Source organism: Cynocephalus volans, chromosome 10, assembly GCF_027409185.1.
Source record: "Cynocephalus volans isolate mCynVol1 chromosome 10, mCynVol1.pri, whole genome shotgun sequence".
In the NCBI taxonomy this organism is placed as follows: domain Eukaryota; kingdom Metazoa; phylum Chordata; class Mammalia; order Dermoptera; family Cynocephalidae; genus Cynocephalus; species Cynocephalus volans.
The window spans coordinates 95,656,468-95,726,628 of record NC_084469.1 but is presented as its reverse complement, the minus strand read 5'-3'; the positions used below and the strand labels follow the sequence as shown (position 1 = coordinate 95,726,628).

The 70,161-nt window shown below is 51.7% G+C and overlaps 2 protein-coding genes across 7 annotated transcripts in view; both read right to left on the bottom strand.

Annotated features, from left to right (window-relative positions):
* NMRK2 (nicotinamide riboside kinase 2) overlaps positions 1–3,433 on the bottom strand; it is a 4,206-nt gene extending 773 nt beyond the window's left edge. Inside the window, exons 1-5 of one of the 6 annotated variants that reach the window (XM_063110726.1) lie at positions 3,297–3,433; positions 1,674–1,764; positions 1,066–1,114; positions 828–984; positions 219–290 (exon numbers count right to left, since the gene is read on the bottom strand). In XM_063110726.1, the coding sequence (XP_062966796.1) occupies positions 219–290; positions 828–984; positions 1,066–1,114; positions 1,674–1,764; positions 3,297–3,322 (395 nt within the window). In that variant the 5' untranslated portion in view covers positions 3,323–3,433. The other 5 variants (XM_063110723.1, XM_063110728.1, XM_063110727.1 and 2 more) reach the window with 5 other exon arrangements.
* A 13,496-nt stretch (positions 3,434–16,929) lies between these two features.
* ATCAY (ATCAY kinesin light chain interacting caytaxin) lies at positions 16,930–52,609 on the bottom strand. Its single transcript, XM_063109963.1, has 11 exons — positions 52,533–52,609; positions 42,925–42,983; positions 36,153–36,374; positions 33,159–33,344; positions 32,735–32,837; positions 31,457–31,588; positions 30,043–30,129; positions 25,582–25,680; positions 21,892–21,927; positions 19,118–19,189; positions 16,930–16,972 (listed from the first exon to the last, which is right to left on the bottom strand). Exons 1-11 carry the CDS (start codon positions 52,607–52,609, stop codon positions 16,930–16,932), a joined length of 1,116 nt encoding a protein of 371 aa, XP_062966033.1.
* Positions 52,610–70,161: the final 17,552 nt, after the last annotated feature.

The window sequence follows — 70,161 nt, the reverse complement described above, 5'->3', positions numbered from 1 at the left end:
GACCCTGAGTTGGAGGTTTCGGCTGGGAGGCTGGTGGCCCCGGGGCAGGGTGGGGTGGCCATGCCCCGCAGATCTCAGGCTTCAGACCTTGGGCGCAAAGCACTGGCAAGCTGCGTGCCCGTGGCCTGTGGGCACTTTCTGATTACTGGTCCCACCCGGGGAATCCAGGACAGGGCCCTTGGGACACCGGGCCCCTGTCCCCGAGCCTCCAGGCCCACCTTCTCCTCCTCTTGCATTCTTCATATGGGATGGTCAGGAAGTACCGGCAGCTGTACAAGTCCACCAGGGGCCTGGGCAGGCGGTGGGGGACACGGGGGGACACGTCAGCACCCGGAAGCTTTCCCTTAACTGGGGCCAAAATACACAATCCCCCCAGCCCTGGCCTCCAGGGACTTTCCTGGGTGGTGACAGCTGGGAGCGGGGTGGTCTGGGCCAGTCGGTTTAGGGATCAGGGAGGGAGCTAGCACTGGCTAACCTCCCTCCCCTACAGCCCTCCGAAAATGTTATCATGTCTCTCCCCAACTTGGACGGGCACAGAGAGGTACAACGTCTTGCCCAGGGTCACACAGCGAGGCCAGGAGTCCAGCCCAGGCTACTGCTCAGCCCGAGAAGGCTGAGGTTCTCGAAGGAGGACTCAGTTTCTCCAAGTAGTGTGGCTGTTTGCCCCATTCCCTTGAGTTGATCCAGCTCAGCCCCCAACTCTGGGCCTCCCGCTGCCCCCTGCCCCCCACCTTGGTCTCCTGTGTATCAACATAGTCACGCAGCTGGGCCAGACCAACCCGTGGGAGGGCCTGGACTGTGTGGGACCGGACGCCACTGTCGCTCACTTGTAGCTGTAGAGTAGAAAGCCTTCCAGAAGGAGGATGTGGGTGTCCGAGGTGTCTGGTGTGACGCTGACCCCATGGGCACGGGCAAACTTCTGAGGGCTACTCAGCCAGGCCTGCACGGTGCCCAGCATGGCCTCCATGTCCAGGGACTCGAGCACTAGGAACACGGAGAGGGCCATGGGAGCAGGGCCAGGGCCTGGGCAGCAGGGCAGGGGGCTCAGGCTACCACGCTCCTTACCGTCCCACTGTTTGAAGCCGTCCTCCCCAACTGCTATTTGGTCTTGGGGCTGAAACAGAGGAGCCCAGGCGCGGGCTCAGTGCCCGCTCTTGCCTCCCCCGCCTCATCCTGAGCCTTGGTGGGGGGCCCAGGTTCCCAGAGAGCTCACAAAGAGGGGCCCAGGGTCTCAGTGTAGCTCCTGCCCCCTTCCCCCAGCAGCTGCTGCTTGAAAGCTCCGAAGTCCTGGGTGGGGTGGGGGCTCCGATTCTCCCCTGCCCCTCGCCTCACCATCCCTCACCCTGGCCGAGGCAGGGAGCGTGGGCTCCGAGCGCATTTTGCAGATGGGAAAGTGGAGGTGCACAGGGTGGAATGGAGCTTGCCCAGAGGGCCACAGTGGCTAGTCCCCTCTTCCCCACCAGCCTAATGGGGTTCCCCATCGAAGTGGTCCGGGGAGCATGCGCTGGGCGCCTAGTGGGTGCTAGTAAATGAGGACGCCTGTGCCTGGCTCTCCCGGCCCCGGTTGGCCCAGGTGGTCTGGGAGGGATCAGGTGGAGGCCTGTGGCCAGCTGGCTCGGGCGCTGGGCAGCAGAGCTGCGTGTCCCCGCCACCCCCTGGGGCAAGGGTGGAACCTTGTAGAAGTCATCCTGGTGGATTACACAGCAGTTGGGGAGCGACTTGAGAAGGTTGTTGGTCAGCGTGGTTTTGCCGCCGTTGGTCATGCTGTGGGGAGGGCATGGGGGTGAGGCTGCCCGGCCCCCCAGAGAAAGCCAAGGTGGGCAGGAGGGGCCTGAGGTCCAGCCCGGGTCCCCTCCAGCCTGAGGGCCTCCCTGCAAACGGGCTCCCCAGAATTAGACTTCAACAGAAAACAAGCACGAGATGAAAACTGTAATGCAGACCAGAGAGGGCAGGTCCATTCATTTAGGTTCAGAGGAGGCTTTCTGAGCAGAGAGAAAAGACGCAGAAAACACACAGACACACACACGCAAAGCGAACCCTCACCCAGACAACATGTGCCAAGGACATTCTAAGTTCTGCTTTACACGGATGGACTTATTCTATCGTTACTGAAAACCCAGGAGGTGGGAGCATTCACCTATATTTACAGATGAGGAAACTGAGGCCCAAGCCTCAGTAGGGCTCAAAAAAGTTGTTTTTTTTTTTTTTAAAGCCAAGGTTGGCTGGTTAGCTCAGTTGGTTAGAGCCAGCTAGTCGCCAAAGAGAAAAAAATAGAAAAAGCCAATTGGCAAAGTCGAGTGACCAGCTTGTCCTGGTTTGCCAGGGACTTTTCTGGATTTAGCACTGAAAGTCTCACGACCCAGGGACCCCTCTGTCTGGGGAAAACCAGGACGGTGGGTCACCCTATGGCAAAGAGAGCAGGGACTTGACTCCTGGAGCTGACAAAGGACAAGAGAAAAACAGTTTCTCAGAGCCTTTCTGGAAAGGACTGTCTCTTTGCCCAGGGGTCCTTGTTCTAGGGGGCACAAAGCTGGGTGTGGGACAGGGGACTGAACAGCAGCCCTTAGGAAGGGCTCATGGGAAAGGGGGACCCCATCTGTTACTCACGGGCAGCAGGTTAGCGAACGCCTGACATTAATTCAGGTTGTGGCCAAAAGGCTTTTCTTGGTACTCAGGGCGGTGATGGAATTTGCAGGGCGGGTAAAAAATGGGACCACGAGGCCCCTTGCTCAAATGTGTTAGGAATCTCAAGAGTCACAGCAGTGCCTTCAACTAAGACAGGGCCCTTCTGGGGTGGGGGGTGGGGGAGCAGCCCCCAAGCGAGCCCCACTTGGTAAATGCTTCCTCGGGAATCACCTTCAAAGCTCTCATTATTGGCAATAAAACGCAGAGCTTGAACCTTCAGCAAAACCCGGAGGCTCTTGCCTGAGGTCACGCGGGGGTGCTGTGCACAGTCCTGCGGGATGACATTTGGGGGGCTCCGCCCCGCCAGCCCACGTGTCTGTCCCCGGATCCTGCAACGATGGTCGGCCCCAAAGCCTTGGGAGGGCTTCTTGAGTTTTACATAATTGTCTGTCCCCGACTGGTTTTTGCTTTTTATGCTGAGTATACTGGGGGGAAGGTGATTTCCATTCCGAAAATGAAAACCTGGGTCCGGCGTCCAGCCCGCTCTCCCCGCACTCAGACCTTGGGCGGCGGGCCCGCGACCTCAGGCGCCGGGCAGCCCTCTTCATTCCCCAGCCTCCCGCCCTCCTCCGCGCGCGCACGGTGGCCTTTGTCCCCGCAGGGCCGCTCACCCTCCGATGCCCACAATGAGCTTCATGTCCGCGCGGAGGGGCGGCGGGGACCGCGCTCGGCGGGCGACTCCAGGCAGCCCCGGCTGGGCCCGATCCCGCGCTGCGCTCGTCCCGGCGTCATTGAAAAAGCCCCGCGGCTTTATAGGCCCCGGCAGCCCGGAGGCCGCCCCGGGGGAGGCGGCGCGGGGGCGGGGGCGCAGGAGGGGGCGCTGCACCTGTCCCCGCCGCTGGAAATAGCTCCAGGCGGCCTTCTGCCTGAATTAGTCACCGGCGGCCTGCGGGGTGGCCTGTCCCCTCCCCCTCCCGCCCCCTCCCCTCCCCCCTCCCCTCCTCCCCCTCACGCCCCCATTCCCTCCGCCTCCCTTCCTCCCCCTCCCGGCCTATCAGCAGCCACACATTTTCTCTTCCTAAAAATATCACGCCCCGTGTGTCCCCTGGCCTGACCCTGACATTAACACGGGTCCTCGTGCCCCCACACGCCTGTCCTCAGCCCCAGCTGGGCTCTGCGGGCCACTTCCTTTTCCGAGGCCAAGATGGGCTTAAGACCTATAGTGGTGAGTCACAGGATAGCTTCGCTCTGGTGACCGGGATTCTCAGCGTGACACCGGGAGAGCCGTTCATGCCGTGCCCGTGGTGTGGGTGCATTCAGCTCTACAGCAGCCTGGGCAGGGAGGGGGGACACCCTATGGACCCCCCTTTCTATGGGTACAGGAAAAAAATTATTCTGACCCTTGTTCAAACAGGTGAGGCCGACTTTGTTCTGGGGGACTGCTCCTGTGGGGGTTTGCAGTAGGGGACAGAGGAGTGTGTGTGTGTGTGTGTGTGTGTGTGTGTGTGTGTGTGTGTGTGTGTGTGTGTGTGTGTGTGTGTGTGTGTGTGTGTGTGTGTGTGTGTGTGTGTGTGTGTGTGTGTGTGTGTCAGGGATCGAACTCTGGACCTTGGTGTTATCAGCACCACACTCTAACCAGCTGAGCTGATGACTCTTAAGGAGTTTTTGTTTTAAGTGGATAATAATCATTGATAATATCTACTACATTATGAATTAAAACTGAAAACAATTTAAAACATTCATGAACATTTAAAAATAATATCAACTATTACAAGTTAACATGCATGTGATTTTATTTATTTATTTTTTTTAAAGATGACCGGTAAGGGGATCTTAACCCTTGACTTGGTGTTGTCAGCACCACGCTCTCCCAAGTGAGAAACCAGCCATCCTTATATAGGATCCGAACCCGTGGCCTTGGTGTCATCATCACCGCACTCTCCCAAGTGAGCCACGGGCCGGCCCCAATGCGATTATTTTTTAATGAAAAATAACTTTTTCCAAAAATGATTTAAAAGGTAACTGTATTAATAATAACAATAGGATAGTTAATGTCATAATATAATTAACAAAAGCGTTATCATTTTTTAAACAAAAAAAACTTAGGAAGTGGACTTGATCACTATTTAGAACTGGACTGGCAGGTTAGCTAAATGGTTAGAGCACGGTGTTATAACACCAAGGTCAGGGGTTTGGATCCCTGGACCAGCCAGCCACCAAGGAAAGAAAAAAAAAGTTACAACTTCTGTACATCAAAAGACATTATCAAGAAAGTGAAAAGACAATGTGAAAGATGATGAAATCACAAGGCTTCCTTGTCTGAGATGAGAACTGTTTGCAAAGGCTTCTCTAAAACCCATCAGAAACCCCTCCTGTCCTTCATGTGCTTATTACAACTCCTGCTTTGCATGTATGCACAGGTTTCTGTTACAAGGTTTATCACTAGACCTTTAGAACTGCAGTAATTGAAGGGCCAGCCCGTGGCTTACTTGGGAGACTGTGGTGCTGATAGCACCAAGGCCACGGGTTTGGATCCTATGTAGGGATGGCCGGTTAGCCCACTTGGGAGAGCGTGGTGCTGACAACACCAAGCCAAGGGTTGAGATCCCCTTACCGGTCATCTTAAAAAAAAAAAAAAGAACTGCAGTAATTCAGATCAGAGGCTCTGAGGAGCATCTTGCCCAGTAACAGCATCTCAGCAGATGAACTGACAGCAAGTCTGACTTTGAGCCTGTGAAACCAAAGAATTGTTTCTAAGCAGCTTACACAAACCTCACGCTTTTTGCTAATAAAAACCTTGTCTTACCTTCTCTCACCAAATGCATTTGTGGTTTGTAATGGTAGGCACTCCGGATTATAATCCAATTTTCTATTCCTGAATAAACTCAACATGTTTGGAAATATATATTTGTTTCTAATGTGTTTTTACTAGGTTAATAATGGCTAACCAACAGGCACAGTTGCGATTATGCACGATGAATAAGCTCTCGAAATCTGCTGTACAAGAATGTTCCTATAATTATCAAAACTGCATTATACATTTAAAAATTTGTTGAGGTTTGACTTCATGTGATATGTTCTTACCACCATAAAATAAAAATAAAAAGTAAAAAGATAAACCAGAAAATGGGAGAAAATATTTGCAAATCATATATCTGATAAGGGCTGAGTGCTCACAACTCAATAACAATTTAACAATATGCAAAGGAGTTGAAAAGACATTTCTCCAAAGTTATACAAATGGCCAATAAGCACATGAAAAGATGTTGACATCATTAGTCATTAGGGAAATACAAACCCAAACCACGATGAGGCACCCCTTCACACCCTCTAGGATAGCTAGAATTAAAAAAACAGAAAATATCAACGTTGGTGAAGATGTGGAGAAATAGAAACCCTCCCTCATAGGTTGCTGGTGGGGATGTGAAATGTGTACTGCTCTGAAAACAATCTGGCAATTTCTCAAAAAGTTAAACCAATAATTACCATATGACCTGCAATTCCATTCCTAGGTATCTACCTAAGAGAATGAGAATACAACACCCACACGGATTTATACATGAATGTTCATAGCAGCACGATTTATAATAGCCTAATGTCCATCACCCGATGAATGAATAAACACCTTGTGGTATGTCCATGCAGTGGAATATTACTCAGCCTTGAAAAGAAATGAAGATAATACTACAACTTGGATGAACTTAAGAGAACGTTATGCTGAGAAAGAACACAGACTCAAAAGATCACATGACTGCTTTTTTGTGAATAACCAGAACAGGCAAATCCATAGAGACAGAAATCAGATTAGTAGTTTGCCAGGGGCTGGGGGGAGGGGGAACTGGAGAATTTTTACTTAAAGGGTGTGGGATGTTCTTCTGGGGTGATGGAAAAGGTTTGAAACTAGACAGAGGTGGTTGTTGTGAATGCATTGTGAATGCACTAATTGCCCCTCAATTGTTCACTTTAGAATGGTTAATTGCATATGATGTGAATTTCATGTCAATTATACTTAAAAGGTAGAGAAATTTTCCCAGCTGGAGTCAGAGAGGGAAGATGCGAGTATTGCAGAAAGGTCAGAAAGATACTGTGTTCCTGGCTTCAAAGACTGAGGAAGGGGCCACTAGCCGAGGGCTGCGGGTGCCTCTAGGAGCTGGGAAAGGAGCACACGTGTCCTCCTCTGGAGGCTTCGGGAGGAACCAGCCCTGCCCATGCCTTGACTTTAGCCCAGTGAGGCCCAGGTCCGACCCCTGACCTCCAGAACTGTGAGCGAATACATTCATACTGCCTAAGCCAAAAAAATTAATTTAGGTAGAAGAGTGACACTGGTCTTCATTTTTGCAAATTCTGCATGTCTGGCTTAGCAGAAGACTGCTGGACTCTCATATCTGCTTCTTATTTTTTTGGATGGCTGGCCGGTGCAGGGATCGAACCCTTGACTTTGGTGTTATCAGCACCACCTCTAACCAACTGAGCTAACCAGCCAGCCCTTCATGTCTGTTTCTTTGTTCAACCTGTTTCTATAGGTTGTTTTGATTGCCGTATAGGAAGAAAACCCAGCCTCACACAGATAAAAAAGAGAGGAAGACATTAATAGTCTTTTAAGATTATTATGGGTATTCTTATTTGTCCTACATCCAAACTGAACAAGGATGTTTAGGAAGCCTGGGCGGTCTCTGTCCTATTCTGGTCTATTAAAATCCACTGCTCTCCCTTGCACCTTGAATGCATCTTTTACCTGTGGATCGTTTTGGCCTTGAGGACCCCCTGAAATGATCTCAGGGACCCCCCACTCCAAAGGAAGTTCACTCCCACCTTTAAGGAACCCAGGCTTTGAATCTTGTTTTGGCCACCTGCCACCAGGGTGAGCTCTGACTCTGCCCTGGCCACTCTCTGCCTCGGTGTTCTCACCTGTGCAATGGAGTCATTTATTGCTATACCTGGGCCTGAGCCAGAACTCTGTCTGCGGGGTGGGGTTAGCCCCACCTGCTTGACAAGCAACCCAGTTCTCCCTGGGGGGCAGCGGACCCCAAACACAGGGAGGGAGCTGTCTTTTGGGTTTGGGCCCCCACTCCCAGGAGGATTTGTGAAAGGATGTGGGAAGAGAGAGGGAGAGAGAATGCCCTGACCTTTTCATTTATTTATTTATTTATATTACTTTTTTTTTTTTTTACATTCTAAGATGTTGTGGAACAGTTGGGGGGGGAGAGGGGAAGGGAGAGAGAAATAGGGTGGGAGGAGGAGGAAGGATGGGGAGTGTGGTTGAGGCCCATGGCATCCCTCTTCGGGCAGGGGAGGCCAGGGGGATTCCAGCAGCAACTTGGTCATTGCAGAGCTGGATGCAAATGTCAGGGGGTGTGGCTGAAGCCCTTGGCCCCCCCTCTGCCCTGGCTCAGGAGCCGGGGGCACTTCTGATGATGGCTCGGTGGTTATTGCTGAGAACGCCCTGCCCTTACCTACCATTTACTTGCTCCTCAGCAGCTAGAGCAGTGGCCACGGGGCCTTTGCACATGCTGTTCTCAGTAGATGGCCCCTTTGTGAGCTTAATAATGGCTCCCAAAGATGTCCATGTCCTTATCCCTGGAATCTGTGAAAGGGGACTTCACAGATTTTATTTATTTGTTTGGTAGCCGTCTGGTACAGGGATTGAATCCTGGACCTTGGTAATTAGCATCATGCTCTAACCAACTGAGCTAACTGGCCAGCCTTGCAGATGGGTTTTTAAATTAAGGATCTTGAGTTGGGGAGATCCTCCTGGATTGTCCGGGAGGGCCCTAGCTGTTGTGACTGGGCTCCTTCAAAGAGGAAGGCAGAGGGAAATCTGACACAGACACAGCGGAGATGGCTGTGGGCAAACAGAGACAGAATTTGGAGTGATGTGGCCACAAGCCAAGGAACGCTGGCAGCCAACAGAAGCAGGAAGAGGCAGGGACGGATTATGCCCTGGAGCCTCCAGAGTGAGGCCACACCTGGGTTTTGGCCTGGTGACACTGACAGCAGCCACAGGAGATGGATACAGCCCTTCTTGGCTCAGCATTTAATGAAGTCCCTGGCTCCCACATTCCATTCTGCATCTGCCCGTTTCTCCCCCTCCCCATCAGAGCTGGCCTGGGTCCCTGCCCAGCCTCCCTGGCCTCCTGGTCACTTCTGCCCATAGCCCCTTCTCCATGGGGAGCTTTGTAAAAACCCTGGCTGAGTCGCGGCTCTATCCCTCTCTGGGCCTTGGTTTCCTCCTTTGGCAGTGTGGCAGGGTGGCCCAGTCTGTGACCTCTGAGCACCACTGGTGTCCAGCAGGCAGGCAGGTAAGGCCCAGCTCCTGGGCTCAACCTCTTGCTCAGTTTGAGTGGCAAGGATTTCCTTGGAGCCTCTTTGTGGGGCACGTGGCCTGTGCCCAGATAAAGGCCCTGGCAGGATGCGTCTGGGAGTTCCTCTGGGTCATCCCACCCCAGCTGGGGCAAGTGTGGGGAAGCACAGGGCTCCAGATGCAGACCCGTCGGTCCCCAAACATACCCACATCCAAGGGTATTAAACGGTGGCCATAGTGCCACACAGTGTGTGATTCTCTTTACATGAAATGTCCAGAACAGGCCAATCCACAGAGACAGAAAGTGGACTTGTGGTGGCTGGGGGCTGGTGAAGGGGATGAGGAGTGGCTGCTGATGGGGACAGGATTGCTTTTTGGGGTGATGGAATGTTCTGGAACTAGATAGTGATGGTGGTTTCACAGTATTGAGAATGTGCTAAATGCCACTCAATGTACCACTAAAAATGGTTAATTTTATGTTATGTGAGTTTCACCTGAATTAAAAAAAAGTGACCAGGCCCTTCACGTAGCTCTGGGTTTTGCTGAAACACCCTCAGCAGCCTGATCTGGCCCAGGCCTCTCTCCAGTGTCTCTGCTGGCCCTTCATCTCCTGTCTGTTCTCCCTCCAGGCCTTTGTCCTTACTGGTCCCTCTGCTAGGGACACCCCTCCTCCTGCTGGGCTGGCTGACTGCTGCTTCCTCTCCAGGTTTCTGATCAGAGAAGGCCCTACCTCCTGGTCCCCATCGAGGCCCTGGTTCCCTGGTTCGAGCTCCCCCCTTGGGCTGGGAGCAACATGAGGCGCTGGACACCCAGTGCCCAAAAATGAATGAATGAATGAGGAGTGAGGTTTTCGAGAAATCCCTTAGGGTAATCAGAGACTCAGTAGGATGGGAGAAAAGGGTAGGGCCGTCACCCCCAAACTGAGTGACTATCCGTGGTCCCCGAACCAGCTGCACCTCCTCAGCTCCCCCCACCCCTACGCAGCCTCTGCCCTTTCCCCTTGTGGCCACCTGCTTACCTGGACACCTCATCTGGGAAAGGCACCTCGTCTGATGTCAGAGAAGGGAGGAAGTGTATAGCCAGGTAGGATCATACCTGCTTGTTCCTGCAATCAACTGAGTCGTGACATTGTACAGTGACATGTGACACTTGCCTTGGTATCTTTGTCACTAGCAGGTCCCAAAGTCCCCAGAAGTAGATGACTCTTGACCCTGAAGTGGGAGGTTTGACTCTGACCCCTCCAGGAGCATAGTCCCCCAATTCTTCTGCAGCTGGAGGAGGGACGAGAGTCCCTTGCAACGGGACAGGGTGGTCACTCACTACAGGGCACAAGGTCAGGCCTCAGACCTCTTACTCGCTGTCTGACTGTGGGCAAGCCATGTCTCCTCTCCAGGCCTCAGTCTCCCTCTCGGTAGCATGGGGATTGTGCCAGGTTGGGCACAGGCTATTACTGCTATTTTATTGTCATTATTATAGTCACTTGCTGGATAGGTTTGATTCCAGAGAGGCCTGGGGGCAGGAAAGGAGCCTGAATGACAGAGAGGCAGAGTCGGAGGGGACCTTAGGAAGAGCCCAGCCAGTCCCCTATACTGCAGATGGGTGACCAGAGCAAAAGCCTGGCGCCATGTCCCTTTGCAAATGGACAAAAGGCACAAACCTCCCCTTTAAGTTATAGTTTTTATTTCACATAAAAATCCCCCAAAGCTCATGGAGACGATGTCTTAACATCCCAACAGTAACCATAATGCTGTTTCTGTTTTTAAAAACTTCAAAACTTATTGTCAGAAGGATAAGCATGTGAACTGTGACATTGGGGGAGGGGCTAGGGCACAACCATGTGTCACAAGAGAGAAATCCAACACAACTTGATGACGAGGACTTGGGGTCTGTTGCATTTTGGCCAAAACTGTCCCCCCAGATACAAATCCATTGCAAAGCCAACTTTTCAATAGTGTGTGGAGCAGCCCACCTGGGAACGGTGTCCCTGCTCGGACATAGCTGTTCAAACTTGTCACACCTGCTGGCACAGCCTCCTGCCTTATCAGGGACCTCTCTTTTTTTTGGAGGGTCCACTGTGGCTGAGTTGGGGTCCTCGGCTCTGCTTGCCCATCGTCTGTGGCTGCTGGTGATCTGAAGGGGCGGTGGGTGGGCTATGGCGTAACAGGTGGGCCCCACTGGAATTTCCTCTGGGGCCAAGATCTTTAGCCTGCAGGCTCCTTGAGGCTGGGAGGGGGCCTTACCAGTCACTCTGTCGCCGCTATAGGCACTCGATAATTAATTGTCTGATTGAGGATGAGTCTGTTCCTCTCCCTGGCTCCTTTTTCAACTTGGAGGAGGGCCCAGTTGTCAATGACGATCAAGGCCCAGGAGTTCTTGTGACTATGGGGGAGACAGATTCATGCTGGAGGAACATGCCTTTGGTCACGGGGGGGACAAACTATGGTGGCTGGGCCTCGCTGGTATCTGCCGAAGGCTCCCTGCTCAGAGTGGCCCAATGGCTTCTGTCGTCTTGGCTTCAGCAGAGACCCCATTCATTGGGGTGGGAGCTTGGGGCCTTCTGGGAAGGGCTGGCTACCATAGCCAGGAGAGTTTCCCAGAGCACCTTTTGTAAAAGGAGTCCAGGGGGAGGTGGGCCTGGGCAGCGGGGCATTTTGGAGCAGCCAAGAGAGACGCATCCACCAGTCTCTGCCGCTTCAGGCCGCAGGCAACACATCTGGCCCTGGGACACCATCATTGACCTTTACTTGATGTTTGGGAAACACAATTAAAAACCTCCACCAAACCTCCAAATGTCCCAACATCACCAGGGCAATGCCGAGATATGTCCCCAGTACAGCCCAGTAGCTCCACGGTGGGGTTTGCATGCCCAAGCCCACTCAGAAACTGCTCCTTTCTCAGGGTGGGAGCTGCTGGCATTTGGGGTAGGATGCGTGGGACCCTGTCCCACACGGCAAATTGTTGCACATCCCTGTCCCTCAGCACTAACTGCCCTGGCTCCCTTCTGTCGTTGGGATAATCCCAAATGCACCCCCTTGTCGTCCCAGGTGGCCAGCATCTGACATGTGAACTCTGAATTGTGAGGCTGCTCAGTCAAACCTCAGCAGCGCTTGCTACGACGCCAGCGGCAGAGGCGGGAACGGGGGCCTGGAGAAGGTGCCCGCTCAATGTTTGCTCAGATTCATAGCCACAGAGACTCTAAGAATCAGAGGGCACCTTGGGGGCCACTTTCTACAAGCCCCATCCAGCCTTTTCTTAAATGCCTCCAGAGACAGGGAGTTCACTACTTCTAGAAGCCACCCGACAGTGTTTGCACCACATTGGAAGTCTGTCTCTCACCCAAGGGAAATGTGCCTCGTGAATGAGGATCCATTGGCCTAGCTTTGGATGTAGGTGGGACCAGTCCAAAGGACCTTCGGAACGCTTGCTTGTCCAATGCCCCGTTGATTCTTTTTTCCAGATCCATCTGTTTCAGAGCGGGCTCCTCAGCCTCCGCTCTAGGTGGGAGCCTGGGGGGCAGGTCCAGGCCTGGTGCTGGGAGTGGGGGCTTGGTGAGGTGGGCACAGTTCATTCCCTTGATAGGAGGTATTGGTTGGGATTGCCCTGTGGAGCGGCATCTGAGTTAAAGGGGCTTGAGAAAGTTCTAGACTGGGGGGGGTGTGGTTTTACAATGGTAGGACCAGGATGGTTAGCAGCTGATCTCACTTGTACTATGGGCTTAGATGCTCCCAAGGAAGGTGGGTCTTATTAGAGAGGAAGGGGAGGTGACAGATGCAGAATCATGGGTGTCAGTTTTGGACAACCACAGGTGTGAGGCTGGAGGCGGGAAGCTTGGCCCTGCCGGGGGCTGAGCTTCCAGCTGGAGGTCCAGAGCTGCAGGGGCCACGTTCTGGAAGGAAAGGCACAGGAACGAATCCAGACCCAGCCAGAGTGCCGGGGGGTGTCAGTGGCTCCACCCTGGGAAAGGTAACCGGCAAGAGAAGGGTATTGAACTTGTGGCCAGCACTGGCCACGGGCAGCTGGGCCGGGGAGAAGTGTGTCTGAGGCTGTGGGGCTGGGAGCTGGGACCGAGGCCACCGAGGCCACACAGGCCACGCCCTACCCTTCTTGCTTTCCTCGGCCGTGAGTTCGTGAGTGTGGAAGGGTGTAGGGCTGGGACCCGGGCCCTTTTCCAGGTTGCGCTAATACTGCATCGTTTCAAAAAAAAAAATGTTTTCAAGCAGCTAAAAAGGACACTGGGTTTCAGAGATGGATAGAGGAGTCTGGCGCTCTTGGGACTTAGGGTGACGTGGGATGAGTTCTGGGGCCAGAGGGCGTCTGACAGAGGTTTCTCGGCATCTGGAATCTTCTTTCATGACCTTCTCTATTTTCACATCGCCTCAGGACATGCTGGAGAGGGAGAAGCAAGGACAAGTTCTTACTGCTATTTTTTTTTTTTTTTTTTAAGATGACCGGTAAGGGGATCTTAACCCTTGACTTGGTGTTGTCAGCACCATGCTCTCCTAGTGAGCGAACCGGCCATCCCTATATGGGATCCGAACCCATGGCCTTGGTGTTATCATCACCGCACTCTCCTGAGTGAGCCACGGGCCGGCCCCTTACTGCTACTTTTTAAAAAATAAAAAATGTCTTCCACATGTGTGGAATCCCAAAGAATGTTCTAACCCAGCTGCTGAGAGTGGCGTCTGCTCTTCAAGGCTCACCACCTACTCGGGCCTTCCAAGTGTGGCTCTGAAGGGGGCCTCCCTCCTGGTGACCCAGCAGAGCAGACCCTGAGCACGCGTGCCCTCAATCAGACTGGAGGGAGGCTTCAACCCACCCATCCACCCACCCATCCATCCACCCATCCGTCCACCCGTCCATCCATCCACCCACCCATCCACCCACCATCCACCCGTCCGTCCACCATCCATCCATCCGTCCACCCGTCCACCCACCCATCCATCTACCATCCACCCACCATCCACCCGTCCGTCCATCCATCCATCTGTCCACCCATCCATCCATCTGTCCACCCATCCACCCACCCGTCCACCCACCCATCCATCTACCATCCACCCACCATCCACCCGTCCGTCCATCCATCCATCTACCATCCACCCACCATCCACCCGTCCGTCCATCCACCCACCATCCACCCGTCTGTCCATCCACCCGTCCATCCACCCGTCCGTCCATCCACCCACCATCCACCCACCATCCACCCGTCCGTCCATCCACCATCCACCCGTCCATCCACCCACCATCCACCCGTCCATCCACCCGTCCGTCCATCCACCCGTCCATCCACCCACCATCCACCCGTCCGTCCATCCACCATCCACCCACCATCCACCCACCATCCACCCGTCCATCCACCCGTCCGTCCATCCACCCGTCCATCCACCCACCATCCACCCGTCCGTCCATCCACCCGTCCGTCCACTGGAGTGAGCAGGACTGAAGCCACGTTGGAAACGAAAACTGCCTGGGACGTCCGCAACTTTTAAAAGGACACAGTTTTTTTCTTGGCATGCATTTCTGAATTCCCTCTTTCCCACGGTCATTTGATATTTTGAACCTTGTTTATGGGGCCAGATGACATTATTTACATAAATGTAAAGTTGTTTTCCAGCCAGCCTGAAGCTGCACTCTCTCAACGAGGCACATACTATCCAGCAGGACCCTGAGATAAGGACAGGAGCAGAAACCAGATGGAAAAAAAAACCAAAAAGGAACCAGATGGAGTCCTGGTGAGACCTTGCACCTGGCTCCTTGCACGGAGCCCCTGAAGCTCACGCCCCTCCCTTTAGCTTTTCATTTTCCACGTTCCATTCCCTCGGCCCCTTTGTAAAAAAAACCCTCAGCAAGGGCTGGCCAGTTAGCTCAGCTGATTAGAGTGCAGCCTTGTAGCTCTGAGGTCATGGGTTTGGATCCCAGTACCACCCAGTCACACACACACAAATAAATAAATAAATACATACACATATACACACACACACACACACACACACACACACACACACACATATGTCCCTCAGTAGACCTGAGTCTTTGAGATGGCTTTACTCTGGCCACTCTCCTTCAGGCTTATTGTGGAGATGGGTCAGCCCAACATCTCTCCTCAGGTCACTGGTATTCCTGAATAAAAGCTGATTTCTATTTTCACCAACATTTGAGTTTTGAGTGGTTTGTTTTTGAAAGGGGGCAGGCAGCTGGACCTGTGTGCTCTGAAACACATCCATCCATCCATACATTTATCCACCCATCCACCCACCACCCATCCGTCCACCCACCCACCACCCACTTATCTACCCACCCACCCAATCATCCACCCACCCACCCAATCATCCACCCACCCATTTATCCACCTATCCATCCACCCACCCACCATCCATCTACCCACCCATTGCTTCCTACAATTCCTTCTTTTGTGTTTCTTCTTTTGTTTGTTTGTTTTTAGTCTTTTTAAACATGCCTATTTTATCATCACCTCAGCATCCCCAGGAGGGGGGTCTAATTCTGCTGTTTGTTGTATCTGCTGACTTTCGCTCATGGTGGATGATTTCCTTGTGTTTTGTGTCTGTGAATGTGAACTCATCTCCAGAGGGCTTGGATTGAGGTGGTCTTTTCAGAAATTCATTGAGAACTTGCTTCTCCTCAGTGTTTTTTTTTTTTTTTTTTTTTTTTTAAAAGATGACTGGTAAGGGGATCTTAACCCTTGACTTGGTGTTGTCAGCACCATGCTCAGCCAGTAAGCAAACCGGCCATCTGTATATGGGATCCGAACCCGGGGCCTTGGTGTTATCAGCACCGTGCTCTCCCGAGTGAGCCACGGGCCGGCCCTCCTCAGTGTTCTTAGTGCAGTAGAGGTCTAAGACCATTTTTTGATGTTTATTTCTCAGTTTGAGGCTTCCTGGAACACATGGGAAGTAAGGTATGCAGCCAGGCCATGTTACAGATTTGTAGAAGAGCGTGTGGTGAAAGATCAATCCTGCACATTCCAAAGAAAGGTTTGGCCCTTGGTTGGCTCCTGGGAATAATTTCTAAGTCCTTGGAATATCCCGCCTGATATTAGTGTCTTTGTTTACTTGGGGACCTTGGGTCATACTAGATAGTCTGTATAACAATGTGACTTAGAGTGGGAGCTTTGATCACATGGTATCAGCTAGATCTCTGGAGGGGCTACAGACTAAGATTAACCATGTGGATGGTCGGCCACATTCACATGGTTGGATAGATGGATGGATGGGTGGGTAGGTGGACAGATAAATGGATGGGTGAGTGAGCTTATGGGTGGATGGGTAAGTGGGTGAATGGATGGATGGATGAATGGTGGATGGACGGGTGGACAGGTGGGTGGATGGATGGATGGATGGATGGATGAGTGGCTGGGTAGGTGGATGAATTCCCTCAATAAAAACCCTGGACAACAAGGCTCAGGTGAGCTTCCCTGGTTGGCAGCACTTTCTGTGTATTGTTGCATATCGCAGCTGGGAGAATTAAGGGCTGTCACACAACTCCACTGGGAGAGGACACCCAGAAACTTCTACCTGGTCTCTCCTGGACACTGCCCCATGCACCTTGTCCCTTTGCTGACTCTCATTTGCAACTTTCTGTGGTGATAAACAATAACCACGAGCATTACAAGTTTGCTGAGTTCAGTGAGTCCTTCTAGTACACCACTGAACCTGAGGGTGGTCTTGGGAACCCCTGACACACAAGGAGGCATTTCGTGGCATCCAGAACCAGGCAGAGACCTCAAGACAGGCTGCAGGGGGCTGGTCCACCCTTTTCTGACTTATATCCTGGCCTTTGGGGGGACTGGCTGTATGTGGGTGTCTCATTCAGGACTTCCATACTGCACAGCTCTAGGGCTTTATCTGCATCCTAGTCTATGTAGTGGCGCCCCTGGGGTTGTGCAGAATAACTGTCTCCTCCCTGACTCCCCAGTGCAGTACCCCCACCCACAATAAGTCATGGGGCAGCTGTCTGAGGTTTTTAGGGTACACTAAGACCGTCCTCTGTTAAACCCACCTTGTTTCCTGATCTTCTGTGACCAGAGAAGACCTATTGGAAAGAGAAGGCATTTTGGCATTAATTGCCTATTTTTTATTTTTTATTTTTATTTATTTATTTATTTATTTTTAAAAGATGACCGGTAAGGGGATCTTAACCCTTGGCTTGGTGTTGTCAGCACCACGCTCAGCCAGTGAGCGAACCGGCCATCCCTATATGGGATCCGAACCCGTGGCCTTGGTGTTATCAGCACCACATTCTCCCGAGTGAGCCATGGGCCGGCCCAATTGCCTATTTTTTAGAGCCTGGGCATTTTCCACCTTTGGCCGAGGCCATGAACCCCATGAGGGCCAATGCTGCTTCATCCTGGTCTGGTACAGAGCAGGTGTCAGCACACGCCTGCTGTGTAACAAATGAGCCAGGACAGGCAGTTGTAAGGAAATCAGCTAAGGCCTATTCGTTGACACAGCATGAAACTGCAAATGCTGCTCAGGGTCCACTGGGCTTGGGGAGACCGAATCTATTTCCTGGGACATATCCAAAGGTCTCTTGCTGTAACCTTCACCCAAGAGTTGAACTTGGTCTCTCACGGACTTGCTGTGTGGACTTGGGCAGGTGCCTTGCCCTCTCTGAGCCTCAAATTCCCAAGGATGTAAGATGCTGGTGGGAATCCTCTCCCTGCCCAGCTCTCAGGTGATGTAAAGTATGCAGGAAATGGTACGAGGTCACCCTCCCTGTTCCTGGGACCCCTGCACCTGGCCTGTGCTAGATGTGGGGAGAGGAAGTAAGGGACCGTTCCTAGAGGAGTCACTGCCCTCAGGGAGCTCCCAGGGCAAGAGAAGAGGCATAACTGGCCTAGGCTGCTATGACAAAGCTCCGATGTAGGCTGCAGACCCAGGAGAGACAGGCAACTGGGGCTCCCTGCTGTGGAGGGAGAGGGCTGGAGTCGTGTGGGGCTGGTGTGCACATCCCAGGGAGAGTCACGAAAGGACTTTAATCGATACTTGCTGGATTTAACGAATGAAAATAACCAGGGTAGGGGGAAGTAGAGAATGAAGAGCAACTGCTTTGTGGGTAAGCGCTTCCTTTTGGGGTGATGGAATGTTCTGGAATCCATAGGGGTGATGGTTGCATCATATTGTGAATGAACTAAATGGGCCAAAGGGTTCATTCTGTGTTACACGATGTTCAACTCCATTAAAAAATAAAAAAAGTGAGACAACCAGGGGAGGGAAGGTGGCCGGAGCCCCGCTGTCCAGCAGAACTTTCTCCAACAACGTTCCTATTCCGCATCTGTGCTGCCCCATACGGAAGCCGTTGGCCGCATGCTGAGTTCCCCAAATGGGGCCAATGTGGCCGAGGAGCTAATTTTAAAATCTGATTGTTAATTCACTTCAATTGAAGTAGCCACCCATGCAAGCAGCCCCCGTGTGGGACAGCTCGGGGGTAAGCAGAGTGACCAGGTGCTGAGCAAATATTTACAGCAGAGTTTTATATCCATTTTCTCATTTCCTCATTATGATTACAGGCTGATAACCTCAATCGGACATTTCTGTGGGCTCCTACCTGATTTAAGACGCTATGAGCGTGAACATGGATTCCCTCATTCAAGCCTCATCACGCCCACTTTACAGATGGCAACACTGAGTCCCAGAGTAGTCGTGGACGTGACTGAGGTCAGAGTTAAGGAAGGGTGGGACTGAGATGGCCACACTGTCCGGCTGGGAGCAGGTGCTTTTAAAATTTGAGTCCTTCTGGCTGAAGATGGAGGTGGGGGGAGCCCATGACATAATAACCTTTTCCTCTCACACTGCTTGGGGACACCCTGGGGATACCCGGTTCTCCCTCCTGACCCAACACTCTGGTTTTGGCTCCTGTGGGCCCTCGGGGGCCAGTGTGAGCACAGCCTCTTCTGGAAAAAGCCTGGTGACATGGATCAGCCCCAGGAACATGGTCCTCAGAAGGCCCTGAACCTTCTGGCTGTGGGCTCCATGGGTTGGTTGGATTTGGCTGGAATCAACAGCATTGACGTGGGAATCACAGTTTGCATAACCCGCCTTACTCAAAGGCAGCAGGATGGCCTAGCTCTATTTTCTGTCCCTCACGGAGGCCCGTCTTCCTCCCCAGCCTCTCCCTGGGGACTGGGCAGCCCTCGGTGGGTGTCCACTCTGGCCCCACGGTCACTTGGACACTTACCTGCGCTCTGCCGGTGTTGCCTCTGGCTTCTCTTCTGACCTGGGCAGGACGAACTCTGGCTGTGGCCTCACGCTGTGGACAGAGAGAGCGAAGTGACTAGGGGTGACCAGCCGGGCTGAGCCCAGGGGCTCTTGGCTCCCACGGGTCTTGCTGGCCTGGGCCAGCCGTGGCCTGGGAGCAGTTTGAAGGTGGTTTTGCGCCCCTGGGATGTGTTGGGTCAGGAGGGTGGAGATGGCCCCATTGCTGTCTGGGACGGGAGAGAAATGATCATTTAGGGTTAATGAAGACGAAGCCCGCTGTGAGGCGTCAGCATGAGGGGCCAGGGGAGGAGGAAAGACCCCGCCTGAACCATTCCTGGAAAGCATTAGCTGCTCCTTGGAGATGCATTTATGCACTTATTAGACGGATGCTGTCGTCCAGTAAGTTTCAGCAGTTTCAGAAGGACAGGTGTCCTGCTGTCATGTTCATCTCTAACCAAGCCTGGGTAGGTGGGAGGGATACGACTCAGAAGGAAAGGAGAGAGAGAGGGAGGGAGGGAGGGGTGTTGGGAAAATAGAATAGTTTGGTCAGGGCCCTCCCCTCGGGTCCAGTCGGGTGTGGTTCAGCATCCTTTGTAAGCAAATTGTGTGTGTGTGTGTGTGTGTGTGTGTGTGTGTGTCTGTGTGTGTGTGTGTGTGTGTGTGTGGAGTTAGTGCGCATGTGCGCCAATGTATCTTTCTTAGTTTTGTTGCTATTCTTGTGTTCTTGAGAGAGAGAGAGACAGAGACAGAGACAGAGACAGAGGAGTTTGAGTGAAGCAGGTGGGCAGGCCTCTGCCTTGGGTGTTCACCTGGCACAGCCACGCTTTCCAACCTATGGCTCCAGGGAACTTTTGGCCAGTTACCTCGCTCATAGACCTGCGTGAAGGGCTCTGGTGACCCAGCCTGGCATATGAAGGGTTTGTGACCCAGTCTGTGAATGGGCTTGAGGGGTCTGGGAGCTCCAGACCCAGCCCTAGCTCGACCATCAGCCCAGTCGGTGCAGGATCACCAGCAGGTAAAAGAGCCCGACAACTAGTGTGGTTGCCTAGCTTTACAAGGGGAAAAATGAAAGAAGAAAGTTCAGACCTTACGAACTCACACCCATTAGGATGCGCGGAGAATACCAACGTTAGTTAAGCAAATGTATTGCACAGGGCCTGTCGCACATAGAAAAGCTAAGCTTGGGAAAAACAGAAAACTTTCCCAGGACTAAAGTCTGTTGTAGATAAAAAAAACTGTACACAGCAAAGACGCTGGCTCTAATATGTGAGCTAAGACTTCACGGTCGTTGGCTGGGGGACGTTCCACGTCTTGCCTCTGGTTGTTTCTTTGAGTTTCTTAGGGAACTAAGTGTTGCCATGACAATTGTCTCGTTGTTCCTTTTGGAACCACCTGTGTTCCTTTTCTGTAACTTTCTTGCCTGAACAATAAAGACTGAGAGAAAACCCTGATTCGGGGTTATTTCCTAGGAATTCCTCTCCCTTGAAGAAATCGTTTCCTGGGATTAACCCCTTCTGGGCCTCTCACTGCTCTGGAGAAATGGGCTTTGAGTAATCCTTTGTGTCTCTGTCACCCTGGGAGAGGTGACATGGATGGCTACTGTCTTAAAAACAGAAAATAATAAGGGTGGGCGAGGGGGTGGGGAAATCCATCTGCCTTTGTGTACTGTTGATGGTGGGAACGTGACACGGTGCAGCTGCAGTAGAAAATGGCCTGACAGCTTCTCAATTAAACAGAATTGCCATGTGATCCAGCAATTCCGCTTCTAGGTATCTACCCAAAAGTGTTGAAAGCAGGGACTCAAAGAGATTCTTGCTCACCCTTGTTCCCAGCGTGATTCACAATAGCTAAAGTAGAATGGGGGGTGCCAGGGGCTGGGGAGGGGGATGGGAGTGAGTGTTTAACGGGGACAGTTTCGGATCGGGAGGAGAGTGTTCTGGATGGTGGGGATGGCTGCAAAGCAGTAAGAGTGTACTTAATGCCACTGAACTATCACTTACCATGGTTTAGATGGTAAATTTTAATCACAATTTTTTAAAAAGACAGAAGATAGAAGGCGAGAGGAAAAGTAGAAGGAAGGAGAGGATAGGTGGCAGGGGAAATCCCAGGAATCCTAGATCTTTTATGGACTTGCTGTGTGGCCTTGGGCAGGTGCCTTGCCCTCTCTGAGCCTCAAATTCCCAGGATGTAAGATGTTGGTAGGAATCCTCGCCCTGCCCAGCTCTCATGGGAACTGCAAAGTATCCAGCAGGTGGTATAAGAACTCCACAACTGGGAAGGGCTGGAATAGTCCTGAAATCCTGTGAGTGTTCCTAATGATTACGCCTCCAATGAAAACCGAGTCGGTAGGTTAGCACAGGTGCATTTATGCGCCAGTGCTGAATATCAGGCTTGTGTTCATTCTGTAAAGGGAGAACTTAATATTATTATAATGACCATTATTATCCTTTACTGAGCATGAAGTCTGGGCCCCTTTTACCCACGGGGGTTACAATGTCCCAGATTTTTTCACAATGACCTCCAAGGTGCTTGTGAGTTTTTACTTGCTTAATGTCACCCTGCCCTGCAACTAAATGATGGAGCCAGAATTCAAACCCAGATCTGACTCTAAAGCCCTGGCTTGACAGGCAGAGCCCCGAGCTCTGCATGGGGCATTCCCTGCCCATTGGAAGCCACCGGGCCACCTCCCCAAATGAGAGCCCAGTTGAGCCTCCAGGCCTGGCTCAGCCCTGACAGAGGCCACTCTGCACACACCTCTCTCTTCTGGCCTTGAGTCTTTCCTCATCGTACCTGAAAGAAAGAAAAGGATTTCAGACACAGCCCTCCCTCCCCTGGGTAGATACACTTTCCAGGGAATTTTCTTCCCTTTGCGAGCACAGAAACAATCTCAGAGTCGTAGATGAATCCACACCAGGCTGCAGACCAGTAAGTGCAGCCCGAGCTGACATCTTGTCATCTCTTTTTCATGTTTCCTGCATTTACTTAGCAAGCTCTCCCAGGACAGGGAATATCTCTTTAGCTGCAGCATCTGCATAGATGTTTCTCAGCAGCCATTTTTTGCTTAATTCAACACCAGCGATTGAACAGCGTGGTTATACAGCAATGCTCCCATGATGTGAGTTAATCTACATGTCCCTACATCAGGGCTCAACAGACTTTCTTTGTAAAAAGCCAGGGAATAAATATTTTTGGCTTCGCTGGCCAGATGGTCTCTGCTGTATCCACTCAACTCTGCTGTTGTAGCACAAAAACAGCCACAGATAATCCATAAATGAATGAACGTGCCTGTGTGCCAATAAAACTTTATTGATAAAAAATCCATAAATGAATGAACGTGCCTGTGTGCCAATAAAACTTTATTGATAAAAAATCCATAAATGAATGAACGTGCCTGTGTGCCAATAAAACTTTATTGATAAAAACAAGCAGAGGGCCGTGGCTTACAAACCCCTGCCCTGCACTAGATGCCCAGTACTGCTGTGTTCACTAACCTCACACATACTTGTTTCCCTGTATCTCTACTTCATTGGGAGCTGGGAATCCACAGAAGGAACCTTGCTAGAAGTACACCTGCTGTACAGTGGAATATTATGTGGCCATTAAAAATGATTTCTACACAAGGATACATGGATATTTTGTTCATTTGCTTGTCTGGGGGAGGTACGCTAAAAAAGAATTTACATCTATATTACTGTGATTTTTTTAAATTAAAAAAATGTATAGTCACATTTTCTGGCAATAGTGTGATATTTTGAAATATATATTTGGTCTTCCTTCCTGTCCCTTTCCTGGCATACAAATTCTAAAATCCTTGGAATCTTCGAAGTGATCGTGTCTTTCTAATGAGTTGACTGGTGTCTGGCAGCCCTTAGGTAGCTTCCGGATGGGGATGGGTCACCAGAAAGGCCAAGGCAGCATTAGAGGGTTGGGTCTTTCAGTCCCATCCCCAACATCCAAGGAAGGGACAGGGGCTGAAAGTTGATCACCAGTGGCCAATAACTTAGTCAATCATGCCTACATAATGAAGCTTCCATAAAAACCCAAAGGACTGCATTCAGAGGTTCCCGATAGTGAACACATGGGTGTTTTCATATCCACTAGCCGGGAGCGTGGCACAGCCCAACTCCACGGGGACAGAAGTTCCTGTGCTTGGGACCCTTCCAGACCTCACCTCATGTATATCTTCATCTGGCTGTTTCTTTGTATCCTCTAAAATATCCTTTGTAATTAACTGGTAAATGTTAAGTATGAGTTTCCTGAGTTCTTTGAGGCAATCTAGCAAATTAATTGAACCCAAGGAGGTGGTCGTGGGAACAATGATTTGTAGCACCTTGGTCAGAAGTTTCAGGGGCTGGGACTTGGGACTGGCCTCTGAGGTAGGGGCAGTCTTGGGGACCGAGCACTCAACCTGTGGGATCTGATGCAATCTTCAGGTGGATAGAGTTGGAACTGAATTGGAGGACACCCGGCTGGCGTCTGCTGTGGAACTGACTGCTTGCTGCTGGTGGGGACATTCCCCGCACGTTTGGTGACAGAAGTCTTCCGTGTGGATTGTTGCAGGGTAAGACTATAGGAAAAACACTGTGTTTCTTCCTATAATCTCAATTAGCAAACATCTGTTTGGCAGCAAAGAAAAAAATGCTTCTGTTCATTAATTTTTTTTCCTAGCTGCTGCAGATTTTCCATTTATGCATAAAACCCAGTCATGATAAGCCAATAAATATTCCCGTCCATTGTAGGAGTAAAAGAGGTTTAAAAGCACAATATGTTATTTTGATTCCTATATTTTTGTCTTTTTAATAGACTGAAAGTCATAGATGCATTTTTGATGATAAATGTCTATGTATCAAAAATATTTGTTGAATAGAGACCAAAATGTGAATATGGGAGTGAGATAATTAATAAATATAAACATCCCATTTCATCAGTGTTAGGAGAAAATTCAGACTTTCTTAAAACATGTAGTTTGATAACTGCTCAATCTCAAGTAAATAAAAGTTGTAATTTAGAAAACAATGCTTAAGACCCTTGTGCACTGCTGGTGGGGACGTCCGTGCAGTTGCTACGGAAAACAGCGAGGCGGGTCCTCACATTATTCAGCGTAGAATAACCAGCAATGCTACTTTGGGCATGTACCCATAAGAATTGAAAGCAGGGTCTTGGAGAGATATTGCACCCCCATGTTCACAGCAGCATGCCTCAGTACAGCCGAAAGGCGTCCATCGATGGATGAGTGTATAAAGAAAACGTGGTACATACGTGCAACGGAAAATGATTCAGCCACAAAAAGGAAGCGAATCCCGACACACGCTACAGCGTGGATGAGCCTTGAGGACACTGTGCTCAGTGAGATAAGCCAGTCACACAAGGACAAACACCACTCACAGGAGGTCCCTAGAGTCGTCAGATCCACAGAGACAGAAAGTAGAATGGGGGGTGCCAGGGGCTGGGGAGGGGGACGGGGAGAGTGTTTCATGGGGACAGAGCTTCAGTTTGGGGAGATGAGAAAGTTCTGGAGATGATGGGGGTGATGGTTGCACAACAGTGTGAATGTGCTTGTAGTGGATTGGTGTCCCCCAAGTTTTATGTATTAGAAACTTGATCCCCACCGTGTTAAGAGGGTGGGAAATCCTGCTACGGTCATTGAAACGTGGAGCCTTGGAGGTGACTGGGTTCAGGGCCTCGCAGTAGTGAACGGATTAGAAATGGTGCTTGGGGCGTGGTTCTGGGGGCTTTAAAAAGAGAGTGAGGGAGGAGGTTACTCTCTGCTCTCCCTGCTCCACCATTTTTGCAATGTGACACCCTGCCATCACTGTCATCACCGCCAAGGGCCTCACCAGATGTGTTCCCCGGACTTTGGACTTCTTATCCTCCAAAACTGTAAGCAATACATTTTGTTTTCTTTGCAAATTACCCAGTTCCATGTATTTTGTTACAAACAACAAAAAGTGGACTAATACAGTACTTCATGCTGCCGAGCTGTGCGCTTAAAAATGGGTAAGATGGTAAATTTTATGTTATGTATATTTTACCACATTTAAAAAAAAATTTTTTTTAAAGATGACCGGTAAGGGGATCTTAACCCTTGACTTGGTGTCAGCACCACGCTCACCCAAATGAGCCAACCGGCCGTCCCTATATGGGATCCGAACCCGGGGCCTTGGTGTTATCAGCACCGCACCCTCCCAGGTGAGCCACGGGCCGGCCCCTATTTTACCACAATTTTTAAGAATGACGATTAGGGAGACTTTTCTACGGCATGAAATGATGGGGAGATGCTCAGGGTATGATGCTTTGTTCGAACAGAGCGGGACACACAGCCGTGGGTCACAGTCCCCGGTTTCGTCTCCTCTTGTCCTTTCCCCCGGTTCCCTGAGCTGGCTGGGACTGGGCAGCGAGGAGCCTGTGGGGCATTGGGGACGGGGGCAGCCCAGGGACACTTACTGTAGGACGCAGTCTGGGATCTGAATGTGTTCCATGGGAATGAGCTGCTGCAGATCTTCCAGGCTGTGCACATACTGGATTTTACTGATAAACTTGACGCTGGTAGGAAGAGAGAGGGAGAGGTCTGAGATCCAGCTGGCAGGGTGGTCACCCAGTGTCCAGAAGGAGTGATGGTGGCGGATGCACGTGGGAACCCACTCCCTGCCCAGTCCCCCCGTTCCTCCTGGGGTGGAGAGAGCCGATCCCAGGTCTGGCTGCAAAGCCATGTGTCCCTGTGGAGTGAGGATCTGGTTTCAAGGACGCAGAGAGGCAAGAAGATTCTATTGGACTCTAAGCTGTGTTTTGCGTCATCTCTAAGAGTCTCTTGTCTGTATTAATTTTTACCAAGAATGTGTCCTTCCATGTCACTGTCCAGGACAGCGGCAAAGATCATCTGGGCACTAGAATGGGGCAGGTGGGATTTCTGATCCCCTCTCTGTTTTTTCAGAATAAATGATTCTTTCCTGTTCAAACCCAAACTCTGGCTGTCTGGTAACACGAGGTCTTCATCACCAGTACATTGCTTTGAACTCATGGTAATTTTTTTTTTTTTAAAGATGATCAGCAAGGGGATCTTAACCGTTGTCTTGGTGGTGTCAGCACCATGCTCTCCCAAGTGAGCTGACCGGCCATACCTACATAGGATCCGAACCTGTGGCCTTGGTGTTATCAGCACCGCACTCTCCCACGTGAGCCCTGGGCCGGCCATGGTAATTTTTTAAAAAGTTAAAGGAAGCCTACATTTGGCAAAATGTAGTATAAAAAACTTAAAGAAAAAAAAAAAAGAAGAAGATGACAAAATAAAATAAAAAACAAACAAGAAATAACAGGGCCGGCCGGTTAGTGCAGTTGGTTAGAGCACAGTGTTACAACACCAGGGTCAAGGGCACAGATCCCCATAAAGGCCAGCCAAAAAAAAAAAAAAAAAAAAGGAATGACACAAAAAAAGAAAATACAAACAAAATCCTCACTTTTTTCAAGGAAAAGTAAAAATTTTAATGATGGGGCACACAAGGCGAACAGTGCAAATGTTAAGGAGAACCAAAGGTATATAAAAAGGGTGCCAAGAAGTTTTATGTCTATTTTGAGAGATTCGATACAAATTCGTCTTCAGCTTTCTGGCTTCCAATGCAGAGAGACGCATGAGGAATGATAAATTCACAGCATCCATGAGGGAAAAATAAACCAGTTCCTAAGCAGAAGCAGAAGGCCGACAGACAGTGACCAGGGAATGACAGTCACAAGGTGGCCATCGGGTACTGGAATGAACGACCTCTCCAACTGCTTTAATGCAGTTCAAATTTACTTTTATGATTTAAAACAGCAACAGCAACAATTATCTTCAGAACAGGAGGTCTCCCTGCAGCGAAGGAAGCCTAAGGGTGCATCTTACAAGGGTTGTCTAGACTCCACCTGAAAAGTCGAGGTCCAGAGGCTCTGCCGTCAGACTGCTGTGAATTCCTAGGAAGTTTCTTTATTGTGTACAGAGCTGACACCTGCGGATCTGAGAGCGGGTCTATAAACACAGGCACAAGTCACATAAAGACGACGGCATTCCACGGCTGGAAATTGGTATTCATGCCTTGGCAGAGACAATGTCCTCCTGTTCTGCCTGTAAACCGAGATTTCCCTCTGCTGGGGACTGATGTTCCCTCAAAATTTAGTCCCCACTGTGACAGTGTAAAGAGGATGGGAAATTCAATTACTGTAGTAATTGAAAGGTGGGGCCTTGGGCAGGTGATTGGATTGTAAGGGCCACGCCACAGTTCACGGGTGTGGTTCTGAGGACTTTAAAAGGAGAGCACATGAGAGTCTCTCTCTCTCTGCTCCACCATTTTCTGCCATGTGAGACCCTGTCATGCTGTACAGCCACCACCAAAGAGAACCCTCACCAGATGTGTCCCCTGGACTTTGGACTTTGCAGCCTCTGAAACTGTAAGCAATACATTTCACTTCCTTACAAATTACCCAGTTCCAAGTATTTTGTTATGAGCAGCAGAAATGGACTGATATACCTGCTCACTGGGGGGTCTCAGGAGAATTCCAGTCAAAGGTAAGGCACTTCCCCAACATTTAGATCATCATCGAACAAATAGAAGTTTCCTTGTAGTTATAGTCACAGAAACGCAGGGTTGAGTAGCAGCTCACAATCAGTCTCTGAACTCCTTGGCTTTCAAATGGGGATGTTAACTACCCGCCCCCCAGCATTTTTGTTTTTGTTTTTGGGGATCTGAACCCTTGACCTTGGTTTTTTTTTTTTTTTTTTTTTTAAAGATGACAGGTAAGGGGATCTTAACCCCCGGCTTGGTGTTGTCAGCACCACGCTCAGCCAGTGAGCTAACCTGCCATCCCTATATGGGATCCAAACCTGGGGCCTTGGTGTTATCAGCACCGCACTCTCCCGAGTGAGCCACGGGCCGGCCCCCTTGACCTTGGTGTTTTAACACTTCGCTCTAACCAACTGAGCTAGTCGGCCAGCCCCCCTTTTTTAAAGCCCAAAATGATGTCCTCAACATTCTCCTTGGGAAAAGAAACCAAAAGCAATAGAATCTTCTACATTAAAGGCAAAGGCATATTTGTTACTGGATTATGGAACACAGAGTACGAAATGCAGTTCTTTCAGACTGGAGTGCGTGTTCGCCATTGTGCTTGGGCAGGTCATTATTAACACAACTGATCTATAATTAGTGTATTATTCACCAATTTTCACTCATATGCAAATAAGTGCCTTTATTTCCTTAAGAATCCTTGAGAATAGAGTCATCTTCTTGCAAACTGTGCATTATGTATTATGCAGTAAAGATTGAACTCAGCAGACTTGGAGTGCTCAAACCCCGCACATTGCAAAGAAAGAACTGGCTCTCCACACGATCCTGGGAGATAATCTATAAACCTTTGGATTATCCTGTCTGTAAGAGTGTCTTTTTTTTTTTTAGGTTTTTTTTTTTTACATTGTTTTTGGTGGCTGGCCAGTACAGGGATTGAACCCTGGACCTTGGTGTTGTTAGTACCAGGCTCTAACCAACTGAGCTAACTGGCCAACCAAGAGTGTCTTTGTTTACCTGTGGCCTTAAGCCCTGCCAGATCGTCTATGCTAAAGATGTGATTTATGGTGGGGGCTTTGGGCCACATGCTGCCAGTTTGACCTCTGGAAACCATGAGGGGCTGGAGGGGCTGGAGACTGAGTAACAGTGTCAGCAGTAGGCAGCTCCATCCCTATGTGACCAACCCCCCAATAAAAACCCTGAACACTGAGGCTCAGGTGGGCTTCCCTGACTGGCAACACTTAGAGTTGTTTCACATTGTTGCTGGGAGAATTAAGGGCTGTCAGTAATGCTCCGCCAGGTTAGAACAACTGGAATCTTCCTTCTGCTCTCTGCTGGACTCCTCTCTGCACCTTTTTCCTTTACTAATTTTAATCTGTATCTTTTTGCTGAAATAAACCATAAGCCTGAGTATAACAGCCTTTCTGAGTTCTGTGAGTCCTTCTAGTGAATCACTGAATTTAAGTGTGGTCTTGGGGACCACTAACACGCACATGGATTGATTTATTGCACTGTGGGCCCCCCAATGAGCATGGGGCCAGGAGTGGGTAACCTTCTTGGAGTCCCAATGGCCCCCACATGGATACTGGAGTTGATGGAGCTGGGATCACCTCTGAGGGAGTGTGGTGGGCTAGCGCCCTTGGTGTGTGACCTCTCTGAGCCTCAGTTTCCTCATTCATGAAATGGGCATGATGACATCAACCTCCCAGGGTTATAGTGGCAATGACTAAAAAGTGTTTGACATTCAATAGTTGAGAGATGGTTATTTTTCCCATGTGTGTTGCTTAATAAGAATATTGTAGTGGATTGAATTATGTCCCCCCAAAACTCACTGAAGCTTGAATTGTGTCCCCCACATTTTATATATTAGAGACTTAGCTCCCACTGTGACTGTTAAGAGGCTGGAAGATCCTCTTATGGTCATTGAAAGGTGGAGCCTTGAAGAGGTGATTGGGTTGTAGGACCTGCAGTAGCAAATGGATTAAAAATGGTGGTCAAGGGGTGTGGTTCTGAGGGCTTTAAAAGGAGAGGAGAGTCGGTCTCTCTCTCTCTCTCTCTCTCTCTCTCTGCTCTCTCTGCTTCCACCATCTGGCTATGCGAGACCCCTGGGTCACTGTTGCCACCACCAGATGGACTTTGGACTTCCCAGGCTCAGAAACTGTAAGCAATAAATGTCGTTTTTCTTTGTAATTACCCAGTTCCATGTATTTTGTTATAAGCAACACAAAATGGACTAATACAAATATATACATATATATGTATTTGTAATTTAAATCTGTTTAAAGGCAATAATACACATTCATCACACAGAAGCCGGAAAACGCAGATTAAACACACGCACAGGTGGCACACACAGTTGACAACCTCATTGTCTCACCTGATGAAAGGGCGGGAAATGGCCAGCACCGTCCGAATGAACCAGGAGGGGTGGACAATGATCAAGGACTTCAGGTTTTTCCGCAATCTGTGTGGGGAGGCAAAGGTGGCCAGATGGGATCTGGGGTGATCCCTGGGGGAGGGGCTGGAGTTGGGGGAGCAGGAGAAGGGATGGAGAGCTAACTGCAGGCAGCTTACACTTCCTCCTTTATTCCACAGGTCTCCAGGTGCCTGTCAAATCCCTGCCCCCATCCAGGACTCGTGGGTCCTGTGGCAGGATAAAGACACAACCTTCAAGTCCCTAAGACCCCAAGGTGGATGGGGTAAGGGAGAGACCCCCCTCGGTGTAGAGAAAGTGAACCAGGTGGGGAGTAGCCCAGACTGTATTCTCACCACCTAGTGCCTGAGGGGGACCCGCCGCTGCTCTGAGCCTCCCTGCACTAACCTGGGCACAGGATAAGTCAGCTCTTCAACTGAAATTCGTTCTGCAGCTACGTATGCACAGTAGCTAAGAGGTGGAGACAAGCCAAGTATCCACTGAGGGATGGATGTATAAACACACATGGTCCATCCACACAATGGAATATTCTTCAGCCTCAAAAAGGAAAGAAATCCTGGCACGTGCTACAGTGTGGATGAACACTGAGGACATTGTGCTCAGTGACATAAGCCAGTCACACAGGGACAAACACTGTGATCCCACTCACAGGAGGTCCCTAGAGTCGTCAGATCCACAGAGGCAGAAAGTAGAATGGGGGGTGCTGGGGGCTGGGGAGGGGGATGGGGAGTGAGTGTTTCATGGGGACAGAGTGTAAATTTGGGAAGATGAGAAAGTTCTGGAGATGATGGTGGTGACGGCTGCACGGCCATGTGAACGTGCTTAATGACACTGAGCTGTGCACTTAGAATGTGATCTTGTTTGGAAATAGAGTCACTGCAGATGTAATTAGTTCAAATGAGGTCATACTGGAGTTGGGCAGATCCTTAATCCAACATGACTGGGGTCCTTATAAAAAGGGCAAGTTTGTATGCACACCCACACACATGGAGAATGCCACATGAATACAAAGGCAGAGATCAGGATGTCGTGTCTGCAAACCAGTGATCACCAAAGATGCCAGCAACCAGCAGAAGCTGGGAGAGACACGTGGAACAAAATGCCCCGCACAGCCTCACAAGGAGGCAGCCCGGCCAGCACCTTGATTTCAGACTTCTGGGCTTCAGAACTGAGCGAGAACAAATTTCTGTTGCTTAAACCACACAATTTGTGGTGCTTTGTCACGAAAGCCCTAGCAAAGTACCACACTACCTTCCAGAAAGTCCTCACCACTCTGGGTCCCTTGCTCTGGCTGATTCGTCATGCCCCCACTGGCACCCCTTGCCCCCCTAGGTGGTTCCCACGCCCACCCCCTCACCTCCTGTCAATCATCTGGTAACACTTCTTCAGCCAGCCTATGCCGGGCATCCTCCGCCGGGGGGTGGCACCATTCAGGTACACGATCATGTAGTCCTCGGCAACCAGGAGCTCCAGGCTGCTGATGACGTACCTGGTCCCGGAGTGCAGAAGACAGAGATCGTGCAGAAGACAGAGACCCAGCAGAAGGGGCCCAGTGTCAGGACACCTGCAGCTCCTGCCTTCTCTGCTTCCACCTTTGCCTTGGCCAGGCCAGCCACACCTGTTCAGGTGTCTGCTGTCCTTGCAACACTCCAGGGCGGGGGGGTGAATGTGGATCATCCCAGCCCACCCCAAATCAATGTCGGTGGGCATAAGAATAGCACCAGCTACCATTGTATTGAGCACTTCCTAGGTGCCAGGTGTTTATATACATGATCACATTTAATGTCTCCAGAGATTAATGCCGAGAGTTGGGCGTTAGCTCCATCTACAGCTGGGGAATAGGAGACTCGGGGGTGTGGCAGACAGGCCACACAATAGGGATGTAGACAGATCACAGCCTAACCCCCTCAGCACTGTGGACATCAGGGTTGGATCACTGTCTGTGGTGGCACGTCCTGGGCACTGCTGAGCAGCGTCCCCGGCCACCACCTACTCCATGCCAGGAGCTCCCACCAAATTGCCCTGACCCCTTCTTTCTTGCCGAATCCTGCCCCTTTCTGTCCTGTCTGACCCAACTTGGCACCCAAGTTCCGCTGTGTAAGATGGAAATCTTACTATTAGGTTGCTATTATTAACAATAAAACAAGGAACCATGATTTACTGAGCTCTTATTATCATGTCAGGTGCTTCATATGCGCTATCTGTATCTGTCATAATAAAACTGTACCTGTGTGCCCTTGGCCAAGTCACTTAACCTCTCCGTGCCTCAGATCCCTCACCTCTAGAATGAGAAGCAAAGTTCCAACCCCACAGGGGTGTGGAGAGGCGGGCTGCGGAGAGGCGGGCTGCTTTCACACGCAGGAAGCACTTAGCCTTGTGCCTGTCAGGTAGTAAATGCTCAATAAATGATAGAGGAGGAGGCGGAGGACAGGGTGGACCAGAAAGGCCACCACCGTGCTGAAGGGCCAGCAAGGGCCCAGATCAACGTCTGCTGGCAGCCGCGCCCTCCCTGGTGCCAGGCAGCGCCACTCAGAGCCCTTGCATGCTTCTTGCAGCCTTGTACCCCCACCAGCCTGGACATCTCAGAGCGGTCGGCGGCCGGCCCCAGGCTGCCCACGGCAGGCGGGTGACTTACAGGAAGAGGTTCTCCATGATGTAGTGGTAGTCGGGCGAGCTGCTGTCTGGGAGAAAGCAGGCAGCAAAGACGATGATGGCATTGAGACCTTCGCCATAGTACCCTGGGGAAAGGCAGCCAGTGAGTGGCCTCCAGCCCTGAGCCCTGAGCCACGCCGTGCACTATCTCCCATGTCCATCTCGTCTCTGGCCAGCCCCTTCCCACTGCCCATGTGCTCAGGAGGGTACAGCTCAGAGTCACGGCAGCTTAGTCCTGAGGGGTGACAGCCAACATCAGAGGCACCCCCATGTGGGCACTGCCCATGGCCCCACCCTCCGTGGATCAGATGAAGAGACCGAGGTCCAGGGAGGGGCACTGACAGGTCTCCAGTTGTCCAGCAGTCCCAGCCGGAGCCGGGAGGGGGTGCTGAGGGTGCTAGCCTCACCTCCATGAGTGACCACCTTCATGTAGGGCCGGATCATGTGCAGGTCGATGCGATGCTCCTGTTCCCCGATGATCACTGTCCGCCACAGGCGCCCATTGGCAGCACTGCCGTCCTCTGCTGCACTGTCCCCAAACAGATCCGCACTGTCCCCGGGCATGTTCTTGGCAGTGGCCACAGGGGTGTCATCTGGATGCAGCCAGGGGTGGGGGGAGAGAGAGGGACAGGACACCTGAGTCTGGACATCTCCCAACCTCCTGCCAGACCCCCTCCTGTGGCTCCCTTTGCTGCTGGTGGCCGTGTGTCCTTCACTTCTCCCCATCTGGCTGCTCTGCTCGCCGATTTTCCTCTCCCTTCTACTTGCCCTTTCAGGCTTGGTTTAAACACCACCTCCTCCAGGAAGCCTTCCTGGACACCCCTTTCACTAGTCTTCCAGAATGTTCTGTTGGTTTTGGAGCCCTGTTCTGGGGAAAACGGATTCTAACAGAACACTCCAACCAATTGCACCCCGGCAAATCAGGCAACCTAGATGAAATGCACAGATTCCTAGAAACACAGAGACTACCAAAACTGACTCAGGAGGAAACAGAAAATCTGAGTAGACCTAAACCAAGTAAGGAGATTGAATCACTCATCTCTCCCAACCAAGAAACGCCCAGGACCAGATGGCCTCACTGGCGAATTCTACCAAACATTTAAAGAATTAATACCAGTCCTTCTCAAACACTTCCAAAATACTGAAGAGAAGGAAACCTTTCTAAACTTATTTAATGAGGCCAGCACTACCCTGAGACTGAAGCCAAAAACATCAAAAGGAAGAAAAGCACAGACCAATATTCATTATGAGTATAGATGCCAAGTCCGTCCCACTACCCATGGGGTAAAGTCTGAATCCCATTGTGATCTGGAAGGCCTGACCCTTGCATTCTGGCTCCTGATTTCAGCTTCAGTCTCTCTTCAAATGCTCCCCTCCCCATGCCAATGCAAATGTCTCTCCCTGAAGACCCCGAGCCTTCTGGATTCTGTACCTCTGCCTGTGACCAGCACTTTTCCTGGAGTGCTTCCTGCTCAAAAATATGAATTACTTTCACACAGTGCAAAATTCAGAGGCTATAGTTACAAAGTGACAAGCGGGTCTCCCTGGTGTCCCATCTCCCAGCTAGCCAGCCAGCTCCTCTCTGCTCAGAGCCCTGCACTGAAACCAGCTGGACGGCCATCCTCACCCTGCCTCTGCCTACTTTCTACTTGTATGTTTGTTACAATCTGGCACAGGTGCCACCTCCTCCAGGAAGTTTTCCTGGATGGCACCCCAGTCAGCAGGCTGCCCTGCACCTCCTGAGCCCTATCAGCTGTGTCCTGGCCACACTGTACTCTTAACAGTCAGTTTCCATGTCTGTATTCCTCCAACAGACGTGAGCAACCAGAGGGCCACGGGTGAGCAGCTCCGTGTCCTCGCTCTGTCATTGCTGGAATAAACTACACTGAGTATAACAATGGTGTTCCATGACTGGAAACCGATATCTGTGCCAGCTTCCCATTGTCTCCCTGGGCATCTCTCTCCCTCCTGGGCCACAGGCAGAGCCACGAATCCTACACTTTGCCGATCAACTCTATCAGGCGGGGAGAAATGGAGGAACTGGGAGTCCACAACTCATGTCCAGATATTAATTCTTTTTAAGCCACAGAACACAGGAAGGTGCTCGGGGGGTGCAGGTCAGGTGACCCGAGGAGAGCCGCTCTCTATGAACGATTTGCTGTGTGATGTTGCCCACCGTGTCTCCCTCTCTGGGCTTCTCAGTGTGCGTAACCTCTCTTAAAAGAGCCGGTTCTATCCCTCCTCAGGACACGGCGTGACCCTGTGCCCAACTGCTCAGGCCAACACCCAGGTGGACCTTTAATTTTCTGCCCCATGTCCCCCCAGCAAGGGCTGCAGGCTCTGCTTCCAAGGGGAGTCCTGAGTCCACCCACTCCTGTCCACCCCACGGCCACACCATCTCATGTAACGGCACCCTCCCACCAGCCTCTTCTCTGGCCTCCCTGTCCCTGCAACTGTCCACTGTTCCCTGGCCATGACAGGGAGGCTTCCACAGACATATCGGAGATGGATCGGGTCGTTCCTGCCGCAGTTTTCTACCACACTGGGAATAAGGGCCAAACTCCTGGCCATGGGTTCCTAGCCCCTGCGAGGCATTTGTTCTGGTCTTGGGAATTTCAGCTTAAATAACACCTACCCGGAGAGGCATGGCCCCACCACCCTTTAAAGGGACCCCCCACGCAGTTACCGAAACCCAAGGTCTCTCCCCCTCGGCACTGTGGACACCGGGGCTGGATCGTTCTTTGTGGCGGGGCGTCCTGGGCACTGCAGGTGCTGAGCAGCGTGCCTGGCCTCCACCAATTCCATGCCAGGAGCACCCCCAGTCGTGACAGCCACAAATGTCCCCAGATGTCGCCAAGTGTCCCTTGGGGGGCAGAATCTCCCCCTGCCCTGGTGAGAACCCCTGCCTTCTCCCATCCCCACTTTATTTTCCCGTGGCACTGATGACCAATACTCTTGTGCATATTAAGCATCTAGCGTCTGTCTTCTGGACAACCTACTCATGCAGGTAGGGACCACCTACTCCCGTCAAATTCCCACCGTGTCCCCGACACCTCGATCAGGACCTGCCCCTGAGTTAACGCTTAGCAAGTATTTGTTATCCCAATTGCCTGCAGTTTGTTTGCATCTCGGTGGCCTTTGAGAATCCAATGAAAGCCGCACGCCCCCGAAATATCCACAAGTCCACAAGAAAGATGTGCCTCAAGTTGGCAGGGTGGATGGACCCTCCTGGGGCTGTTCTGTGTCCCTCCCACCCCCATTAGATCCTCTGCCCCACCTGCCACTCTCTGAGTCTATGGGGACACAGGGATGGCTCCAGAAAACCAGCCTTGGAAGCCAAAAGGAGACCTCGAGCCAGATCTGGGGTGGGCAGGGACCACCGAGAGACCCTCAACCATTACCTTCCCATTCCAGTTCATTGCCGTTCCCCAGGAACTCCAGCGAGTCGGTCTCGTCGGGGGTCTCGATGTCATCCACATTAATATCCAGGTCATCGGGGGTATCCAAGAAGTCGTCAGACAGCAAGGAGCCCTCACTCTGGTCCAAGGAAATGTTAATCTCTGGGGCCACCAGGGTCTTTCTTTTACGACGTGCTCCATTGAAGTTTAATGTGTTGGGAGGGGCTGCGGGGAGCAGGACAACAGAAAACCCCGTTGGCTTCTTTTTCTTTTTTCTCCCCAATTCCTGACCTGGAGGAAGCGTTTTAGAGCACGGGGCTGGGGAGGGGAGGCTACACTCCAGCCCATAGTGATCCCATTGTGTGGCGTGATGACGACTCAAAGAACGTCCACTCATGACAACAGTAAACGTTATGACCGCCCTCCTGCGGGGAGGCCCATGCTTGGACGTTGGGTAGACCCGGGTTCAAAGCCTGACTCTGCCACTTACAGAGTAAGGCTAGGCCTGGGAACCAAACCGACTCCATTTTCCCTGCACAGGACACTTTGTTACTTTTCTACTCCTCAGTCATGAGACCCCCCTGCACATGATCACCCATGGCACACCCTGATAAAAGAAACAAAGAGGGGAACAGATAGTCACTGAGTTGCAAAAACCCTGCCCAAGGCTTGTTTACTGTAATTGCAAACATTAAGTTACAGATTAATCTTAACACCCCTTTAGGAATTCCCTCGTGCACAAAGCTTCAAGGTGACTGCTATAGTGACCCTCCTGGGGTGACTGCCATCTCGGGCCTACTGAGCAGGCACAAGGACCAAAGCCCTAACTGAGCATGTGCCCATGATGCCACCAGGAAGAACAGAATGGACCACCTGCAGTGGAGCTGGCCTGCACCGCCTAACTCCTTTCCCTATAAAAGACCCGGAACAGCTCCCCTCGGGGGGCTAGCTTTCCTGTGGCTAAACCCCCCTTATGCATAAGTCTATCTCCTCTTTTAATAAAGCATTGCTTGCTTTACTGCTGGGTGTGTTGTCTAGTTCTATGACCCAAGAGCCTAATTCGGTACAAGCCAGGAGGTAAGGGGACTCTGGGTGACAAGGATGGCCCTGGGATTTTATCCATGTGGCACACATGCTGCTCTAATATCTGCACCAGCAAAAAAACCTTGGGCACCAGAGAAGACCCCAACTGCAAGAGACAAGTAGCCACTGGGACTGTTTTGCTCCCGTGTATCCGCTGCTGGTAAGTCTCTCCTGGAGCCCGCAGCCTAGACGATTCTGACAAGACGATGCTTTATTCTCTTTTACTCTCCTGCTTTCTGTCCCTTTTCTTCCTCTTTCAAGTGACTGCCGGACAACTACAGCATAAACTCCTCTCAGCCTGTGAGAAGCTGCTCCCTCTGGCTGGCAACAGCTTGTCCCGAGGGGTCACTAGCAGAGGGGTGGCCAGTCCTACACTGAAGATCTTGCTTGAGCAGGTTCCCCAGACAGGGGATTCATGAGAGTGTTGGGATTCGTTCCCACCCTGCACAGCGACTGGAAGTCCAGAAGCCACTAAAATTCTCTGGACCTTTCTCTGATCTTCTGAGCCCTCTCCTGCTGTTTGGCTGGATTGCATCACTGCTGTAGAGGTGCACCCTGGGGGCTCCCGGCTGTGCTTTGTTTCTCTGATTTAGAAAGTGGACCTCACTGTGCTTCTTTTCTCTTTGTTTGCTTGGTTAGACGTTTAGTTGAGTACCGGTTATCTGGATAAACTTTTAATCCTTGCACCAACTTTTGGACTTTTGAGTCATTCGTTTAGTGCACGAGGGCGAACCAAGCCTGGTCTGTCGGCAACCCTAGCTTTGCGACCTCAGAGAGCCACCTCCTCTCTCTGACTGATCTCAGTTTTACCATCTGTAAAATGGGACTTGTAGGAGAGCAGTCAGTCAGGGTCTCATGGATGACATGGGGACTAGACCCCAGGCAGCCTGCCCTGCCACAGACAGTGTCATCTTGACCTCCATGATATCGATACAGAATGTGCTCAGGATTTCCCTAGGCTCAAGTTTCAGGACATGCCTCCGGGTTTCCAGTCACTTCCTGAGGTCTCAGGCCGCCTCCTCTGAGCTCTCCCTGGGAGGAAAGTTACTGTTGCCAGTTAGACCTATTTTCAGCACCAACACAGAAAATGAGACCACAAGGGGCTGCCTTTTGCAAATCCAGAGGCTGGTCATGCTCAAAAGAGAGCACAGAATATTCTTGCCTGGTGCATATATCTGGGAACCAACCCTTAATTGAGCATTTGTTAGAGAAACTATAAAAGCCAAATCCCAGCCCAAGGCAGAGCTGTTGCCCACTTTCCTGGAGGCAGCCTGCACATGGCTGGCTGAAGTGTGGATACTTTGTATCGAACCTACTTGCAGCAGCAGCAGCTGCTCACTCTCTTGAGCCAGTCTGCACTTTGTACTGAAATTTAAGTTTGTTTCTCTCGCTTTTGTGTTAGACTTGATGCCTGTACTGAACTTTTCCTGTTCAGCTCGGTGTGGGCCCTGCTCGGTCTCCGCAGCATGCCGCACCGTCTCTGTGCAGCCTGTTTCTTCTCTGTTACATTCACCTTGTTCTCACTTTCTACTGTGACTGTGCCTTTGAATTCTTTCCCGTGGTGGAGTCAAGAATCTGGTAAGAGGACTGGGTGGGTTGAGGCCAACTGTCGGGCCCCTGGCCCCTACACCAACATCAATATATGGGCCTCCTGAGCAACCGATCTGCATATACGATCATTGTCAGGCTAGCGGAGGTCACCTCTGGACATGGTCGGCAGACAGTGTTGTGTTTGACTTTTTAATCACTAACATCTTTTGATCAGGTCTTTTGAGGCAGGTTCTGTTATATTCTCCCTTAATAGATCTATAAACAGAGGCACAGAGGGACAGGGTCCTTCCAGATAGATCACTCTGGTGCCGGTCAGGTGAATAGTCTCCATGATCTAATTAGCACGTTCCCCTAAAGACTCTCAGCCTGGACTCTGGTCTCCCTTTAAGACGGTTTCTCCTCCTGGGACAACCCCAAGGGGTTAAAGTCAATCTGAGAACAAGCTGGACCCCTCGGGCTTTACCTGGGAGAAAAGCCATCCTCTGTCCCCAAAGCCAGCTGGGGGAAAGAGGCTGATCTTCTAGAGACCAGGGGAACTCACCTCCAGTTTCATGAGCAGCCAGATGAAGACAGAATAATAAACACATCCTCCCTCATTGGACGACGATGCTCATTTATCCGTGATTAAATGGAAGGGCTTCTCTATTTTGTTTTTCTTTTGAATTTTTTGGTCCCTAAATAGGTGGGCAGGGGTAACAGCTGCAGGAGATGGATAGAAATGTGTGCTTTGGCAGAAAATGATAAAAACAGAATGATCTCATTAACCAGTTATCTACTAAGTGCTGGGCACTGATGTAACTTCCAGATCTCACCATGACTTTGTGTGGCAGGAAATGTTCCCATTTTACAGATGCAAACAGTGAGGTAGTGACTGGCTTTAAGGCCACCTTGCTGGTGAGGACCCCAGGTCTCTCGGCTCACCCTGCCTCTCACGGGGAGTGGGTTGGGGGTGGTGAATTAGGTGAGTTTGATAAAAACATTACTGCCTCCTCTTGATGGGACAAAGCTGAAGGTCACAGCCTGGTGACAATAACACAGAAGTTGTTGACGTGACACTTGTCACTAGCGGGGAGGTAGTAACATCATCATGTGGGCCCAGAGAACAGAGCTTTGAGCCAAAGAGGATTATTCACAGCCTTAAATCGAATGGAATTTGCCCTAAAAAAAAAAAAAAGAAAAACATCTAATGGAATTTTCCCTGACAGATTTCAGACCTGCTGGGCCCATGATCCCTTTCTTCCTTTCAATTTCTCCCTTTTAAAATGAGAACATCCAGCCTGTGGCTGCCCCGCCATGGTATTGTGGGGGTAACTTGTCTGGTTTCACAGGTTCACAGCTGGAGGGAAATTTCATCAGCTGGAGGGAAATTTCATCCCAGGATGGATCATACCTGAGTCTCACCCATACCTGATTCAAATGATACTCTACAGAGATGAGATTATGGACTTAAAGGTGATGCTAGAATAGGTTGAAACTTTTGGGGATGTTGGACGGTGTGAATGTGAATGTATTTTGCAGGCAGAAGGACATGCAGTTTGGAGGGACCAGAGGGTGGAGTGTCAGGGGTCAAATTGTGTCCCCTGAAAATTCGCATGTTGCAGTCTGGACCCTCAGGACCTCAGAAGGTGCCCTTACTTGGAAATAGGGTCATGGCGATGTCACGAGTTAAGATGAGGTTATTCTGGAGTAGGGTGGGTCCTAATCTAGTATGACCGGTGTCTGTATAAAAAGAGGAAATTTGGATACAGACACGCACACAGGGAGAATGTCATGTGAAGACAGAGGCAGAGAACGGGGAGATGCGTCTACAAGCCAAGGAACCTTAGAGATGCCAGAGAACACAAGAAGCTGGGGAGGGGCCTGGAATATTCTTCTCCACAGCCCTTCGAAGGAGCCAGCCCTGCCCACACCTTGATCTCCAGCCTCTAAAACTGACAGCGAATACATTTCTGTTGCTTAAGCTTCCCAGCCTGCATATAGATTTTGGTGCATATGGGGACCCTTAGTACCAGGAGGCCAGAGTGCTTGCTGGCTGTTGGGGCTCCTGGCCTTGGGCTGGACACATCTGGGGGACCTTGTAATTGTTCCCTCTCCCCGGCTGGCTTTGCCCATGTCAGGCCTGTCTCCTTCCTTCATGGCCTGTCCTAAGCTTGGGGTTCTGGGGTGACCAAGGCTGACTCAGTCCCTACCCCAGGACTCCCGGGCTGATGAAACACACACTTTCTTTTGGCTGCTGGAGGCTGAGACACCAGAGACAGCAGGACAGGGAGCTGGCAACCTGGTAAATGCTGCTTTGTTATAGGGCTGGGGAAGCTGGGTTCCCCCCTCAGGGTCTAGTAGGGGGAAAATGAATCATCGCTCTCAGGCAGCTCCAAATGCTGAGTGGAGCCTGGTTATCACTGATCTTCCCAGGCTCATGGCCCCTTCCTCCATCTGCAAAGCCAGCAGTGCAGCCTCTTCCAGCCTCTCTGTGCCTCTGACACTCCTGCCCCCTTTTATGAGGACCCTGTGAGGACACTAGGCCCCCGGGCAATCTCGAATCCAGGATAATCTCCTGGTTTTTAGAGGTCTTCAGAGAAACAGAACCAATACGATGTGTGTGTGTGTGTGTGTGCATGTGTGTGTGCGTGTGTGTGCGCGTGTGTGTGTGCGCGCGTGCATGTGTGTGTGCGCGTGCATGTGTGTGTTTATATAGATGGATATACACATACACAAGGGGTCTTCAAAACATCATGGACGTTCTTATTATCTTTTAATTCTATTTTCCCACGAACTGCTCAGAGAGACTGGCTGTAAGGAATTAGCTCACGGGACCGTGGAACGGGTGAGTCTGAAGTCTGCAGGGCAGGCTGGCAGGCGGGACACCCAGGGCAGGGCTGATGCCACGGCTTCAGTCCAAAGGCACCGCTGGCAGAACTCCCTCTGCCTTTGGGACCTCTGTCTTTCTTCTCTTAGGCCTTCCACTGCTTGGATGAGGCCCACCCACACTATGCAGGACCATCTGCTTTACTCAAAGTCCACTCATTTAAATCTCAGTCTCATGAAAAACACACCTGCACGGCAACATCTGGAGTGGTGTTTGACCACATAGCTGGGCACCGTGGCCTGGCCACGTGGACTCATAAAATTAACTAGTGCATCTTCCCATCTCAAGGTCCTTTACTTAATCCCATCTGCAAAGTCCTTTTTGCCATGTTAGGGACCATCATTGGGGATTGGGATCTGAATCCCCCCATCAGGGATTAGGATCTGATATGTCTGGAGCCATTGTTCAGCCATCCATGCCTAGGAAGTGGGACCTTGTTAGTAATGCCCCCACCCTCCATTGGAAACAGGGCCCAGAGTGGTGACAGGACTCTGCCTGAGGCCACCCTGCTGGGATTGACAGCACAGGTTAGAGCCCAGGCATAAAGACCCCCAGCCAGCTTACCCTTCTCTGTGGCCTGATTCTGGGGTGACCAAGTATCCTGAGCGTCCCCAGAAAATTGGGACAGGCTGGTCCCCCTACCTGGCTCTTGGGCACAGTGTGGTACAGGGTTGGGCGAATGGCTGGGCAGACCTGGCTGTCACTGCTGTGTGACCTCAGGGACGTGGCTATCCCTCTCTGGTCGGACTCTCCCCTCTAGCGTGGGTGTCATGATGGGCTACACAGGGCAGATGCAGTCAGAGCAGGGGTTCAAGTAGGACTCAGCGAGGAGATGCTGGTGAGGAGAACACAGGGTTTGGGGCAGCTCCTCTGGCCACCCAGGATCCCCTGTCTCTGGTGTCTGGGGCTTTAGACCCCCAGAGACCAAGAACCCTCAAAGACCACCCTCGGCTGTGCTGACCTCCTGCCTGGGTACTTTGCATGTATCACCATGTTTAGTCCTTACACACCCCCTCTGTGAGAAGCTCACAACCTGCATTTAGTAGAAGAAACATTGGAGGCACAGAGAGGCCGAGCAACCAGCTCAAGGACACACAGCAACCCAGCTTGCCGTCTCTATGACAGTGCCCTCACCCACCGCAGCTGCTTTCCTCGCAGGCCCCCTTCCCTGACATTCTGCCCATGGTGTGTGGCCTCTGACACGTCTACACTTACAGCCCCCGGCAGAGCTGAAACCTGAAAAGTGCACCCGTTCCTGAACGCATGGAAACTTACAGGATGTGTCTTCCGCCGGGCTGCCCAACAATTCCATCCCCGTCTCTTCCGGGAGTGGCCTGCGGACCCAGTCGGGAGCAGGCATCGGCCACCAGTCACCAGACATCCAGCCAGAGGAGTCAGGAGTGACCCGGACAGGTCCGGCCAAGTGAGTTCCAACAAAAGCAACAAAACGCATTTAGTTCTGGGGAATCATGGGGCCCAAATACATTTCTTTCTTGGTGCAGGAAAATCATAAAACACCAACACGGGGGGACTTTCAGATCATCAAATTAATATTAAGCTTTTTGGGGACTGTTGGATGGGGAAAGCTGAGGCCCAGAGAGAATGAAGGTTTCGTCTAGCGTCACACGGCTTCACATACTTTGGAACTTAAGTGGAATTCTCTTTAGTGTGACTCTGTGCAGTTTGGTCTCTGATGAGTTGTTGACCATCAAAAGCAGCGAACACAACGTCTGAAGCACACAAGAAGGGCTGGCCAATTTGCTCAGTGGTTAGAGTGCAGTGTTAGAACACCAGGGTCAAAGGTTCAGATCCCCATACCGGCCAAGCCAACCCAAAAACCCAAAAAACCACAAAGCACACAAAAGGCAACTGTTAAAGCGCCCACGACCAATGCTGGAATGGTTGGGGCAACCCAATAAATAATGGAATATTGGATTGTAACTCAAAGGTTAAAATAAATGTCCATGAGCCCATACCAATATAAACAAATGATTGGATAAATCAGTAAGTAGGGGAGAAGACACAAACCTCCTGTGCAGAAGCATTGTAAATATTTTATGGAATTATCCACCCTCAAGGAGGCAGAGAGTAAGTCCCCACTGTCCATGTGCAAAGTGACTTCCTTCCAGAGGGTACTATATGGGAAGGGGAGAGAAAGGAATATCACAGCGGACAGAGCTACCGAGCGCACTTCAGCCAGGTGATCAAGGATCAGCAGCGATAAGTCATGGTGGTGGGGGGGACACTTGAACCTTGATAGGATGTCACAAGAAGACACTTCACCTTTGTGGTCTTCCTCCCCAAAGCCTGTCACCCCTGCCTAACCATGAGAACAACACCAGGGAAATCCCAAAGGATGGATATACTACAAAATACCCAATCAACCCTCCCCAAACCTCTCAAAGACATCAAAAGTAGGAAAGTCTGAGAAACTGAGACAGCCCAGAGGGGCCTAAGGAGATGTGACAACCAAACGTCACACAGGATCCTGGGGCAGAAGAAAGGACACTAGGGAAAAAGGACTAAGAAAATCTGAATGAAGCTCGGACTTCGGTTACTGGTAATGTATTGTTATTGGTTCACTAATTGGAACAAAGTCACGCTAACTCGTGTGAGATGCTGATCACGGGGAGACTGGGTGCTGCGTCTCAGAGAACTCTCTGACCACCTGCCCAACTTGTCTGTATGCCTAAAACTGTTCTAAATGTTAAAGTTTATTTTAAGAAATGCAGCCACTAATGCATCTACGTCCCTCTAATGCTGCCCTGACGTCCTGTGTGCAAACTGCATGGCTGAGCATGGATTTGCAGAAGCAGCCCTGGTTCTCTGGCAGTCCCTGTGCCCCTTCTTGGAGTGACAGCTTGGACATCTTCAGTCTGCCCCGGGTGCTCTGGCGACTTCCCTCTCCTGGGAAATACTCAACTGCACACGGAGCTGTCAGAGGTTCTAGCTGCAGGGTGTGATGAATCAGGAAAGTGAGTTAATTCATCTCTGCAACCCCAAGTGCCGGCTCAGTGGAAAGGTGGGGTGGGGAGCTGTCTAGATGGGAAGGATGCTAGGATGGTTTTTCTTTTCCTTTTAAAAACCATGTATTCCCTTCCCTCTGTTCTGCTTAGGGCGTGAGCTGGCAACCTCCTCAGGGAGGAATCTGTCTACGCTTCTTTCCTTCCCTCCTGCCCTCTCTCTGGTCTCCATCTGCCCATTCATTACGTGTTCTTTGAGTAACCACTGTGTCCCAGGTGCTTTGGCAGGTCCTGGATGTAAAGGATGAGTCAGATGTCACACTACTCTCGTGGATGTCAGAGGTCAAAATAGAGTGGACGTCCAAAGGAAATGAGAGTATCTGTCTACACAAAAACTCCCGCAGCGTGATTCACAAAAGGCAAAAAGTAGGAAAAACCCAAGTGTCCATCAATGGATGGATGGATAAACCCAACGCAGTCCATCCACATACTGGAATATTATTCAGTCCTGAAAAGGAGCAAGGCTCTGACACATGCTACAACGTGGATGGACCTTGAGCAGATCATGCTTAGTGACAGACAACAAACACGAAAGGCCACATAGTGTCTCATTCCATTTATATTAAATATCCAGAACAGGCCAATCCACAGAGACAGAAAGTGGATTCGTGGTTGCCAGGGGCTGGGGGAGGGGATGAGAAGTGACCGCTAAAGGGGACAAGGTTTCCTTTTGGGAAATGTCTTAGAACTAGATAAAGGTGGTGATTGCACAACACTGTGGATGTGCTAAATGCCACTGAATCGTGTACTTTGAAATGGTTCGTTTGTTATGTGAATTTCACCTCAATTTTTAAAAAAGCAAGCTTCAAAGTCAGAAGAGGTTTTAAAGAGGTAGATCGGGGCTGAAAAATCAACCCACACGCCCAGGGTCTGGAGTGTAGGAAACACAAAACCCACTGACAAGGTTCCACAAAATGGGGCTACAAAATCACAGACCGATGGCTGATGCGCCCCATCTAGTTCTGTCCTGCTCACACGGCATTTAAAAACTTAGAATTTGCCACCAAATCAGAGATGTGACACAAAACATCTAGGTTTCCATCTTTTGTTGAACCAGGAGACCTTTCCTTCCACACTGGTGACAATAGACAGAAATTGTCCCATGCTCAACATCTGGGTGTTGGAATTTCCTCCCAGCTCCTTCTCTCCTTTACGCTGCCTGCCCGGCACCTGCCAGCATCAGAGTCTACAGTTCCTGTTGAAGAATCATCTAGAATCATAACTTAGACTGTGTACAGGGTGTTCACCGTGGGCCAGGCACCACACTGGGAGGCTCACAGTATGATCTTTTTTATTCCTCGTAGCAATCCCATGAGGCAGGTGCAAGCCCACTTCACAGAGGAGGAAATCGAGGCTGGGCCAGGGGAAGGTGGCCAGGTCGGACCTTGCAGGTGGCAGAGCTGAGATTCTGGTCATTGCCCTTGGTCACTGCGCTCTACTGCCCCCTTGTGACCTGCCGGCACATATGCACAAACCCCAGAGGGGACGACAGGGAAAAGCCCACTGGCCTGGGGCACCACCTGGCCCTGTCCAGCCACCAACTCCTCCTGTAAGAGGAAGACTCAGCTGCTTTGCAGCCGGCACTCTCTTGGATTCTCACCAGGATGTGATTCAGCCTCCCAACCCTGGAGGGTCCACGCAGATCCTACATTGGCTGGTGGACCGTCGCTGGGCTGCAGCTGAAACGTTAAGGCATCCCAGCTGCACGGTGCAGACGGAGAAACTGAGGAAAGCAGGTGCAACATTATGGGTGCCCGGGAGAGGTCTCTCTTTGGCGCTATGCATTTGGGTGGTGCCCCTCTCCTCTCTGAGCCTCTGTTTTCCTCATCAGTAAAATGTCAATGTCACGGGTACCTGCTTTTCATTCATTTAACAAATCCATGTTAGGTGTCTGGGCTGTGGGATACAGTGCTGGATGAGACAGATGCAGGGTCCCTGCCATCGTGGGAGTCCAATCTGGAGAGTGCCATGGGGAGTGGTATGTGACAACCTGTCTAAGCGCTATACCCTGGTATTTGATCAAGCACTAATCCAGGTGTTGCTGTGAAGGTATTCTGTAGATGTGTTTAACATCTGCAATCCGTGGACTGTGAGGAGAGGAGAGTTCCTCGACAACATGGGATTGCAATCTTCATGCGGTTAGAAAGCCTTAAGAGCCCAAACCGGGGTTTTTCTGAGGAATCAGCGATTCTGCCTCTAGACTGCAGCATTGGCACCTGCATCAGAGTTGCCAGCCTGCTGCCTGCCCTGCCGGGTTTGGATTAGCTGCCCGCATAGCTGTGGGAGCCAATCCCTGGGAATAAATCATATGTATGGAAGACACTAATTGAGTTAGCAAACAAATGAAGAAAGCAGACGGTGATATTTAATGATGAAGAAAATAACAAGATGAAAGAGAAAGGGACAGGGATGAATTAGCGGGGTGGTCAGGGAGGGCCTCTTTGACTTTTTATTTTTTGGTGGTTGGCTGGTACGGGGATCCGAACCCTTGCCCTTGAAGTCAAGACTGCCTCACCTGGAGACTGGGGGAAGGGCATCCCAGATGGAGAACACAGGTGGGCAAAGGCCCTGAGGCCGAGATAAGCTTGGTGAGCCCGAGGAACAGGTCAGAAAGCAGACAGGGTGCCCGGCACAGACAGAGCAGGGGGAGGGAGGCGTGGACAGGGGATAAGTGTGGGAAGGCCCCGGGGGCGCGGTGGCGGTGCTGCATGGGTGGCATGAGGTTGCGAGGCTGAGGCACCTGGCACAGCCCCGGAATGCAGTGGACGTCCAATAAAGGTTTGAGATGATGCTGAATTAGAGAAGCCAACGCAGCAGGGCTCCAGCCTCCTTGAAGTCATAGCCCAGTAATTCCCGACACAGGAGCTGCGGGTTTCAAGGCCAGGTGAGGGCTGGCTGGTTGCATGGTTTTATAACACCACAGTCAAATGGTTTGGGTCCCCAAACCATCCAGTTGTGAAAAAAAAAGAAAAAAAAATGGTGTCTAAATGAGACCTTGGTATTCGCTGGGTCCCAGGCAAACCTCAAGCTATCCGGACCTAAAGATGCAAGGTGTACAGTGTGGCTTTACCCTGAGTTGACAAGTGTCCCTTTATTATGAGTCGATTTGTGTCCCCCCCACCAAAAAGAGATATGTTCAAGTCCTAACCCTGGTACCTGGGAATGGAACCTCATTTGGAAACAGGGTCTTTGCTGATGTAATCGAGTTAAGATGAGGTCACCCTGGAGTAGGGTGGGCCCTAAATCCAATGACCGGTGTCCTATAAGATGAGGGAAATTGGGACACAGCCACACAGGGGATGATGGGGACAGAGACTGGAGCGCCCAGGACTGCTGGCCACCACCCGAAGCTGGAAGAGGAGCCTCCTCTGCAGCTTTCCAAGGGAGCACAGCCCCGCCACACCTTGATTCTAGACTTGTGGCCTCCAGAGCTATGAAGGAAGAACTTCCTACTGCCTTAAGCCTCCCAGTTTGTGGTGCTTTGCTACAGCAGCCCCAGGAAACTCATGTGAAATCCAAACCTCTTACCCAGGCATCCCTGCAGCATGTGGCTTCTTGGACCCTCACACGTGATCCAGCCAGGCACAATGACTGTGTCCCTTCCACACTGAGGGCCTGCCTGCCCTGTGCCTTGGCATACTCTGTCCCCTCTGCCTAGAACACTGCTTCCTGCTTCCTTTGTCTGGAGAACTCAGCTGGCCTTTAAGGCTGGGTCAGCCCCTCCAGGAGGCCCTGTCTGAGCCTGACCTCTGCACCGTGCCTCGACACCCTCCATCGGCTCTGAGCATGCGGTCCTGTGTGCGAATCGTTTTCTCCCTGTGTAGACCGTGAACCCTTGCGGGGCAGGGACGTGCCTCTCCCTTCCCCGCTCTGGTGAGTCACAGGCCCGGCCCTGGGAGAAGCAGCCCTCCGCGGAGGCTTGTGCAAGGAAAGGTTGAATGAGCGCACATTTGGTAAAGGAAGGGAGGGCAAAGTTCAGAAGCGCCATAAACCCGGAACGGCTCTGTGACTGCAGCTCTTCTGGGTCCGATTCCACCCTCAGTTCTAGCCTTTGGCTTAAGGTCACTCATGGCATGAAATGAAGGAATTGGGAATAAACTGTGAGCCTCGGGCCCCTGGACCATGCCTCCTGCCACTGCATGTGCTCAGAATGTTCCGCCTCTACCCCCAGCCTCCTTCCTGCATTCATCTCTCTTCGTCCTTCACAGGTGAGGGTCAGAGCCTCTCCTGACCACCCCGATCTGGTCACACTCCACCCAGCTACTCTCAAAGTGCCACAAACCCAGCTGCCACCTTGCATTGGGTTGTGAACTTATAAGGGGACTGTAAGTGCCCCATGACGGTGACTGTCTTAGTCTCCATGTGTCCCTAGCATCTCACCTGGCATACAGTTGCACAGCATGAGAAGGAATGAATGAGTGGAGAAACTAAGGTTGCTCTCAGCTCTGGCTCTGCAAGAGTCTGCAGAGGGGCAGAGGTAAAGGCAAATTCTGGAAGAGCAGTGGGCACAAGGCTCTGACGTCCCCCCTGGGGAAGGGATCACTGGGCAGGGAGGAACAGAACTGTGCAGTGTCTGGCAGCGGACAGAGCGGTGTATGTGCAGCCTCAGCTGGGCCCTGCGTCGAGGAGCTGCTCTCATTTCTTCCAGACACGAGGAAGACAGAAGCCTTGTGGGTGCAGCACCGTCTTGACAAAGACCCAACTTATGGTCCCCAGGACGCGTGGTGAGGCCACTGTCGTGCAAACACTGAGCCGCTGAAATGGGGGAGGACCCCCTGCAGCTGGGCAGGCCTCATTGGAAAGACACCCTCATGTCCTGTTCCTTCTGCGGGGGAGTGGATAAAAGCAGCCAGAGTGGACGAGATACAAGCGGATAATAACATTGCCGGGGTGATCGCTGATGGGTGCAGCTGCTGTCATTTGCTCAGCCCATCTCACATAAACCTCATGACTTTGTGATGTGGGGGATTATTGTTCCTAGTTTACAGATGAGAAAACGGAGGCAGAAAGATGCCCAAAGAATCCCCCGGGGGATGGAGCAAGCCTGCTGGGGTGCTAGGATTTGAACCAGGGTCATCCGATTGCAAAGCTAATGGTTGGGTTACGCTGTGCTGCTTGAAATAACATTAGAATGTGCAGCATGCGTCAGTGCTGAGTCACAGGGGAGTTTTTTATGTCTAGGACGTTTTGGGGTTTGCTGTCTGGAGACATGGGATTGAAGTCGAAGGTTCTCAAAGTCCAGGCTCAGGAAGAGGCCAGAGTTCATGCGGACTGGAGCATAAGGGATGCTCAGGACTGGCCAGAGCCTGCTCCAGTCTCTGGGTGTTTGGTACAAGAGTGAGCCCACAGAGATCACCTCAGCTGATCCATATGAGGGAACTGAGTCCTGTACAGTTTCTTCAGGGTACACCAGAAGCAAGTAACTTTAAAACCCATTTCTTGCTTATATCAGAGTATTCCTAATTATACTACGAGTTCTTTGCTAAAAAACGATCCTTAATTTGCTCCAATGGCCAAGTCTGTGTGTCATGATGGCTTCTCTCTTAAATGTTCAAGTATCAACACTATTTATACTGAGTTGGAGAGAAAGACTTATAGAAGGGAATGTGGAAAGGAGACAAAAATTGTAAAGGTGAACAGAAAGGAGCCGGGCGCCGACTCACTGGCCACCTCTCTGCAGAAAGACTTGCAGACCATGAATATAAACTCCCACAGACCACAGTACCAGGCAGAGGACAGAATTCAGCTATTCTGAGAACACCACGGCACCACTCGCTGTAAAGAAACACACATGGGCGCTCAGGAATTAGACGCCTGGGAATGACTGGCTCAGGAGAGGACGGACATCCTCAGATGTGGGGGTGCCTCCCTCAGAACCCCGCTTCTGCTTGGACATGAATGGACAGGAAGCTTGAGACCTCTTGCATCAGCCGGTTTCATTTTATTTTTTTGGCAGCTGGCTGGTGCGGGGATCCGAACCCTTAGCCTTGGTGTCACAGCACTGCGCTCCGACCCACTGAGCACACCAGTTTATGTGACGAACTCTTGAACTCTTGCACTGGAGGGGAGACAGAGGGACAGCTGTCTCCAGCCAACGGACCAGAATCACACAGCCCAGCAAGCAATGTGCACCGCTCCCTTCCCACACGAGCCTGTATTCCTACCAGGGAGCATCCCCCATTCACCCATGTCTGTTGAGCGCCGACTGTATGCCAGGCCCTACCCTCAGGCTGGGATAGAGCAGTGATCAGAACAAAGATTCTGCTCTCGGGGGTTTCCACTGAGTGGGGAGACCGTGTAGACAAACTGACCACGCACAGTGTTCAGCATACGAGGGGTCTTCGCAAAGTTCCTGGAAGGGCCAGCCGGTGAGCTCACTTGTTAGAGTGTGGTGCTGATAACCCCGAGGGCAAGGGTTCTATCCCCGTACTGGCCAGCCAAACAAAAACAAAAACAAAAAAATCTACGTGGAACGGGTCATATTATCTTTCAGTTTTACTTTTCCATGAAATTTGTGAAGTCCCCTCGTATTTGATGGTGTATGAGTCTCCTGTGGCTGCTGAAACAAATCACCATGAACTTAGTGCCTTAAAACAACACACACTTATTTTCTTATAAACCTAGAGGCCAGAAGTTTAAGTCTGAAGTCAGTTTCACTGGACTAAACTCAAGCCATGGGCAGGGCTGGTCCCTCTTGGAGGATCCAGGGGAGGACCCGTGTCCTCCTTTCCCAGCTTCTAGAAGTGCCCACAGACCTTGGTGTGTGGCCCCTTCCTCTGTCTGCAAAGCCACCAGTGCAGCGTCTTCCATTCTCTGCCTCTGACCCTCCTGCCCCCTCTTTTTCCTTTTTCTTTCTTAAAAAATCCCATATAAAGATGACTGGTAAGGGGATCTTAACCCTTGACTTGGTGTTGTCAGCACCACTCTCTCCCGAGTGAGCCACAGGCCGGCCCTCTCCTGCCCCCTCTTACAAGGACAATTGGGATGACATTTAGGGCCCACCAGGATCGTCCAGGATAATCTCTTCACTTCAAGACCCTTAATCATATTTTCAAGGTGCCTTTGCCACGTAACATAACAGTTGCAGGTTCCAGGCGTTAGGACGTGGATATCTTTGAGGGGGTGCATGATTCAGCCATTACTGAGGAAGGAAGCAATTTAGGAAATCAGGGTAATGACAGGGGTGGGGAGGCTGTCCCTGAGGAGGTGGCCTGGGGGCAGAGACCTGAAGGAGGTGAGGAAAGCGGAGCAGCTGGGAATGGCATTCTAGGCCAAGGGAACAGCCAGGGCGAGTTCTGAAGGTGAGAGTCAGCCAGTCAAGGAGAAGAAACAGGAAGGATCCACTGTAGCTAGAGGGGTGTGACCGGGACAGAGAGTAATGCAGACCAGGATGAGGATGCAGGGGGAGGCTGGACCCCGGGTTTTCCATGGGATGAGCATTTGTCCGAGGGGTTTTGAGCAGGGGTAGCACATGGTTCCTCTGCCTGCTGCAGGTAAAAATACACGATCACCTGCATTCATAGGAACCCAGGTAAGAATACGATGATGTCAGGGAGACGGTTTTAGAAGAAGGTGCAGAATTCTTAGAAGAGTGTGGGGTGGGGCTCTTTTGGAGCTCGGGGGCGGGGCATGAATTTATCTTAAATAATATAGCAAATACTCAGCACGTGTCTGGCCTGGACTTATCCGCTGTGAGGTCACAGAGAGGACAGACGCACCGACACGGACGGTCTCAGCCCGCAAAGCGCCCCTGACAAGTTCCACTTAGGGACACCGACTGGCAGCATCTCCTGGGCTCCCCCTGAGGGTGACTCCGGGCCGCTCCCTCCACGGCTCCCTTGGGAACCGGGGAAGTCCTACCTGGGAAGATCCTCGTCCTGCCATTCTTCCTTCACATCCACGTTTTCCATCCGGAGCGTGGCTTCAGTGGTCCCCATGGGAGCTGGGAAGAGGCACCGGCTTGAGGCAGGGATGAGCCCTGAAGAGGAGCCGCAGAGGGAGGAATGGGTTTTACTGGACAGTAATCATGACAGCCCCCCACACGCGTGCACGCGCACGTGCAGCACTTCAGAGATCCATCTGCAAAGAGCTCTCACGTCCACTGTCTTAGGGGATTCAATACGACAGCCCAGCCCCGGAAAGCTTCCCCATTTGACATGAGGAAACAGAGGCGTAGAGAGCTGAGGACACCAGGTGAGTCGAGCTGGAACCCAGGTGAGGGGCTGAGCCTCTAGCTCTGAGCCCCCCTCCCTTGAAAGCTCTGAAACCCACCCTCTCCAGGAGGAGCCATGACTCCTCCTCCCTTCCTTCCTTTGGACCTCGACTGGGAAGCAATAAAGCCAAAGTGATTCATACTAAAGTGTGAGTGACGGATATACTTCAGCTCAACGCTTTCAAAGAGGACCTGGGCAATCCAACCCACCTCTATCTCCTTCAGGCCACCTGCCCTGCCCCTCTGTCATACAAAGCAGCAAGTTTTGGCAACCTGCTGACCCCAGGGCTAACAAAGGCAGTGTGGACAGAGACTGGGGTCTGAAGTCAGATCACAAATATTAAGAACCACGAAATTCCAGTCTTATTTTTTATTGTTCTGAGGAGCCCAAAAGAGGCAGGGCAGGCTAGTGAGCAGCGCTCTGCAGTGGGGCTGGGGTATGTGGGGCAAGGCCCAGAGCTGCCAGTGAGACTGAATTTGTGTCTACCCTGGGGCACGGCAGACTCCCAGACCCTTCCCCTGTCCGGGTCTCAGTTTCCCTGTCTGTAAATGAGAGTTGAATTAGAGATGACCTCTACCATACCTTCCGAGCATAAAGTTCTAGGATCTGATGACTTAACCAAAACCACTTGTTTTGTGCTTTGAAACCCATGGTTTGCAACTGGGGGCCGTTCTGCCAACAGACATTTGTCAACGTCTGGAAGCATTTTTGGTTGTCACAATGGGGGAGGGGACAGGGAGTCTCCTGGGTGGGGGCAGGGATGCTGCTCAGCACCCCCCAATGCCCAGGACGGCCCCCTCCCCAATGAAGAATGATCGTGCCCCAAACGTCCACAGATCCAAGGTTGAGAAACCCTGTTTCAGATGAAACAGCCGGTTCCCTGGACATTCACACGTCTGTGAAAGGATTTCAGGCCCCTGCTCGGCAGTCACTAAGGAGCCTCATGTACTTAACGCTTCTGTCCTCCCAGTAGCTCCTGTGTGGTTGTCCCCACTTTTCAGCATCTTAGGCCTCCCGACCCCCAGCCCCACACCCTTCTCATGACAAAGCCCGCCCTTGACCACAGCCCCGTAGATGGAGGGTCTGCATTTGGGATTGTGGCTCTGGAGGCAGGGAGGACCCAGAGGAAGCCTGAACCAGGTAGCCAGGCCGGAAGGGAGGGGGGACGCAGAAACTAGACCCTCCCCTGCTCAGGGCGTTTCTGAATGTCGTCATTCATTCATGGCGGAGGGACAGTGAGACAGGATGGAAAAAGAAATCCTTCCTGATGTCAAGGGCCACGCAACGCCCCAGACCTTGGCTGCCAGGGACAGCTCTCAGTGTGGAATCCATTTCCCTCTGCAGGGAGTGGTCTTTGCCTCTGTCGTCTTTATCCTGAGTTGGGTGTGGCCTCAGCCCCCAGGAACACTCTCCCCCGCCCTGGGGTGGGGGGACCCATAGCGGAGATGCTGGAGCCCCCGATCCTCCAACTGTGGGGTGTGGCGGGTCCCCTGTGGGCCCGGTCCACTCCCGCACTCAGATCCTGGCTGCACATTTGGGGACGGCAAAGACGGCAGAGAGTGACCGCGAGGGACAGCTGACAAGTGCTCCTCTGAGGCATGGTGTGACCTTGTCCGCACACGCAGAGGAGCTCAGACGAGCAGGAGGGATCCGTGTCGTCGCCTCCTCCCTTGCTCCCCACCCCACGGGCCCGCCTCATCCGCACGTCTCCACGACCTTCCTTCCCATCCCTGCTGGCGGCTTCCCCGTCCCTCCGGGTGTCACAAATCGGCAGAGCCCAGAGGCGGCGCGGGGCTCCCGCAGCCTCCCAGGAAGCGTCCCGGGGGAGGCTGAGGTTTGGAGCCTCCTGAGCTCTAAGAGCGCCCAGAAAACGGTGCAAATCTCCGCCTTCCCGGGGGACGGCGCGGGGGCGCACGGGTGCTTGTCCTCGGCATCGGCGACACGGCGGCGGGAGTCGCCAGACGGTGCTTTTCCGCTCCCACCGCCCGTGTGCCGGACAGGAAAGGGGTCTGCGAGCGGCCGATGCCTCCGGCAAACCCCCGAGGGCTGGGACAGAGGGCGGCCACTCACCTCCGCGGAGGCCTGTTCTCGTCACCGGCGAACACAGGCGAGCCCTGCCCGGGTGCAGCCGGGCATCCCCGGCGGTCCCCAGGCCTGCAGAGCCCCGGAGGAGGACGCCGGCGGCGGCGGGCTCTGCATCCGAGGAAGGTCGCCGGCGCCGCGGCAGCGCGCACGGGTCTCCGGTCCAGCCCTCCGGGTGGCGCTGGGTCCCGGGCCCGGCTGCGGCTGCGTCCCCGGTCCTCGCTGCTGCGCGCAGCTGGCACAGGCTCGGCTTCCTGCGGACAGTTAGTGATGGGGCTTTTGTGTGCAGGGGTGGGTGGGGACCCGCCTCAGCGAAAGGGACAACCCCCTGCAGAATCCGCTCCCGCCCATTGGCTGAGAGAGACGAGCTGCACGAGCCACTCCAGGGGCAGGTGCAGAGACGACTTCGTGACGGCGCAGCGCAGATTTAAAGACAGAGCAAGGGACAAATGTGTAAACACACGGCGGCGACGGGCTCGTTCCTTAGAGGACGGGGGTGGGGGGCGGGGAAGGTCTTCCCGGCGCTGCTTTCAGAGAGCGGGGGAGGGGGTGTCCCCTACGCGGTCCTCGCAGGCAAAGAAATGTCCTCAGGACCCCGTCTTATGGGGGCAGTCGACGGCCACCCGCCATTGACAGGGAATGTGCCCTGACCCGGGCTGGGTGCCGGGGAGGCGGGAGCGTCTCGGACACACTCGCTGTGCGCCTCGGTGGGAAGGGCGCCCCCTGGAGGTGCGCGCTGCCGTGGCCCGACCTGGAGGGGTTGGAGACGACCGTGGAATGGTGCAGGGGTGAGAGTCAGCCTCTGCGGCGAGACTGGCAGTGGGTCGGGACCCATTAGCCCAGCCACTCACTAGCTGGGGGACTCACGGGATGAGGGACCTTGTCTGCCGGGCCTCAGTTTCCTCATCTGTGAAATGGACACGTTACGGCACTGACCTTTCAGGACTTCCTGAGATAGTGCAGAGAGTGCTAAGCACGGGGCTGGAGCATAGGAAAGGCTCCATGAATGTTTCCTGCTATTGCTCCTGTTTAGATTTTGAGGCCCTAGAGCGGGCTGGATGGTGCCCCCCCACAAGACATAGTCATGTCCCAACCCCACAACATGTGAATGTGAACTTACTTGGGAAAAGGCTCTTTGCAGATGGAATTAAGTTACGGATGTGGAGCAGAGATCATCCTGGATTAGGGTGGCCGTAAATCCAATCAGAGGTATCCTTAGAAGGAACGGGAAGGGGGAAGAAACCCGAGAGGGGAAGTCTCGCGAAAGACGGAGGCAGAGGTGGGGGTGACGCGTCTTCAAGTCAAGGGACGCAGCCCCCGGAAGCCAGGACAGAGGTCCGGGAGGGATTCTCCCTCAGCGACTCCGGGAGAAACCGCCCCTGCTGAGACCTGGATCTTGGACTTCTGGCCTCCAGGACTGTGAGGAAACACATTTTTATTGTTTCAAGTCAGCCAGTTTGTGATACTTTGTTACAGCAGCCCCAGGAAACGAGCTCATGACCCCCAGTGGGAATGGAGGCTTCTCACTCCCTCCTGACCCTCTTAATTACTCCTAATTCCTGTGCTGGTTTCCTCTGTTCTGTGAACACGTCAAGTCCATTCCTACCACAGGGCCTTTGCACGTGCTGCTTATTCTGCCAGGAATGCTCTCACCCAGATCTTCATTTAATTCAGGTGTCAGTTCAGAAGCTCCCTCCTCAGCGGAGCCTTCCCCGGTCACCTCCTACCTGCCTCCCACCCATCACCCTCCATCCCATAGCCCAGTCTGATTCTTTCTTTTTGTTTAGTATAATGTTTCCTGGGGGGTTTTTTTGGCAGCTGGCTGGTAGGATCCGAACACTTGACTTTAGTATTACAAGGTGGTGCTCTAACCAACTGAGCTAACCAGCAAGCCCCCAGCTCCAGAACTTTCTTGTCACCCTAAATAGAAACCCCACCCCCATCAGCAGTCACTCCCCACCCCCGCTCTCCCAGCCCCTGGCAACCACGAATCCACTTTCTGTCTCTCTGGATTGGCCTGTTCTGGACGTTTCATATAAACAGAACCACACGTTATGTGGCCTTTTGTGCCTGGCATCTGTCACTGAGCGTCATGTGTTCAAGGTTCATCTGCGTTGTAGCATGTGTCAGAGCCCCGTTCCTGTTCATGGTGACTAACGTTCCGTAGTGTGGAGGGGCCACACTGTGTGTCCATTCACCTGTTGACGGACACTGGGTCGTTTCCACTTTCGGCTGCTGGAATCGCGCTGCCCTGAGCATTCGTGCGCAAGTCCTCGTCTGAGTCTCCGTTTTCAACTCTCTCGGGCACATCGTGGGAGTGGCGTTGCTGGCTCACACTGTCCTTGTGTAGTTCACTTCCTGAGATACCTGATTTTCTTCACAGCACTTCCATTGTTTGAAATTATTTACTTGTTTCTTCATTTATGTTCTGCCCCCTTATTAGAATATAAATTTCCAGAGACTCAGACAGTCTTGTCCACTGACAGGTTCTTGGCACACAGTGGCAGCCCCTGGCATTGGGAAGTTTGGGACATGCAGGGAGACCGCAGGGAAGCGGGCTCCCTGCGTGGACAGGAGACAACACTCACACGGCGTCAGGGCCCGTCCCCTCCAAGCCAGAGGCATGAGGGCCCCCGCCCTGTGGCAGGGGCAGGAAGCCCTGCCAGGGAAGACGGGAGCCAGAGCCTTCAGCACAGGTCTGAGGCGGTGGAGCTCTCGGAAGAGCCCCTGGTGTAAACTGTGTGGGTCCAGCCGGTCCCTGCGCTGGGCACTGGGCAGACGATGTGGACAAGGCTTTGCTCTCGTCGAACTCCCGTTAGGTTGACTGGGCCGATTTAGAGACACTGTTGAGCGGTGACCCTTGTGGGGGGCCCTTGAAAGATTTCCTGGTGTGGGGCAGGGGCGTGAGAGCAGGAGTTAGGCCCCAGGGGGTGAGTAGGAGCTGGGTGGGTGTAGGAGGAGTAGAAGACGTCCTGGACAGACAGGCCTGCCTGGGTCCGGGGTCGCCGTGTGCAGGTGGCAGCTGCTCCTGCTGTGACGGGGCCTGGGGAGCCATCCCTGGTGCTGCAGCCACCGCCAAGGAGCTACTGTGCGCGACCCAAGCTTGGACCCCTGTCTGTTTTCCTTTTGTTTTGTTCTTAATTATAGTAAAATATACACACCATGAAATTCACCATTTTAACCATGTTTAGTGCACAGCTCAGCGGCATGAAGCGCATTCACGTGGCCGTGCAGCCGTCACCACCATCATCTCCCGAACTTTCTCATTTCCCCAAATTGAAACTCTGTCCCCATTAAACACCCACCCCCCTGACCCCTCCCCAGGCCCTGGCACCCCCCACTCTACTTTCTGTCTCTGTGGATCTGACAACTCTAGGGACCTCCTGTGAGTGGATCACACAGTGTTTGTCGCTGTGTGACTGGCTTATGTCCCTGAGCACAATGTCCTCAGGGTCCATCCACACTGTAGCACGTGCCAGGATTTCCTTCCTTTTTAAGGCTGAATCGTATTCCACTGTGTGGATGGAGCACGTCGTGTTCATTGATATGTCCATCGATGGACACTGGGCTGTTTCCACCTTTTGGCTGCCGTGAATCATGCTGCTGTGAACACACGTGTACAAACGTCTTTTTGAGACCCAACTTTCAGTGATTTTGGGGGGATAACTTGTCTGTTTTTAAACCTCACTGGAATTAAGAAGGGGTGAGAGAAAGCACGACTAGAGCAGTACAGCGTGGGGCCCTGTGCACAGTAGGTGCTCAGTAAATACCTGTCAGATCAGCAAATGAACGGCTCACGTTCCCTGAGGAGTTAGTTACCTTTCGTTGCTGTAACAAATGACCACAAACTTAGTAGCTTAAAACAACATGCTTGTTATCTTAGAGTTCTCACTGTGCTCAAATCTGGGTGTGAGCAGAGCTGGGGTCCTTCCTGGAGACCCCAGGGGAGGACCCTGTCTTCCTTTTCCAGCTTCTGGGGCTCCCACGATCCTCGGCTCGTGGCCCTTTCCTCCGTCTTCAAAGCCACAATAGCCTCTTTGCTTTCTTGATGGTGTCCTTCGAAGTTCCAAGGCTTTGTTTTTCATTATTTTTCTTATTTGGGTGAAGTCCAATTCACCTATTTTTCTTTTTTTGTTTGTGCTTTTGGTGGCATATTTAAAAAACTATTGTCTCCCTGAAGGTCATGAAAATTTACCTCTAATTTTCTTCTCAGCGTTTTGTAGTTTTATTCTTACATTAGGCTTCGGATTCTTTGCAGGTAATTTCTGCATATGATGTGAGGTAGGAGGCCGGTTTATTTCTTTTGCATGTGTCCATCGAATCACACACTTTAAATGGGTCAATTTTATGGCATGTAAATTATATCTCAATAAAACTGCTAAAAAACAAATGTGCCACAATTCAGCTTCTCATTAGGATATAGTCGTTGGGGCAGCTCGAAGCTCTCAACACAATGACTAGGAAAGAGCCAGATAAACTACAAAAATCCTGCTTTTGAGGGCATGACAAGTTTGTGGAAGCAACAAAGAGATGAATTGGAATTTCATAAAGGGACGCTCCTAGAGCAGGGTTTTTGCTGATTCTCAGCAGGAACTGATGACCACACTTGGCCCACGTGGGGGACAGAGATGATCACACTTGGCCCAAGTGGGGGACAGAGATGTTCACACTTGGCCCACGTGGGGGACAGAGATGATCACACTTGGCCCATGCAGGGGACAGAGAAACCGGGGAAGTATTGATTGGTCCCTCAGGACTGGTGCTGGGGTGAGAAATCACACAAATCGAGAAGCACCGACACGGTCGGTGTTTTCCACAGGACATCGTCTGTGTTCTGGGGATGAATGGAGGATTGAGGAGCCGGGCAAAGGGTTCCTAAAAGTCAGAGTAAAATCTGCCTGAGTCTCAAAGCGCCTGGGAGATAATGTTTCCCCAGAGGGACAGGCCTGCTGATTGGTCCCTCAAGATTTTTGCCACATTTGAAAGCTGCAGGGCGTGGGCGCTGAAGCCGCAAGCTGAGACCTCCAAAGGTCACGAGTGGATTTGCCACAGTCTTTCATGCTTGACCAGCGACCTACTGGAATGTTCATCCAAATCCCTGATGGGCCTTCCCTGAGGAAGACAGGAGAAGCAGAGATGGACGAGCCTCAATACAACTGTGTGTGTGTAATTGGACTCAGTAGGGGACAGAGAAGGGAGAGAGAAGGGGGCAGAAGCCATCCCTGAAGGTGGAATGCCTGAGGGTTTCCAAAATGGGTACAATACGTCAATCCACAGATTGAAGAACCAAACCCCAACTGGGAATAAAAAAGAAAAGAAAAAATCATACTAAAGTCCATCGTAGTTAAATTGCTGAAACGAAGGAGATAAAGTCAAATTTCTTTTCTAAAGCAAATTCCCACCCGTATATGTCATGATTACATAATAAATATCAAACTATTCTAGAACTACTTATTCATCATAAGAAAATCACGACAAACCTAAGATTCACAGGAGAATGGATATACTGAACACACACAGAAAAATGAAATCAAATGATCCAGAGAGGGGAAATGACAGAATTGACAGACTAATAAATCTGAAAGCTGTTTATCTGAAAAATAAAAATCAAACAAAAACCATGTATTCACTTTCAGTCTTTATTTTAATTAAATAAATATGACTCAAATAAAAATACACAAATGTGGGAGTGGAGAAAAACGTAAAGTAGATTCTGAAGAAACTACAAAAATAAGGATAATTATTAAAATAGATATTTTATGAATAAGTTTGATACTTGAATGAAAAAGAAAATTTTCTGGCCAAGTATAAATGATAAAACATTGCTAAGTGCCTCCCCCCCCCCCCAGCCAACTCTCTGGACTGCCTTTCCACTAAGGACTCCCCTCGAATGGCCTACCTCAGGGCCCCCTTGGCTTGATTGGTGCTAACGGCCCCCTTCTGCTAAGAGCCTGCCAGGCCTGCCCCAAGTGCTTCCTTGGCCTGGTCTGGCCACCTAGGGGCCCCCTGGCCTGGCACTATGGGCCCCTGTTCTAGCCTACTTGTCACTCAGGGCCTCCATGGCCCGACCTACTATTCAGGACCCCCCCACTGCTAAGGGCCCCCTTCCGCTAAGGGCCTGCCAGGCCTGCCCCAAGTGCTTCCTTGGCCTGCCCCAGCATTAAGGGGCCCCCTGACTGGCCTGCCCAAGGGACCAATTCTACTGGTCTTCCCCTATGGGTCCCTGAGGCTGGACTACTGGTGAGGGCACCCTGCTGCTTTCTTTCTTTCTTTCTTTTTTCTTTTTGTTTTCTTACATATTTATTTTTGGTTTTTCTTTTATGGTTTTTTTTTTTTTTCTTTTTCTCTCTTTTAGTATTTTTCCTGTTTTTTATTTTTTTGTTGTTGTTGCTGTTGTTTGTCTGTTTTGCATTTTTTGATTTTTGTATATTTCTGTACATTTTTGTACATTTTTTAGGGGGTTTCTTCTTTTGGATTTTTATTTATTTATTTATTTATTGTTAGGGTTTTCTTCTGTGTGGATTTTTTTTTTGCAGGGTTTTTCTTTTTGTGGGAGTTTACTTCTCGGGGAGTGTTTGGTTTTCTTCTTTTGGGGGGTTTTCTTTTTGGGGGGTTCTCTTTTGGAGTTTTCCTTTTGTTGGGGTTTTCGTCTTTGGGGGTTTCTCCTTTTGGGGCTTTTTGGGGGGTTTTCTTGTTTTCCTGGGGGGTTTTCTTCTTTCTATTGGAGTTTTTTCTATTTGGGTGTTTTTTTCTTTTACGGGGTTTTTCTTTTTGTTAGGATTTCCTTCTTTGGGGGTTCTCTTTTTGGGGTGCATGGTTTCTTCTTTTTGTTGAGGTTTTCTTTTCTGGAAGTTTTTCTTCTTTTCAGAGGTTTTTCTTCTTTGTAGAGACTTTTCTTTTTTGTGGGGGGTGTTTCTTCTTTTTGTTAGGGTTTTGTTCTTTTCATTGGGAATTTCTTCTTTGGGGCTTCCTATTGCTGGCACTTTCTTCTTTTTACTGGGGTTTTTCTTCTTGTGGGATTCTTCTTTTATTGTGGGTTTTTTTCGCTTTGTTGCTGTTTTCTTCTTCTGGGGGGGTTCTACTTTTCCAGTTTTCTTTTGGGCGGTTTCTTTTCTGAGAGGTTATCTTCTTATCAGTGGGGTTTTATTTTTGTTGGGGTTTCCTTCATGTGGGGTGGTTTCTGCTTTTTGTTGGGGTTTTCTTATTTTGGGGGGATTTTTCTTCTTTCTGTTGGGGTTCTCTTCTTTTTGTTGGGGTTGTCTTCTTTTGGGTTTTGTTTTTTTCTTCTTTTGGGCAGTTTTTCTTTATGTTTGGGTTTTATTCTTTTTGTAAAGGTTTTCTTCCTTTTTGGGGGGTGTTTTCTTCTGTGTGTTTTTTTTTCTGGGTTGTGTGTTTTCTTCTTTTTGGTGTTTTCTGGATATCTTCTTTCGAGTATTTTCTGCATGTCATCGTCTTTTGGGTGTTCTCTTCTTTTCGGTGTTTTCTCGGTGTTTTCTTCTTTTGGGGGTTTTCTGGGTGCTATCATCTTTAGGATGTTCTCCGGGTGTTGTCTTTTTTTGGGTGTTCTCTGGATGTTGTCTTCTTTTGAGTATTTTCAGGGCATCGTCTTCTTCTTTTCAGTGTTTTCTGGGTGCTGTCTTCTTTTTTTTGTTTTTTTCCTTTTTTAAGTTTTTTTTTTCCTTTTTTCCTTTTTTTGTTTTTTTTGGATTTTTCGTTTTTTTTTTTAAAGAACAGGGGTCTTAACATGATAAAAGGGTGACTGGGAAGGAGTGGCAGGGACAGGGTGGCAGAGACAGGGTGGCAGGGACAGGGTGGAAGGAAGAGGGTGGCAGAGACATGGTGGCAAGGACAGGGTAGCAGGAACTGGGAGGGGGCAGAGCCCTGGGCCCCACATCTCAGATGTCCATGATGTTACTGTCACAATACTTTTCTGCTCGATAAAACAATGGAAAGCAGAGATTGTTGCTGAAGCCTTGGTTCTCCTGGCATTTCTGTATGTTCTGCGGCAGCTGTGTGGTCAGAAGGAAGGGAGCAATGAATAGTCAGAGGACTGCAGTGCATGACTGGGGTCACCTGTCCCCCAGGCTGGAGCTGCCTCTGTGCTGGCTCTGGAACCCCCCTCAGAGGCTGGTGCCTGTCTCCTAGCCCTTCCTGAATGGGGCAGCGATTCCCATCTCCTTTAGGTCTCCCAGCTTCTCACGAAGCTGGCCCAACTTCTCAGCCAGCTCCATCTTCACGTGCTGCCCTGAATGCAGTGCACTGGGGACCTCCATGTTCTAATTGGTCTGGATGGAGAGAAGCAGTCGGTGGCCACCTGATGCAGCCGGAGACCCACGGCACAGGGAAGGGGCACGGCACAGGCACACAGGGGGCCCTCCCTGTACCATTTCGTGTGAGGTCTCCAGCACCCCATTTTAGAGGTGGGGGAACAAAGGCCCAGGGGGTGAGTGCGGAGGACACGCAGGCAGAATGGGTGACACGCCAGCCCGATGACGCGAGCCTGCAGCTCAGCTTGAAGTGTGCACCTGCCCAGAGCACAGGGGCATAAGCCGTGTAAGGAGTGGCTGCAGGAGGGACAGGCTGCCACCTTCCTCTCTACCCCACAACCATAAAACCAACCCCCTGGGCTGCAGCCACTCACTTGGTTTGGCAGGAGCTTGGATGTTGCGAGCGTTTTCGCCTGGACCTGTAAGGCCGCCTTCTCCATTTCAAGGACGCGAATCTTGCCCTTCAGCTGGGCCTGCTGGGCCTTGAGGACTTCATAGTTGTTCCTGTGGCCAGAGGTGGTGGAGAATGTAAAGAACGAGGAACAGAAAGGACGACTTTTGCCATCAATGCACTGACTTTGCCACACAACCAGAGGACTATGGCATGGGAAGGGGACACCTGGACTCTCAAGTGCCTGTCCACAGAGAGGACATGAATTGCCTGAGGCCACACACGAGTCACTGGCACAGCTGGGGCCACAGCTAGGCTCTGCACGTGTCCAAACCTGTGCGTCGCCCTCATCGTGCTCACCTCTACCCTCCCACCTCCCACCACATCACCCGTGCCGAGGACCCCCCAGACCTGCCACCCACCGTCCCCCTCCTACTTGTTGTCCTCCAGCTGAAGGAAGAGGGCATCTCGCTCGCTCTTGAGGTTGCGGTAGGACTGCAAATACAGAAAGGCAAAGTCAGGATTCGGCAGGGAGAAGATGGAGTCGGGGCACACGAACACCGACACCTACAGCAACCGTTCAGCGGTGACCTTTCCTCCCCCTGAATCACACTTGACACCTTTTTCAAGGCATTTCCAAGCCCATGTTCTCAGTTGCTTTTCCCAAGACCTCAGTAAGGGTGGAAGAGGCAGGGAAAGAGATCTGATTGACAGCTGGCCGACGGAGGCCCAGGGATAGCCTGTCACGTTGCCATTGTTAGGACTGTCATCACCATGGTCTGACTCTGTATTGCGTGCGGCACCAGGCACCGTGCTAACAATCCATCGAATCCTCACAACCACCACAGGAGGGAGTTACTATCGTTAGCTCCATTTTGTAGATGAAATGCAAGGTATTAGAGGTTAAGTGCTAAGATCACGTACAGCCGGGATGTGAACATCCAGGTCTATCTAATTCTCTAAGCCCATTTTTCCCCCTGGGGGTGGAGGCGCAAGCGTGAGGGCAGGTGGCTGGACTCACCCTCTCGGCGTCCTCCTGCCCTGTGGAGAAGGCGGTCAGACTCCCCTGCAGCTGTTGGATCTCTTTTTCCCGGGAGTCCAGGCAGGTCCGCAGATGTTGACATTCTCCTGGAATGACAGAGGTCAAGATGGAACCCAAAGGACTCCCCTGAAGGCCTGCCAAGGCACCAGGTTGAGGGAGGAAGGCTGCCCAGATCCACACCTGCTTTCTGCCGGGCTTCCTGACGAGCATCGGCCAGGGCTCTCTCCATCTCTTCCTTTTCGGACTTTAAGATGGCATTGGTCCGAATCTGAGCCTTTGGGAGAAAAGCCAAACAGGTGGTGAGAGAGGGACAGGAAGGTTCTCTAGGGCACATGAGGGATGCCATAGAGTCCACTCACCTGCAGTTGTTCCCGCAGGGAGTCCAGCTGCTGACACGGACTCTCCTTCTGTAGGAAGAGGAAAGAAACATCTCTTACCAGGGAGGCAGAGATGGAACAGCAAGGGACGGGCCCCAGGAATGCCACCAATGGCCCAGGACAGGCCCACCAGGGAGACCAGGTCCTCGGGGACCCCGTGGTGCTGAGGGTGGGGTGCAGGGGGGAGCCTTCTCCAGGTTGGGAGTGGGCAGGACGAGCCTGCGGCCTCTCCATCTCAGTCTGTCCCCAAACCCGTCAGACATGGAAGGAGCGAACAAAGAAATCATGTCCCTCTTTCCACTTCATCCAGTTTCCTGGTGCCAGGTTTTCCATGTGGAGAGTCACGGGAAGGTGACTGAGGTTGTCCCCTCAGGTTCATTCCCCAGACTGGGAAGTGGTGGGGCCAGGAATGGATTTTCAAGGAAAAGCTCTCAGACCCTATGGGGACGCAAATGGACAAACTGTCCTTGAACTCCCAAGGAAAGAGAATTGGGGTCTTTGTTGGATTCAGAGCTGAACATCTGAATCCTGATTCTCTTTACATGACAACCACAGAAACCTCTAGAAATGGAGGCTGAGAAAGGAAAGACTACCCTTCTCCCAGCTTGTGATTCACAAGGGTGCATGTATTCACCATGAACCACACACTAAGGACAGGGACTGATCTTAATAGCAGGGATCCAGGAATGAAAAGGGCAGGCAAGATCCCTGTCTCCCTGATGTCTCGTGTGTGCCTAGAAATCTTTCATTCTTAGAGCTGCAAGGGACCTTTGACACCCTCTAATTCTATCTCAGGACACTCAAGCCCAGGCAGGAGAGGTGGCTTGTCCAAAACCAAAGACCAAGCAAAGCAGGAACTAAGTTAGGGTGGGAACACAGGGCTCCTGACAACTGTCAGCCTAGTGTTTCCAACAGGGCAAGAGCCCAGAGCCCATGCGGCAAGGACTCAAGCAGGGGTGCCTGGAGAAAAGAGAGTGGGCAGGCAGGTCAGCAACAGGAAGAGCCAAGCTGCATGGTCTGGGGTCCCTCCTGCTGAGAACTAGGCCACCGAGCACCCCATTCTCCCTTGGCACGGGAACCCCCAGCCCCTTTTCTTCAAAGCCCCAAGGGGAAATTGGAGCCCAGGACTGGCAGCGTGGAACCAGGGGACGCCACCGGACTCTTACCAGTTCCTGCACCACACTCTCTATATATTTCTTTACTGCATAGGTGGAGTCCAGGACTGCCTGCAGAACTAGGCACCGGCTCTGTGGCACATGGAGAGAGGAGGAGTTGGAGGAGGGTTGGGAGAGAGGTAGAGAGAGCGATCATTAGGGGTGGGGGTGTTGGCTGTTTCAGCTGGCAGCGTGGCCCCCAGCCCCCAGCATGGGAGGTGGTCGGGGGGCTGGCCTGGAGGGCACTTACCTCCAGCTCCTTGATGTAAGTTGAAGTCCTCAAGGCCTCCCCAGTGATGGATGATGGGGGCTGGAAGAGATGAGAGCACACATGGAGATGCTCTGCCCCTCAATGGCTAAGCCCTCTGCTGTCCTTTCTTCCTAACCTGGACCAGGCCCTCCTCCTGTAGCCCCTCTGTGCCCACTTCTCAAGGTCTCACTTCCTCACCGTCCCTCCGCTCCCGAGCACCTCTCATCCTGCACTTTGTTTTTTTTTTGGTGGTGGCCAGTACAGGGATTGAGCCCTGGGCCTTGGTGTTGTCAACACTGGGTGTCGGCTGTCTCAGTTGGCAAGGGGGTCCCCAGCCCCCAGCATGGGAGGTGGTTGGGGGCTGGCCTGGAGGGCACTTACCTCCAGCTCCTTAATGTCAGTTGAAGTCCTCAAGGCCTCCCCAGTGATGGATGATGGGGGCTGGAAGAGATGAGAGCACACATGGAGGTGCTCTGCCCCTCAATGGCTAAGCCCTCTGCTGTCCTTTCTTCCTAACCTTGACCAGCCCTCTTCCTGTAGCCCCTCTGTGCCCACTTCTCAAGGTCTCACTTCCCAATCATCCCTCCCCTCCCAAGCAGCTCTTATCCTGCACTTTTTTTTTTTTTTTGGTGGTGGCCAGTACAGGGATTGAGCCCTGGGCCTTGGTGTTGTCAACATCATCCTGTGCTTCCTGCAGCAGGATCCAATGAGACAGCCACGCTCGTGCTCCATCTGTGTGCACAGCTTCAAGGGAGAACTCAGAGAAGAGTCCTATGTCATATCCCGAGCAGAGGGAGACATAGGATTCAAACCCAGACTTCTTACCCAGTCCCTGACACTTCTTCCATGGTCATTACCATTACCCCCTACTGCCCCTTGAGGCCCCCGTTCCCAGGAGCCTGACCAGCCAACACTCACCTCCTGAGGTGACTGGCACCTCCCACAAGTGCTGGGCTGGGGCCTACTGCCAGTTAGGCCCCTTTTTTGTTGGAACTCTCTTAACTGTGAAAAGGAAAAGCCGTAATATTCAGGAGATGTGGAAGCCCCTATGTTTGTCACCTACTTTACAGTTTTTACAAAGTATTCTTACTTGTACCATCTGATTTAATGCCACCAGCAACCCTATAAGGTGTTGTCATGATCACCAAATGGCTGAAGAAATGGACCGATAGCATGATTAGAAAAAGGCAAGAATGGAATTGAACTTCAGTCTTCTGGGGCTTTGTCATGAATCAGCAGCTGCTGGCGGGCCAAATACAAATCAGACATCGGGGCCCTCCCTCACAGAGCTTTGAGAGCTGCACCCCAGTACTTCTCAAACGTTTATGTCAATGTACCCTAATGGCAGAAGTCATGAGGGCACACCCCTAGGGATCTGGGGACCTCACAAAAAGAGGACAACCCAAGCATCATTTCAGAGAAATCCATTATGAGCTTACAAATCCAGGTGAATGTCACCCCTAAGTACATTAAGAGGATTTTTCTCTTTCAAAAGAATCAAGCAAATCTGATGCTTCAGAAAGAGGCCCCCTGAGTCCTGTGGCACCCCAGATTGACAGGATCTGGGCAAGATTCAAGCTGTGAAGTTCAGTTGCCCAGGATTTATCCCACAGAAGATAAGCACATCTCCCTCCAGAGAGTAGTGACTGAAAGGCGCTCTGGTCCCAGAATCCTAGGGAATTCTAAGGTGAGATCCAGACTCAGAAATCAATTGTTAAGTGTCTCTAGAGAGTAGAAACCCAGGAAAAAACCAAACCGAACCCGTTCTCCCAATGGTCACCCAGAGATACTGTCAACATTTTGAGCTCACTGGTGAAGTGCAGGCTTTTTAGGTAGGCAATGTCTAAGTAAAGGGGGGAAGGGGAACCAGAAACCTCCCAGGCAGTACTGACAGTTCCTGAGGGATTGTGACACCTCCCAGGGGGATTGGGACAGTTTGGAATGGGATTGTGAGGTGACAACATTCCACTCCTTCCTACCAATGTCAGAGTCACTGCAACACTGTGGGGAAGTGGAGCACAGAGCCAGGACCGAGGTCCTTGGAGACGGGAACGCAGGGGACCCAGGGAGCCCAGGAAGGTCTGGTTTGGGGTAGCAGGAGGCCAGGGCTGAGTCCAGGTGGGGAGCCCTGGAAGTAACCTTACTGGCCAAAGTCACCCGGGGACAGCCGGCAAGGGCAGGGTCTGGGCAGCTGAGGGGGCAGGGATGGCTGAGAAGACTTTGGTGGGGGGAGTCAAGAGGCACAGAGGGGCAATCCCCGTGTGCCTCAGAAGTGACACCGAGTCCTGCCCCTGTCCCACCATAGGAGGGGCCTCGGGCTGGCTCTGGGGATGCGACCCAGCATGTTATACCTTCTTCTTGGCCCTCGCCAATTTCTCCTGTCGGATTTCCTCCGACATTTCGGGGCAGGGAAAAGGAAAGGGGTACTTCCGCCTTATCATGGCTAAGCACTGGACAGTCACTCCCTCCAGCTAAGGCACGGACCAGCGACTGAGCCAGAGCAGCTGGGAGCGGCCGGTGCTAGGCAACAGGTAGGTGGGCGTGGCCTCAATGCTCACAGCCCATTGGTGGATGAGAAAGATGGACGGAATGGGGGCGTGGCCAGAACCCAGGGAAGGGTGGGGTCACAATGAAAGCCGGCCCCGCCCACCCCAGGGAGGGGCCCCTGGGGGAAAGGGGCGGGGCTGTCACTCGGTGCCCATGCAGCTTCTGTGTGACCCTTCACGGTGGCCGTCACAGAATCTGAGGCACCTGGCAGAGCAGAGAGGCCGTTCTCCAGCCCCCGCCCTGGACCCTCCTGTTCCCGTTCAACCCCTGACCTGGGGCCTCAGGACCCAGGGCTCAGGAGGTGGGCGAGGAATGGACAGCAGGGAAAAGTGTGTCACTTCACAGTCCCTTTCCAGACTCCTCACAGCTCTGCCCCAGACTTTCTCATCCCACAAACCACCTCCAAAGACCCCCGTCCAGTCCTCCAGGTGCCTCTCCACTCGCCCCCTTCCTCAAGGGTGTCTTCACTGATCCCGGGAGCTGAAAATAGGTGTAGCTGGCAGCGGTAGCTTTCCTGTCGGGGAAGGCCTTGAGGAGGGGCCTGAGACTTTGGGGAGTGGTTGGAAACCCAGAGGCACGTCTGGAAACCCGGACCCAGGGAAACTGAGCACCTCCTGTCTCCCGGTGTGGCTGGAGTTTTCCACAAGACATTCTGTGTGTTGTGGAGAAGAACATGGAGCATGAGGAGACACGCCAAGGGTTCCTACAAGTCAGCGTAAAATCTGCCTGAGTCTCAAAGTGCCTGGGACAGAATGTTTCCCCAGAGGGACAGGGCTGCTGATTGGTCCCTGATGGACTTTGGATGTGTCGTCCCCTCCAAAGCGCATGTGGAAATCTCATCTCCAATGTGGCAGTGTGGAAAGTGATTGAGTCATGAGGGCGGATCCATCATGAATGGATTCATGCTCTCCCTGGGGGAGGGGGATTAATGCGTGAGTTCTCGCTCTATGAGTTCTCGTGAGAGCTGATTGTTTAAAGGACCCTGGCACCTCCCCTCTCTCTCTTGCTTCCTCTCGCCATGTGATCTGCTTGTGCTCGTCAGCTGCTGCCACTTTCCGCCACGAGTAGAAGCAGCCTGAGGCTCATGCCAGATGCAGCTGTCCCAGAATCGTAAGCCAAATAAACCTCTGTTCTTTATAAATTACCCAGTGTCGGGTATCATTTTA

Bases quoted from the DNA above. Each gene is read 5' to 3' on its own strand.
- ATCAY (XM_063109963.1), bottom strand. From the start codon at position 52,609: ATGGGGACCACTGAAGCCACGCTCCGGATGGAAAACGTGGATGTGAAG. The intron at 31,589-32,734 runs GTAAGTCACCCG...CTCCGGGACCAG, and splicing joins ATCATGGAGAACCTCTTCCT to GTACGTCATCAGCAGCCTGG. The intron at 21,928-25,581 runs GTAAGTGTCCCT...TCTTTCTTTCAG, and splicing joins ATCCCAGACTGCGTCCTACA to GTACGATGAGGAAAGACTCA.